This window comes from Plutella xylostella, chromosome 31 (assembly GCF_932276165.1).
Source record: "Plutella xylostella chromosome 31, ilPluXylo3.1, whole genome shotgun sequence".
Taxonomy (NCBI): domain Eukaryota; kingdom Metazoa; phylum Arthropoda; class Insecta; order Lepidoptera; family Plutellidae; genus Plutella; species Plutella xylostella.
The window spans coordinates 5,387,395-5,459,483 of record NC_064011.1 but is presented as its reverse complement, the minus strand read 5'-3'; the positions used below and the strand labels follow the sequence as shown (position 1 = coordinate 5,459,483).

At 38.6% G+C, this 72,089-nt stretch overlaps 2 protein-coding genes and 1 long non-coding RNA gene across 3 annotated transcripts; 2 read left to right on the top strand and 1 right to left on the bottom strand.

Moving 5' to 3' along the window:
- The first annotated feature begins 22,600 nt into the window (after window positions 1-22,600).
- On the top strand, window positions 22,601-26,870 carry LOC119694483. The gene is made up of 2 exons (XM_048632192.1): window positions 22,601-23,421; window positions 26,764-26,870. The coding sequence occupies exons 1-2, from the start codon at window positions 22,601-22,603 to the stop codon at window positions 26,774-26,776; spliced, it is 834 nt and encodes a 277-aa protein (XP_048488149.1). The 3' UTR covers window positions 26,777-26,870.
- A 12,678-nt stretch (window positions 26,871-39,548) lies between these two features.
- LOC125491142 lies at window positions 39,549-40,779 on the bottom strand. The gene is made up of 2 exons (XR_007268150.1): window positions 40,418-40,779; window positions 39,549-39,920 (listed from the first exon to the last, which is right to left on the bottom strand). It is a non-coding gene; the product is annotated as an uncharacterized LOC125491142 (long non-coding RNA).
- A 10,389-nt stretch (window positions 40,780-51,168) lies between these two features.
- On the top strand, window positions 51,169-53,690 carry LOC125491140. The gene has a single exon (XM_048632358.1). It carries the CDS (start codon window positions 52,296-52,298, stop codon window positions 53,682-53,684), a length of 1,389 nt encoding a protein of 462 aa, XP_048488315.1. The 5' UTR covers window positions 51,169-52,295; the 3' UTR covers window positions 53,685-53,690.
- Window positions 53,691-72,089: the final 18,399 nt, after the last annotated feature.

The window sequence follows — 72,089 nt, the reverse complement described above, 5'->3', positions numbered from 1 at the left end:
CGGAATTACTAAATTCAGTGGAGAAGATAAGACATATTCCTCGGCGAAGTGGGCCGCGGATATTAAAGATAATGCCGAGATATTCGGATGGAGTGCCCGGCAGAAACTCATTGTCGCTCGACAATCGCTCGTTGGTACGGCTCAGTTATGGCTGAGATCGGAGGAGACGTACAAAACATTTGAAGAACTAAATGCCGCCTTACAAAACGAATTTCCAGATGAATTAAATAGCAAGGAAATGCACGGGCATAGACATAGATACCCAGAAGAAGAAAATGACAACCATAGACACAATTCATGTGAAGAAGAACCAGAAGAACAGAGTGACAGCCAAGAAATGTCAATGTCAAACAGTTTTGAAGACGATGTAAACAAACAAAGTTTACATAATGAAAAGGAGAAACTGGTGAAAAATTGCAAAAAATCTGTAAATATGTTGATAGATAACGGAAATGACGTTAACCTTATTGTAGACGATGTATATATTGTAAAAAGCGACGATGAAATGAAGACAATGAGACCTGAACCAATCGATATGAAGGCCAATCTCAAAGATGATATCCCTGTAGCACAGCGGTTGACGCGTTTATCATCGATGGAACAGAAGCTAGCGGAGGAGGAAGTAGTAGAATGGTTGAGGGAGAGTATAATTGAAGAGTGTTACTCAGCACATTCTAGTCCTCTGGTGTCGGTGACAAGAAGAAAGACAAGGAAGATGATAAAGTTTATAAATCAAGTGATACCGAGGCGAAGAAGGATAAGAAGGCGAGTGACACGTGTGAGAAGAAAGATAAGAAGAGAAGCGATGCACGAGATTAAAAAGATGAAAAGAAAGAGGGACCAGAAGATGATAAGAAAGAAGATAAGAAGGAAGAAAAGAAAGGAAGTGATATTGGGGGAAAGAAAGATAAAAGTGATGATGAACGAATGATGATGAATGTGTGTGTTTTAAGCTGTAATGCCGTATTTGTTTATTATTATTAGTTAAGGTGTTAATTTATGTTGTTTATTTATTTGAGTTTGTTGTTTGTTTATTTAAGTTGTTTTAATGCACATGCTGAGGGCAGCATGTAAGCAGGATGGCCGAGTTGTAGGAATGGAACATTATCATTTATTATTATTTGGATGAACAGAGTGTGTGAAGAAAGGAAGAAAGCATTGATTGTCTATGGAAGGAAGTTTGACTCGATGAATGGAGGATTAGCAAAAATGGAGTTGTGCTCAAACATAAATTTTTATAAAAGATGTTTTAACTAAAATAAACGAGATTCAGTGATTAAATCTGTTTGGTTTTCATTTCCACCGCCTGGTCCCACATGTATATTATATTAACTCGGATAGGGATCATAACCGTATCAACTCGAGCCGTTCAGTATTCTTTGTATGAAAATCCCTACTGCAACGCGCACTAATGGGGAGCGTAACGTACGTAATAGCCTCGTCTCGGAATAATATAATATAATAATATGTGGGGACATCTCACACACGGCCATCCGACCCCAAGCTAGGTAGAACCTGTGTTATGGGTGTCGGACGGTTCTACCTTTTTTGGCCTAAGATTTATTTGACTAATCTCGTATTGCATAGTAACGTTTGGTCAAAGTCTCGTTTCGCCGAAAATCGTATGGCATAAATCTCGTTTAGTAAAAAGTTATTTCGTATAATCTTGTTTGGCCTACCAATGCTTTGGTCAAATCTTGAATAGCCTAATAATGCAATGGCTAGGTATACAAAGTAATAATATTCGTTTCGCTTTCACTTTAAAGGAACGTCTCCGTACCTACATAGCGCAAAGTGGTGTCTTGTATTGTTTTCGCTATGTGGGAAACGCTCCGCTCCGCTTCGCTGCGCTCCGCTTTGCTTTTGACGAATATGTGCACCTAACACGCTCCTCCTCGCTTTGCTCGTCGTCGCACCTATCTTTAGATTTCGATCCTATGAAGTTTGTAATAACTAGAATGGGCTTGGACTTTCGATATTGTGTTCATTTTATATCGTGATTTTCGGAATTTAAGAAAAGAATACCACAATTTTTATCTTATCTTGTATCTTAATATATTATTTAATTACTTAATATAAGGAGAAACAAGATTACCGATTTGAAAATCAGTTTGAGCAAACGAGACTTAGATGTTTCAAGATAGTGCCAAAAGAGTTTTAGACGAAACGAGCCTTAGACCACATAAGGTTTGGCAAAGGGATGATTCGACCAAAAAAGTTTAGACCATACGAGTTATGCGAAACGAGTTTCGGGCAATAAAGATTAGGCGAGATGAGGGGAACCGGTGTCGGACAGCTGATATATCTACACAAATATATAGATAGATACTAAATATAAATTTCAACACCCAAGACCCGAGAACAAATATCTGTGTTTAAACAAATATCTGCCCCAGCAGGGAATCGAACCCGGGACCTTCGGCTCAGTAGTCAGGGTCACTAACCACTACGCCATTCGGTCGTCAAAATAAGCTCGGGTGACAGGCGTTACATTTATGTGTGCTGTCACCTTAAATTGACGGACAGGGTGACTTTTGCTTCATAATTTTATTGGTCTTCAGTATCCGTAATCGGGTAAGTAACGTGTAAAAATTAAACACGTATTAAGTAAAATTTACAATAATTGGGTAGGTCTACTTACTGATATAAAAATTAAAAGTACTGTAAGAAATGGAATGTTTTTTTTATAGTAGAAAAAATTTAATTAATGAGAAATTTAAAATTATAAGTTATTAAGTATTCAATATGTTTTTTTTTTTGTAAATCTGTATTAGGTACGGTCGCCTGCGCCTAAAAGTATACAGGCGGAGTTTTTAAAATAGCGATCCCTCATGATGAAGGGACCAGCTACAGCTGTTATAAATCCGCGGACGTGTTGTGTGTGATGTGTGTAGCAGTGGTGTTTATGTGGATGTGCTTGAGCAGCATTTGGGCTTGAGATCGCTATTTTAAAAACTCCACCTGTATACTTTTAGGCGCAGGCGACCGTACCTATGTCTAATTATAATGAGCCGTTTTCCTTGACAGCTGTCAGTTGAGCTTTTGGGTAAGCCGATAGATGGCGTGAAAACGCAGTGTACCAACTGTCAAAAATTACATAGAGAGCAAAGAGTACTAAACTCTAGAATAAGAACTCACTAGTTGTGATTAAATGTCGGGTGGTAGCGCGAGCCATCCTTCCGAGGCTCAGACTGCATGTGGCTTGGGATAGTGCTAAGTATCAAGGGAGGAGGAGCAGATAGCTCAACTACAACTCAATTAATACAGGAGAAACACAAGGAAACTGAGAAAACTTGAAAAGAACGGCTGTACGCACAATCGCACTGAACGCTGAAGCAACAGTGACATCGACATCATAGAGAAAATAATACTACAATTCTACCTACCTACGTCACTTTCACATTTCGTTAGCCTCACAGAATAACATATTGTGATCTGAGTGTGTTCTGAGGGTTTGAAAGTTGGTACAACCCCAGACAACGCCATCTATTTCTCCAAAAAGGAACTTTTTTATTTTTTTAACAAACGCCTCATTTTAATGTTTATGTCATTCTCATAATAATAATAATTTTTTATGTAAAATTGAAAAATGGGATTATGCTGTGCGTTTGGGCAGACTAGACAACTAATGATTCAGAATATCCTAGATAATATTATTATGTGGAATATCCTTAATGTTTTCAAAAAAGCATCCCGTCTTCGTATATGTATATTCTATACTAGCAGTTAAATACCCACTTACCCGTCCATAAAAGTGGTTCAAGAGTCGATGTAGGGGAATACTGACCTATTTCTCTACTGTCTATCTTGTCGAAGGTTTTCGAAAGGTTGGTCCATAACGAAATTTACCCACACCTTCATAATTGCATACTCCAAGAACAACACGGTTTCGTAAAACGAAACTCGACAACTCGACAGTCACAAACCTCATGATTTTCACTGGTGATTTATTTAAAAATATGGACAAAGGAACCGCAGTGGATGCAGTCTACATAGACTTCCGTAAGGCCTTCGAGAAGGTAAACCACGAGCTACTTCTTAAAAAATTGCCTACAATGGTATCCGTGGTAATTTGTTGCGCTGGTTCGCGTCCTATATTGACAAAAGAAGTCAACGAGTTGTGATCAAAGGTTATCAGTCTGACTTACTACCAGTGACTTCAGGCGTCCCGCAGGGATCAATACTGGGTCGGCTCTTATTTATACTGTTTATTAATGATATTAATCAATGCTTTAAAAATTCAAAAATTCCTCTTATAAGCCGATGATCTTAAAGCTTATAGACCAAATCAAAATGTTAATGACTGTCAACTATTCCAAGCTGATTTAGATCGCTTTAGTAATTACTTTATTGATAATAAACTGCACTTAAATCAATCCAAATGTTACACATTAACATTCACAAAAAATCGAAAAAGGTTGAGGCTCCACTCCCACTCACTAAATTGGTCCTGGCAGAATACCAGCGCTGTGATTATTTAATTATAATCATAGTATTATGCTGAGTCAGAACCCTTTTGCTAACATGATAAATACACATGTTGCTTTTCTATCTGCATGTCTTATAATAATGTTTTGTGTTTTATGTAATCTAAAAAATTTATGTTAGAAATCTTGCTGTGTAACCTGTGTATGTGTTGTGTTAAGTAAATAAATAACTTATCTATCTATCTAAAAACCACATCATTTACGTACGCTTTATGCAATACTCTTAAGAAAGTTGATACCCTGCGGGACCTTGGAGTTACTCTTGATACAAAACTTCACCTTGATGTCCATTTAGGAAAAATCATAAATAAGGCTGTACAGATGTGCGGCTTCGTGCTAAGGGCGTGTACAGATTTTAAAAGAAAAGAAAGAAAGAAAGAAAGATACATTTATTTGACACACTGAGACAGAATAATAAGACAAAAAAAAATAAATAAAAAGAAACAACAACAAAATAAAGAGAATACTTAATATAGAACAAACAAAACAAATAAAGGTTACTGTCCAGAGTGTCAAAACGGCACCAGCTCAGCATATGCTATGGACAGTGAGGCCACAGCGCTGGTTTTCAGCTGGCCCTTGTGTTGACCTCAGTCACGAACGCGAAGTTGGTATATATATATTAATTATGATGAGTTGTGTTATGTGATAAGATATTAATAATTACATAGGTTATAATTGTGGAAAGAAATAAATAAATAGTGGGTGAGACAGTGTTTGTGTAAGGTAGGTAGGTATATAGATAAAATGTAATATGTACAATCTGTATGAAATGTATTAAGTAATAAATATTAAATATTAGAAAGGGTAGAATGAGTAGAAATACAAAACATAAACTAAAAGTAAATAAAAGTGCACAATAGTAGTAGGTACTATTAGCCGGTTTACAATGCCAGGCGATCATGGTACCGCCGACTTACTTATAAGCATTGGCGGGTAGCCATTATGAAACGGCACCCACAGCCTGCAGCATGAAAATATTTAAAAAGTACCTCCACATACCTCAACTTATACATATAAAGATCTAATACGCCCTCAACTGGAGTATGCCGTCACTGTCTGGGATCCTTTCTATAATAAATATATATTATATAGATAGCATTGAGAGGGTTCAACGAAAGTTTCTTCGAACCGTGCACCACAGATGCTTCCGCACATATCTTTCATATGATCAATTTCTATCGAGATACAACTTGCCGACACTAAAATCTAGGCGAATAGTCTTTGGAACCATGATTCTGTACGGTTTATGTCACAATTTCTTTGACTGTATTGACTTAACTAGCCAAATTGCCTATTTAGTACCTACAACAGATATGTCGATGTACATCGACATATCTCCTCCATAATAATAATAGGTAGGATTAATTTTGGATTAATTATACTCACAATCCTGGCTCCCCCTCATCACCTGATAAAAAATAAAAGATAAAAAAATTGAATATTATAATTTACTATTATAAGAGGATAAGGGTAAGTATGAAAGTGGCTCCTATAGTGGAGAAGATGAAAAGCCATCGCCTTTCTTGGTTTGGGCATGTCAGGACAAGATATGACAATCATATTACTAGGAAAGTGTTGGAAATGAGACCTGAAGAAAGGCGTAAGAGAGGAAGACCAAGAAAGACGTGGCTTGATTGTGTGGAAGAAGATATGAGAGAGTGTGGAATGAATGAAGATACCTATATTATGACAGAGGGTAGGGTAAAATGGCGTGACATGACGCACAAAGCCGACCCTAAATAAGGACAAGGCTAGGAAGAAGATGAAGATAATTATGTAGGTATGTATTGTATATTTGGACTCGACATTCCCTAGATAGGGAGAAATAGAAGTCTATAGAGGAGGCCTATATATAACCAGCAGTGGCTACCCCTAGATTAACCCTAGAGTACTCGCGCTATGAGCATTTTGCCGCTCCGTGCGACACACTCGCTTCAATTCTCTCTTCCTGCTGTAACGTGTGCACTGAATTTCTCCAAATTTACGTAACATGTAGGAGACTCGCGTCGGTAAAATTAAAGTTATTTTTTTTACAATTGTTATGGAATATTGTTAGTTTTTTAGTGTTTTTTGGTAATAATAATGTAGGTATATGTAAACTTAAGCTGGCTACCAAAATATCTATGTATATGGCGATTGTGCTGCCAAACCTCCTATACTCCACCGAGACGTGGTGTTTGTATCGCAACCACATACGCACTCTAGATCGTTTCCACCTCAAATGCCTACGATCCATCATAAAGATCCGATGGTCTGACCGAGTGCGTAACACCGAAGTTCTGCGACGGGCCAATGTTGGTGGCATTGAGGCCTATTTAATGCGTCGACAACTTCGGTGGTGCGGTCACGTAACGCGAATGGCGCAGGAGAGAGTGGCGAAGCGCATCTTTTATTCTGAACTAGAGGAAGGTAAGCGGATACGTGGCGGACAACTCCTCCGATATAAAGATGTTCAGAAGCGGCACATGAAAAGATGCGACATTGAGCCCTCTCGTTGGGAAGATTTGGCGGCACAACGGCCTGAATGGCGCAGGGTGGTGGCAAGGCGAGTACGCGAATTCGAGCAGCAGCGTAAAGCTGAATTAGACGCGAAACGCGACCAGCTAAAAGCTCGTCTACCTGCCGCCATCAACTATAATTATGTCGGCGGCGTACTCACATGCCCACATTGTGCAAGGGGCTTCGCCGCAAAGATCGGCTATATAAGCCATCTTAGGGCGCACGCGCGCCAACAGAACTAGGGGTCGAAGTGGTCGCCATGGCCGAAATCGGTCGGACCAATCATCATCATCAGACTACATCCACACAATAAGGTAGATTATATTATACAGAAGACCGAAGAGTATAATCAGTTTCTGTGTCTAGCCTTGGTGGACTATGAAAATGAAAAAGCCTTCGACTCCATCGAGACCTGGGCAGTTTTAGAATCCTTGCAGAGAGGCCAAATCAACTGGCACTATATCGAGGTGTTGAGGTGTCTGTACAATGCCGCTACTATGACTGTCCAAGTACAGGACCACAAGACAAGACCCATCTAACTGCTCCGAAACTGTTCACCAATGCATTGGAAGATTTCTTTAAGAGGTAGGTTGAACGGACATGGCATATGTATAGTATAAATGGCGAGTACATGTCACACCATGTCATCATTATTATGGCAGAATCTCTGCAGGAACTCAACTGGATGCTAAGTGGCCTAAATGCTGCTTCCCGACGTGTAGGCCTCGGTATGAACTTGGACAAGACGAAAGTCATGTACCTACAATGCTCACAACTTACAATTTTTAAGTTTTCAATATTGAAGATGCTAGTCTTTTCCGTTTATTAGTAATTTGAACGTTATTGGTTTTTTTCCTGGAACTTTTTCATTGCTCCTGAGTGTTGTGGTTTGGGTTCTTTAACACCTCATAAATCTGAGTCACCTCCATTCGCGCGTTCTAGCTTCTCGATTATTAGTTTACTCTGTCCTGAAGAGAAACTTTGTCATAGCAACGAAATTCAAAGGCTTTTTTATTCATTACTTTCTTACGTGGGTTTGCTGTTTGAGACTATTTTTTACAGAACTATGGTTTACTTCAATTTTATCCATAATTGGAACTATAAACGCGCCAAAACCTTTGTCTATCTTTTTTATTCATTCAAGGTATTTCTTTGCCTCAATCGGCTCTCAGGTTATATACTTGTGTTGACGAGGGTATGAGTAGTGTTGTCTCGCTTCGCTCAGCTCTCCAGGAATAGCGGTATGGTGGTTTGCATTGTTTAGCCTCGCTTCGCTCAGCTCCTCTTTTACGGTAAGGTAATACTTAAGTTGTATTGTAGGGGTTGTGGTATAATGTTTTGAAATGTTTTGCCTCGCTACGCTCGGCTCTCCAAGGTTTGTAGTATGATGGTTTGGATTGTTTTGCCTCGCTGCGCTCGGCTCTCCGGTTAAACAGGCAGTTGGTGATCAAAGTAGTTTAACCTCGCTTCGCTCGGCTCTGAAGTTTCATAGGCACTTGCTGTTTATTGTGCTTTAGCCTCGCTTCGCTCGGCTCTTCGGGTTTTCGGATGTTGATTTCAGTAGTTTTGCCTCGCTCCGCTCGGCTCTCTAGGTTTTGGATTGATGGTTTAGGTTGTTTTGTAGTTTTTATTTTAAATTAAAATAGAATGGATTTAACTACACAAACGCGCTATACATTTGTAACCCCTCAGACAATCTCAAGGAGATATAATTTTATATTTATGTAAAATTTCACATGTTTTTAGGGAAAATTTGATTTTTTCCCTTTAAAAGGGGAGTTTTTATTTTATATTAAAATTGTATGCATTTAATTACACAAACGCGCTGTACATTTGAAACCCCTCAGACCGACCCAAAGGGATAAAATTGCATATTTATGTAAAATTTCCCATGTTTTTTGGGAAATTTGTTTTTTCCCTAAAAATTGGGAGTTTTTATTTCATAAACAAACTAAGTTCATCTACCTACACAAATGCGCCATACAAGTCAAAACTGTCAGACCCCTCAATACAGGTGAAATAGCCTAAAATCATGTAAAATATATCTTTTACAAAATGACTGCCACTTCGTCCGCCATTTAGATTTTTGCACTTATCGGAATTTTCCTATTAATTTCACCATAATTATATCCAACCATGTACAAAGAAAAAATTCAACCCTCCTTCCCCCATTTTGGGAGATCAATTCACCTCAACGTGAATCGACGTCGAACTTTTTCAAAAATATAATCTCCCGTATTTCTCAGGGTTGCCAGCCGAAAGAAATGAAAATAGTCAAATGTCATTAGTATAACTCTTTCTAACATAAGTGCATAAAAAATATATAAAAAATATTATTTCTATTTTTCATGTTTTTGGGGAAAATCTCTAAATTTTCCCTAAAAATGGGTAATTTTTATTTACTAGGTTAAACCTACCCTGCAAACTACACAAATGCGCCATACAAGACAAATCTCGTTAATTAGATGGACGTGGAGAGGCTTAGGCTCGATGCGTCGCTGGTACAATGGAGTGACATGCAGGACCTACCCAGCGTCGACGACAAGGTAGCATTCTTATGCTCTAACATACTCCATATTTTCGACAAGCACGCCCCGGTCCGACCTGTCAAATTGAAACACCGACCTACGCCTTGGCTCACCGACACTGTCCGCAAGGCTATGGCTCATCGCGACCGTCTTTTTCGTCGATTCAAAAGACATCGGACCGATGAAAATTGGTCCGTCTGTAAAGCTGCAAGGAATCGGTGTAACAAGCTGTGTAGGAACGCTAAACGCCGATATATTCTTGAACAAATTGAACTTTCTTCTCCTGCAGGGATTTGGAAATTCCTCAGGACTCTTGGCGTGGGAAAACCTCCTAGTCAAGATGTTCAAATACCGTTTGATATTAATGACCTCAACCTCCACTTTACCTCAGTTCCCTCACTGGATCCTCTTACTAAGGGAGTGTCATTAAATATCATCAGGAATACTATAATTCCCACGCCAGACATCGATGCCTTTGAATTTTCACCAGCTTCGCGGGACGAGATCAAAAAGATTATTCTGTCACTGAAATCCAAAGCCGTCGGTCATGATAATATAGGGCGTATTATGGTCACAACACTTCTTGACATCCTTCTCCCTGCAATAACCCACATAGTCAACCATTCCCTTTCCACAGGACAATTTCCTAACCTTTGGCTTAAAGCTTACGTCCTTCCTCTCCCTAAAGTTCTAGCCCCCTCCGCTCCCAACGAGTATCGTCCTATTTCCATATTACCCTTCCTGTCAAAAATACTTGAATCTGTTGTACATCGCCAAATGACCACATTTCTAACCAAAAGCCGTCTCCTCAATCGTTTCCAGTCTGGGTTTCGTTCGGGACACAGTACGACCACGGCTTTGCTTAAAGTGACAGAAGATATCAGATGTGCCATGGAGGATCGGCGGGTGACAGTTCTGGTGTTGGTCGACTTCAGTAATGCGTTTAACGCAGTCGACCACGACCTGTTACTTGCCGTACTCGAATGCCACAAGATCTCCGTACCTGCTGTTAGCTGGTTCTCCTCTTATCTTCGAGGCCGCCAGCAGGCAATTCGTAACGGGCCTTCTGTTGTATCAGACTGGGCTGACTTGACTGCTGGTGTACCTCAAGGCGGCATTCTCTCCCCCTTACTTTTTTCAACTTTTATAAATTTCGTTACCTCTAACCTTCATTGCTCCTACCACTTGTATGCTGATGACTTGCAGATTTACAGCCATGTTAAAATTGACGATCTGGATGCTGGCATTGCGGCGGTGAACGGTGATCTCTCTGAGATACTAAGGTGGTCGCAGTATTTTGGCATTTCCGTCAACCCCAAAAAGTGCCAGTCAATAATTGTAGGAAGTTCAAGACTACTATCCTGTTTGGACTACACCACTGTTCCACCAGTTCAATTTGACGGTCGTGTGATACCATTTTCTCCAACTGTCAATGATCTTGGTCTGATTATTGATGAACACCTAAGTTGGGGGCCACAGCTGGACAAAGTGTCGCGTAAAGTCTACGCTTCTCTCCACTCTTTGCTTCGCCTCAAAAATTTCCTTCCACAACACACCAAACTAGCCTTAGTAAACTCACTGCTTCTACCTATCTTAGACTATGCGGATGTGTGTTACTTGGACCTGACCGAAGTGCTACTCAATAAGCTTGAACGCTTATTGAATACCTGTATCCGTTTCGTTTTTGGGCTACGTAAATATGATCACGTTTCTCAGTACCGTTCACAGCTAAAATGGCTCCCCATTCGTGATCGTAGGAATCTTCGTATCCTATGTCTCCTTTTCTCAGTTCTCCACGAGCCAAATACCCCTACCTTAAATCCATGTTCGATTTTCTTTCTGACACTCACACACGTCATCTCCGTTCCTCCCATAATAATCTTTTAGCACTCCCCTCTTTCCATTCTGGTTTTATGTCTAACTCCTTCGCTGTCACCGCCGTTCGCCTATGGAATAATCTTCCCGAGAACATTAGAAAAGCCCCTTCTCGCAATATCTTCAAGCGATTAACCCGCGCCCATTATCTGAGCAACGTAAATAGATAGCATTTTCGTGTACCTGTCTGGATATTATATTATTATTATGTAGGTATTATTATATATTATATTATTTTCATTCTATACCTATGTATCCTTTATATAAATTTATATAAGTATTATTATGTATTTTTATTATATATAATTAAATAATTATTAAGTGACGTTTTTAGTTCTTTCATTATTTTATTTTTTTTGCACATCTTTGTACCAGTTTTCCTATACCTCCTGTAGGTTGGCTGGTAGAAAATGCTCTTAGCATTAAGCCCACCTTTTGTGCATTTATTATATAGGTATTTGTGCAATAAAGAATTAAATAAATAAATAAATAAATCTCTCCTACCACTCTAAACATGTAAAAAAAACAATTAAATATCGTGAAAAAAAGTCAGTTTAACAAAATGGCCGCCAAAGCAGTCCGCCATTTTGTTTTTACAACTTTTCGGAATTTTCCCATAAACTGCACCATACAACAGACCATGTCCAAAAAAAATCATCACCCCACCTCCCTCCCTTCTGGGAGATCAATTCACCTCAAGTTGGGTCGACGTAAAAAAATAAAATCTCCCCTATCGCCCAGGGTTGCCAGTCGAAAGTAATAAAAATGGTCAAATGTCATTAGTACGGGTCTTTCCGACAAAACTGCATCAAATTTTAAAATCAAAAGTGGCCATTTCCACTTTTCATGTTTTTGGGGAAAATCTCGAAATTTACCCTAAAAATGGAGAAAAATTCTTTCGCATGGCAACTCTACTCGTCGATCTACACAACCGCTTTTTATACAAGTCAAACCAGTCAAGCCCCCAACACAACAAAAATACGGTTTAAAAATCCTCGAAAAAAAATATTTAATTTATTAAAAAAAAATTTTTTTTGGAATTTTCCCATAAATTTCATTATGTGCTTCACTGTTTACAAAAAACACCATCCCCTCAAATCCCCCCCTTCCGGGAGATCAATTCCCCTCAAGTCGGGTCTGACACGCCCTATACTTTACTTCACTGAAACTCGGCCGCCATTTTGTTTTTTTATATTTTTTTTATAATCTGTCAGACATTCCAAAAACACCCTCAAAATATGAAAAAATGTATGGTCACCAAAAAAGAGAAGCAAAAATTTTTTTTTTTTACAATTTTTTTAAAAAGTCGAGTTTTTTTTTTTCTACTCACCCGAGCACCTTGTACATTTCCCTAAAACATGTTCATATCAAAAAATGGCTCCTTCTGGGAGAACAATCATGTCAATGAGTCAGTCAGTGGTAATCCAGCTATATAGGTACAATGTGTTTTTTTTCGAACCCGACAAACTGTAAGGGTGTATTCTACGAGTGATTTCATCGAGAAAAAACCCCCATATGGGGGGTCAAATCTCAATATTCTAGAAATAGCGGCCATTTTAAAGTTTTAGATACTTAGTTTTCATAAAAAATCATATCTCGACATTTAAACGCCTTACGGACATGAAATAAAATGATTTTATCCGCAAAAAGTCATCTCTATCCAATAAAAATAGGCACAAATGCTAAAAAGTTACATAAAATAAGTTACAAGCACCTAATCTAGTTTTTTTGAGAATAAAAACAGCAAAAATTTACATTTACTTGAATAACTTTGAAAATAGCCCCCATTTGATGGTATTTTTATGTATTCTTTTAAAAGTATTTGAGTTAAGCTAAACAATGATACCAAATCCGTATCTCTACGTCGAGGCAGTCAAGAATTATTGAAAGATCAATCACACCTGGGGTGTTTTCTCGATGAAATCACTCGTTGAATACACCCTTAAAGTTTGTCGGGTTCGAGAAAAAACACATTGTATATTATAATGTTTCAGTACTTTACCTTTACGAGGTCCTGAAATAAAGAAAAATAGACTGTATACTGTTTTTCAGATTTGTTTAAAGTTAACGATTGCGGGTTGGTGGGTTCAATTCTCACTACACATAGCGTGAGAGCTCTTGGTATATTTTATACTTACTTAAATTCCTTATTTCTAAATGAGGTTTGGTAGAATTTGAACCCACGGCTTCACGAATGAGAGCCGAGATCTTATCAATCACGCCAACACGACTCACAAGCGTCTTTAGTACAAGAGCCCACGACCAAAATTTTTGTCTCATAGCATACGGCCAAAACCGCATCAAATCGATATATATACGATTATCCTGAACTCGACACACACACACACGCACTCACGCCTTGTACTAATGTACTTCCTTGCGGGGTAGGCAGAGGTGCATTGCTGCACCCACTTTTCGCCAGAGTGTTATGTTAGTCCCAATGTAATAGGGGGCGGGCCTATTGCCATTTTACGGGCACATCCAAGACCCGAGAACAAATATCCGTGTTTAAACAAATATCTGCCCCAGCCGGGAATCGAACCCGGGACCATCGGCTCAGTAGTCAGGGTCACTAACCACTACGCCATTCGGTCGTCCTGAACTCGAAAATTCTAATATCAGACTTTTTCCGCGTAGCGTTTGGATCTGGCCGAAATTATCAAAAATTGACAAAGAATTTTACCGAACTGCATCATAGCAATATGTCTGATTTGCAGACTGTAGTTGAATGATAGTTCTAAGATAAAATGTAAGAACCTACTTAAGTTTCAAATTCACTACCATTGAGTATGAATGGTCTGGAGACGAAATAGGCAGACGTTCCCCTCTGGCGGGGTGGTAGGCCAGAAAGGCCCACCGATTTATAAAAACTAGGTACTTGCAGTCTCAATTTTCACTAGACTCAATCTAGTTGGCAAAGCGTTCGTTTCATAGAAAATAATTTGTTTACATACTAAAATGACAGCTTCGATTCATAGAATATCCAGATTCCGGATTTGATCACAGATTTGGTCATGGTTTATTGTTATTAGCTGTTTCCTAGCAACCAATGACAAAAGAATGCAATAGTGATGTACCGGTATGTAGATATGTATTAATCGACAAAAAAGGTCATAGTTGGGAAGCGTCCGTAGTCGAATTGGCTTCAGTAATCGTAACTGATCACTGAGGTTAAGCAACAACTGACACGGTCAGCCATTGGTAGGTAAAGCATGAGTTACCGATTTCAAATGGTTCTTTTCTGGACGCTTCCGTGCTTCGGACGGGACGTTAAGCCGTGGGTCCCGGTTGCTGCTTCGGCAGCAGTCATTAAGCCTAGTCAGAGGCCGCCCGAAGGGGCGGCTTGAAAGCATCTGACCGTCGGGTTGCCCACTTACTCGACAACTTCAGTGCATTGTACTCATTCAAAAACGGCGATACAGCTTGCGACCTATCACATGAGTATAAATATACAGCGAAAAGCGGGTGACTTCGTTTATTAATCATTCCTAATTAAATTTAACTATACCTTATTAATTTGAAATTAGTACCTATTTCTAACCCATGTTCTCGAATTCATCGATAACACTTATCGATAATTGTTAAATCCATTGGCAAGAAAAATGAAGACTCTGAAGTCACTTCACGTAACCCTTATTGCTGGGAATTAAAACTCATAATGATATGTCCCATGAGACATAATCATGGTAAACGGTAAAATTTCCCCCCGCAAAAATTGGCAGACTTTTTTGTATCAAGAAAGATCGCTATGACGCTTCCCGAGGGTACACCCGAGTCCGCGTTGTTCTATGTTCACTACAAACGAAACTCCCAAGTATGGACTACAATAAACGATGTGTCAAATTACATCTTCTACCTCTCAAACTACGCAGAGACATAAATTACGTAATTTTTCCGCTGAAAACCTTTTCTTGGCCAAGTAGACTGCCCAGACTTACTTAGCAAACTCGGCTTGCGGATTCCAACCAGGAGGTCCCGCTCTCGGCCCCTCCTTTCCATCCCTCGCTCAAATAGCAATTATAGAAATAACACTTTTGTAATTAGAGCTGCCGAAACATTCAACCGTACGAGTATATGTAGCAATACCGGTATTGATCTATTTTAATAATATTGGTATAACTCAATTAAGGGCCACATTATTAAGCTCACTGTGATGCTAATCGTAAACAGGTTTACAATACAATAAAAAAATAGGTTCCATGCTGTCATCTGCATACATTATCTGTCAATAGTGTCATTATCGAATCCGCTAGGGCGCCACTTTGTATGCATGGAAATGTAAACTTTTATAGTTTTCAACAAACTATCAAATGTGTAAGTCACGCCAATGAGGTCTTTTCAGGATGACATTTGTAGAGAAAAATAAAGAGATTCTCTTACTTCTGATAGAGACAGTAGCTAAGCTGCTAGTGAAGCTAGACCTGTCAATGTCATAAATTGACATTCGGCAAGAAAAGAAGAAGTTTATTAATACCAAAAAAAAAAAAGAAGTTTATTAACAACCTATGAACAAACTTTGACAAGTCATGGATACCTTCACGCTATGTGTCGGAGCTTTGAAAACGATATTCGTGACCTCTACGTGTCCTTGAAAAAACCTGATTGGACGATTGGAGATGGATTATGATTGATGATGTTTAGAGAAATATTTACTTGTAGTAGTTTTTTTCGTAGGCCTTTTAGTACTTCCTTTAGTAGGCTCTTTCGTAGACTCTTTGGTAGTTTGTTTTGTAGTTCTTCTAGTAGTTTCTTTTGGTAGCCGTTTAGTAGTCCCCTTAGTTGTTTTTTTGGTTTTAGGGGTCCTTTTAGTAGTTCGTTTTGTTTTTGGTTTTTTAGTTCGGCTGGGTCTTGGTCTGGGTCGTTTAGGTGGTCTGGGTCGTTTAGGTGGTCTGGGTCGTTTAGGTCGTCTGGGTCGTTTAGGTCGTCTGGGTCTGCGACCAAAGGGATATCTTGGCCGCCATCTTAAACGTTGACGTCGATGACCTAATTTAGAAATAAAAAATATTTATTATTCATCGCAGTAGAGTACGTTTTTATAATTTACTAATATTGGCTATAGGAATTTCGCCATTATGTTTGATTTTATACTTGAATATTTTAGGAATTTACCTACCTAGTTAAATATTTGTGGCTACTAAACATACTTTGAGCTGATTTTCCTCTTTCGGTATGAAAAAAAACTCTTCAGTGGCACCTCGTCCATTATCCCACTTCGTCAACATTTCCCCGTCGTTTACTTTCCTACTATGTCTAATAGATTTTCTTTTGACGTTACGTTGGGGACGGAAGATGTCATAAATGGTACAAAGCTGTATTAAACTAGTTAACACTCAATATTATTCATAATATAAGAGCTAGTTATTGCATATGGTTCAGATATATTATTATGTCAATGTCTAAGATATGGTTGAATTCACATCCATTGAGTTTTTGTATTAGAATAGAATAGAATAGAATTCATTTATTCACAAGAAACAAGGTTATACATGAGATCTTAAACATCAAATTACAGTTTCTATCATGCTTCACCGAGGAATCGGTATGTGAAATACTTAACAAATAAAATGTTACTTCATGCACAAATTGAGATTACTTAAATAGGTATTAAATGCACTACAATAATTACATAAATTAAAATACTATGCCAATTCAATACAATTAATTAAATAGGTACTAGTGATATGTCAATTGAAATTAAAATAAGAATAACAAAATATTAATACATATTAAAATTCATTTGCAATCTCATAATTTAATTTATAATTCATTCTTTTATAATTAAAAAAGTCATTGATTGAATAAAATACATTTTCTGTCAACCAATATTTTAGTTTATGCTTAAATAGTTTTAGAGGCAATTGTTTTATTTCATGCGGTATACAGTTATAGACCTTTATAGTCATGATGTGACAATTTTTGCTATACAAGGCACTATTATGCTTTGGTAGAACTAGGCGTTCTTTGTTCCTTATGTCAAAATTTACAATGTTGCCAGCTTTTTTATAAAGATTAGGGTTACTTTTAACATGTATAGCTGCCTCTAGAATGTACATAGAAACAAGTGTCATAATTTTAGACTTTTTAAACAAAGGCTTGCACGAATCTGTTTGTTTCTTACCGTATATTGCTCTTAAACATTTTTTTTGAACAATAAAGGCTTTATTAAAGTCTGTGGAGTTTCCCCAAATCAATTATTGGATGAAAGGACTAGAATCTATGCCGGCTAAAAAAAATGCAGTGCTGTTGAGTATGAAGTTTTGCTAGCACCATCTATAATTTATGATCAAACGAACTTACCTTTAAGTGAAGTTCGATCCATAATTATGCGAGCAGCTTTATTCGACGCGATTTATAGTTAACATATTGTAGATGCTGATCCAAGCCCATCCTTCACATGGTATTTTAAAGTAAAAATAAAATAAGAAAACATTTTTCATCAGAACAATGAGTAAATGACTAGCAATATTTTCCTCTTGTCACACTGAAAAAAAAGCCCCCTTGCGCCCTCTAGCGGACGCGCAAGTGCTTCTTCATTCTGTTTAAAGACATCAACTAGTGAATAAAGGAGGTACAGTACAGTAGTACCAGACCTAATAATACTATATTAAACACGTGTGCTTAATACACGTCAAATGTTAAATAATTTATAATCATAGTTGTAATAAATTGTCCTTTATGAATTATTTTCCAACCATAATTATTAAACCTAATGGTAGCCTAGTATCACCATTTTGTTATTTCTTAAGTTATTATTGTTTTATTTTCCCCAATCTGTATAATAAATAGGGTGGGATAATTTTAATTCTTTAAGGTATTAAGAAAAAATTCTGGGTGGGAACTCTATAAATCGCGTCGAATAAAGCTGCTCGCATAATTATGGATCGAACTTCACTTACAGGTAAGTTCGATTGATCATAAATTATGCTTCGCAGCTTTATTCGACGCGATTTATAGTTAACATATTGTAGATGTTCAGAGTATATTTGAAATATAAAATCAATGTTATAACTTATACTTATTGTAACATAATTGAGATCACAATTCTTCTAAAGGTAGGTATTATCATAATCATTGAAATAATCATTAAAATAATTCACAAATCAGTTAGGATAACAAATGAATCCACATCAAATCTTGCTAATTGTAGCAAAAGTCAAAATAACAACAAAAAAATATATAGGTATTTCTTCAGTCGAAAATTTTGCTAATTTAAGCAAAAAATGAAATATAAAAATTTTTATATAATTATTCTTACTTTTTCTTATACATTAGTATTATTATTATTGAGTATTGCACTCGCAAATACGCTAGTATCACAAATTATGTCCTTATTATAAAATCTTGCGAAGACCCCAGACGAATCGCTCCATCCTGCGGTCCTGCGTGTTATGTCAATGTTACTGTAAAAGCCCGAACAACAGTAAATCCTAAGATTTACGCGTAAAACCTAAGATTTACCAACTCTTAATGGTAAAAGCCCGAAAGATTTGTGATTCGCACTTTTACCACTATTCACTTGGTAAATCTTAGGATTTACATTAAGGCACGGTACCTAAATGTTGGAAAAGCCAGGTTATAACTTATAACCTCCGTAGTCGAACAAAGCGTCCGTAGTCGAGCGGGCTTCAGTGATCGTAACTGATCACTGAGGTTTAGCAACAACCAGCATGGCCAGCCATTGGATGGGTGACCGATTTCAAGTGGTTCTTTTCTTGATGCTTTCGTGCTTCGGACGGCACGTTAAGCCGTGGGTCCCGGTTGCTGCTTCGGCAGCAGTCGTTAAGCCTAGTCCATTGGTACTCAACCTTTTTTATATAAGGGCCACAAACACGTTTAAGTCATGGTGTCGCGGGCCGCAAGCAATTTTTTTTTTACTTTTATAAAGCGATGTAAACTATCGAATAATAATATAAAAAACACATGCATATACTACTCTATGTAAAAAGTATCAGTATTAGATCAATAAAACAAAAAATGATTTTTATACATCCAAATTTATTTTATCACCTTCAAAGTAAAAACGAATTATCCAATCATCACAACATTTTTTTAAACGCTGTTTCTAGTGAGGTGTTTAGTACTCGTGGTGAATTTTCCTTTTTGTCTTCCATCGATTGTTAGTTAAAGTCATGTTGACTGTTTTCTTTGACGATCGTGGTGTTGCGCACTCGGAATTCTTGCCAGAAAATCAAACGGTAGGAAAATAATATTATTTGCGGGTTATGTAGAATTTAATACAGCAAATTCGACAAAGAAGACCAGATTTGTAAGTGGAAAAAAATTATGATGATCCAGATTTGTAAGTGAAACAATGATGATCCTTTTGCACAAGGATCATCATTGTGAATGAATTTTTGAGCAAACGCTCAACAAATACCTTCGAGCATCCACCATATTAACCAAATATGGCTGCAGCCTCACAGCTCTAGCTTATTTTTTTTCCTTAACTCAAATTACCACTTCGAGGCACTGTTTTCAATCGATAGAAGACAATAAGGAAAAATCGCCGCGAGTACTAAAAACAACTCTGAAAACAGTGTTAAAAAAAATTTTGATGATTGGATAATACGTTGGCGTATGTGTATCGTTTCTCAAGAAGCAAATTTTGAAGGTGATAAAATAAATTTACACGAATAACAATATTTTATTTGTTTTATGGATATATAATCCCGATACTTTTTACACAGAATGTATTCTCTATGATCCCTCATGGCGCGCGGGCCATTGATAAAAGCCCGGCGGGCCACATGCGGCCCGCGGGCCGCAGTTTGAGTATAGCTGGCCTAGTCAGAGGCCTTCGGGCGTCTTGAAAACGTCTGACAGTCGGGTTGCCCACTTAACCGACAACTCGCTCAGCACAAGCTTGCTTGTGTTGGGGTCCACCAACCCGCACTAGGCCAGCGTGGTGGACTAGATCGAAACCCTTCCTTCATTGGAAGGAGACCCGTGCCCCAGCAGTAGGGACGTAATGAGTCGTGATGATGATGATAACTTATAACTAACCGAACTTGATTATTACACATTTTTAAAATAATTATGTTGATTTAAAGGTTTTAAAATGACTGTTCATAAAAAATAATATAAATTCTGAAAGAAAATAATTTAAGTTTTTGATGGAAATAAATTAATAGGTAATAATTAATCTTTGTTTTATTCCCAAAACCAACTTTTACTAGGTGTCAGTAGTAAAACCTAGCATTTACCAAATTCTAATGGTAAAAGCCCGAAAAAAATGACCCATTTTCACAAATCCTTACATTTACCAACTCATGTTGGTAAATCCTAAGATTTACTGGTAAATCCTAGGATTTACCGTTGTTCGGGCTTTTACAGTAACATCAATACTGACACTCAAATTCCTAGCGGTGGAGGTAGACGCATGGCGCGTACTGTGGGCGCTGAACATATCCGTATCCACCCCAGTTTCAGTGAGAACATCCTTTATTCAATGACTCAGGGTCTGGGATCAAACGTTTCGGTGTGGTCTTCGCAAGCTAACAAATAACTTTTCTTGACAATTATTTCGCAAGGGTCTTGTCTTATTTATGTAACTTTTTAAACAAAGACAAGCATATTTCTTGTTTCGGAATAAAAAATGGAATTCTCAACAAGGGCTGGTATTTGTTAGGCCAGATGTTTTGATATGATCTGGAATTTTAATTATAATTTCCTTTCCTTCATTTATTCGAATGTTTACAATCTTTATAAGTGAATACGTTTGTACACGGTGAGCCGAAACTAGTGCTAATAAGGTTATTGTCTTTTTAGTCAGTATGTCTAAATTTAGATCATCATTAGGCCAGTACTGGCTTAAGTAGTTTAAGACTACATTTGGATCCCAAACTAAATTATATTTAGGCATGGGTGATCTCATCTTGAAGATGCCTTTCATAAATCTGTTCATTCTGTCATCATTAATTTTATAACCAACGATGAGTGCTAAAGCTGACTTAGTGGAATTTATAGTGCCATACTTTGCTCCTTTATTAAATATTTCGGTAAGAAAATGGATAACAACAGGTACAGGGGCGTTGGTATAGCTATAATTGTTATTTTGGCAATAATCAATCCAGGATTTTATACAAGACTCATATTGTTTGTAAGTATTATTAGAAAGGGATGATAACATTATATCTACAGAGGCCGAGGACAAGCTCCTATCCATTAACGCCTGCCGGACAATTTCACGGCAACTAAGGTCAGTGATGCGTGAAGGTTGTGGATGTGTCTGAAAGAGGATTGCAAAAGGTATCTATTAGGTTCGAATACAATGGGGTCCGAAACAGACATTTTTTGTATAAGGGGGTACCACGTTTGGGTTGGCCATTCCGGGAAAACTAATATACCCTCAGCCCTGTCATGTAAAATTTTCTGCAATGTTTTTAAAATAATAGGAAATGGCGGAAAGGCATAGAAATTTAATTCGGTCCATGGTACTGTAAATGCATCAATTTTCCAAGCACCAGGATCATTCTTCCAGGACACGAAACGAGAACATTTGGCATTGTTCCTGCTAGCAAATAGATCCACCTCTGGTTGACCTAACGCATATACATACACGCTCACGCCCGTATCCCAGAGGGGTAGGCAGAGATTACGGATTTCCACTGGGCACGATTCTGACACACCTCTTTCGCTTCTTCCACATTCATACATCTGCGCATACATGCTCGTCGGTTACGGGTACTCTTAAATTGGCCCTTTTTCAGTATGTCGCCAATCTGGTCGACATACGTCCGTCTAGGGAGACCCCTCCCGACTCTTCCACTCACTTCTGCTCTATATATTTCCTTTGTCACTCTTTCATCATTCATTCTTTCCACATGTCCAAACCACCGAAGCATTCCTTTCTCTACTCTTGTCACTACATCTTCTTTCAGACCACACTTTTCTCTTATAAAACTATTCCTCAATCTGTCATTCAGAGTCACACCTAACATCTAGAGAGCGCATCTCTACCGCATTTAATCTACTTTCATGCTTCTTCTGCCATACCCAACTTTCACTGCCATACATCAATGTCGGCACCAACACGGCATTGTGAATAGCCGTGCCGTGCCTGCTTGCTACGCATGTGCGTGCGCACACACACATAGATATGGTTGTCCAGTGTATGTATCTTCAGTGGAATACAGAGCTTCACACAGTACGGTTGTTTCATTTATATCATCTGGCGAACGAGTTTGTGTCTACCCGCGCGTGCTAACAATGTCCGGTGCAATAGGCCACATTTCGGTTTTTGACCATAATTCAACGGATTGGCAAATTTTCCTAAGTCGTTTGAAGCAGTACCTAAAATTGAACGATATAAAGAAGGAAAACCAAAGTGCTTTATTGCTAACACATTTGTCGGACGAAACGTACAGGTTAGCTAGGAACCTCGTGCATCCCAAGAACATCGAGGAAGTCACATTTGAGGAACTAGTTAAGGAGCTCAGCAGTCATTTCACTCCAAAAAGGTGCAACTTCGCCGACAGGGCGAGGTTCTACGAAGCGAGCAGGGCAGGTGGCGAAAGCGTGGAGGCATGGGCGGCGAGGTTAAGGGGCCTCGCTATTCTGTGCGACTTCGGCAGCGAGCTCGAGGTCCTGCTACGGGACCGGTTCGTACTCGGGATGAGTATGGGCCCGGAGCGGGACCGGCTGTTCGAGACGGACGCGGCCACGATAACCTTCAACAAGGCGTTGGAGCTGGCGCAGCAGGCGGCGTGTGCGCGACAGGCGCGCGCGGCCGCCGTGCCGCTCAAGGAAGAGCCCGTGTTCCGGGCAGGCGTGAGTCCAGGTGGCGCAGAGCCGCGCCGCTGCTCCGCCTGCGGCTTGAAGAGCCATACGGCTGATAAGTGTCGTTACAAAAAGTTTCGGTGTCAACAGTGTGGTGAGAGAGGTCACCTTAAGAAAGTGTGTTCAAATAAAAAGAACCATAGGCTTCTTAACAGTGTCAGTGTCGAAACGGGGTCGGGGTCGACATCCGCAGGGGCGCAAGTTGACGTTGAGGAGCACACTTGCCGCGAGTGTGAGCTTTACAATTTGAGGTATGTCAGTTACAAACCAATTTGTATTGAAGTTTCTGTAAATAATATAAATTTAAACATGGAATTGGATTCTGGATCTGGTGCATCTATAATTTCCGAAGAATTGTATTTAAAATATTTTAACAAATTGAAACTGCAACCTTGTAATTTGAAATTTTGTCTTTATAATGGACATAAAATTTCGCCCTTGGGATATTTTGATGCAAAAGTAGAATATGAGTCGAATTACAGGAACCTACAGATTTTTGTTGTTGAGAATAACGGTCCGCCTTTATTAGGACGAAATTTCATGTCTGAATTCAAATTATATCTCACATCAGCTGTTAAAAACTTGAGTATCGACAAGTGCCCAGTTGAGGTTTCCCAATTATTAACAAAATATTCAGATCTTTTCAAAGATGAGCTTGGTTTGTTCAATAAATATAAAGTTAGTTTGCACCTGAAAGAAAATGTCCAACCAAAATTTTTCAAACCCCGCCCAGTGCCGTTTGCTTTAAAAAGTAAAGTAGAGGCAGAAATTGATCGACTTGTTAGTCAGGGTATTCTTGTGCCAACAACCTTTTCGGAGTATGCTACACCAATAGTGCCAGTTTTAAAAGAAGATGGCAAGGTGAAGATCGCGGGCGATTTCTCCTTAACTCTTAATCGTGATTTAAAAATTGAGAAGTATCCTTTACCTCGAGTAGAAGAAGTATTTTCTATTCTGGGGGGCGGTGAGAAATATTCAAAAATCGATTTAAGCAACGCCTATAACCAATTTTGCATATCTGACGTAGATGGTTCACAGGATTTAACTGTTATTAATACGCCAAAAGGACTCTTTAAGTACACACGACTAGTGTATGGCCTTGCTAATGCTCCTGCAATATTCCAGCGGGCTATGGAGACCTTGTTGGCAGGTATCAAGGGCGTGAGCTGTTGGTACGATGATATTTGTGTTACGGGACCTACTAAAGAAATTCATCTGCAGAGGCTGCGTGAAGTTTTAAACCGTTTAAGAAATGCTGGTCTGCGTCTTAGTAAGAACAAATGTTCTTTATTTCAAGATAGCGTAAAGTATTTGGGTTTCATAATAGATAAAACCGGTCTCAAAACATGCCCTACAAAAACGGAAGCGATAATAAAGGCTCCGATACCTACCAACGTGTTAGAGGTTAAAAGATTTTTTTCAATTATTATCGAAATTTTATCCCAGGTGCATCCTCTTTACTAAGCCCATTACATGAACTCCTACGCAGTGAAGTACAATGGGAGTGGGGCGAGCGGCAACAGCGCGCTTTCGATGCCGTTAAACAGCAGCTAGCCTCGGAGCGCGTCCTGGCCCACTACGTGCCCGGCGCGCCCCTCGTGCTCACGGTGGACGCCGGACCCGCCGGCCTCGGAGCTGTCCTGGCGCAGCGGGATCCCGAGGGGGTCGAGAGGCCGATAGCTTTCGCCTCGCGCTCACTCAGCGCAAGTGAAAAAAATTACAGCCAGGTACAGAAAGAGGCCACCGCGATTGTCTATGGTGTACAACATTTCCACCAATATTTGTATGGCTGTGATGTAGCTTTCACATTACGAACGGATCATCGGCCTTTACTAACCATTTTTGGAAAGAAAACTGGTATACCGGCTATGGCAGCATCCCGCTTACAAAGATATGCTATTATTCTTTCGGCATACAATTATACTATTGAGTATATTAGCGGGGAAAATAACATAGTGGCCGATTTCTTTTCACGAGCTACTTCCACGGAACCTTGTCAGATAGAAAGCAATGATTCATATTTGGTGAATTTTTTAGATCCCGATATCTTACCAGTTACTTTTGCTGACATTAAAAAAGCCACATGCGAAGATAAAACCTTACAAACAGTAATTGGTTACATGAATCACGGTTGGCCCCGAAAAGTTAAGTGTCACGAAATTGCACCTTATTTTCATTGTAAGCTTGATTTAGAATTAAACAATGGTTGCTTATTTCGGGAACATAGGATCATTATACCTAAAATATTCAGGGTGAAAATGTTGGACGAGTTACACACTGGCCATTTTGGTATTAATAAGACAAAGAGCTCCGCTAGGTCAAGAATGTGGTGGCCGGGAATAGATAAGGATATTGAGCGTTGGATAGGTTCTTGCGAAGCGTGTGTGAGCGTGCGGCCCGCCCCCCCGCGCGCGCCGCCCGCACCGTGGCCGCGCCCGGCCGGGCCTTGGCAACGAGTGCACTTGGACTACATGACAATAGGACAAAATACCTATCTCGTAGTGATCGATGCCTATAGTAAGTGGGTTGAATGCCTACACATGAATTGTGGAATCTCAACTCGTGCACTTATAACAAAACTGAAATATTTATTTTCTGTATTTGGAATTGCGAATTGTCTAGTTTCCGATAATGATCCTAAAATAAATTCTTTAGAATTTAGCGAATTTTGTTTAGCAAATGGAATCAAACATTTGACATCGCCGGTGTATCATCCGGCTAGTAACGGGCAAGCAGAAAATTCAGTTAAGGCATGCAAAAAAATGTTAATGTGCCTGTTCTTATCAAATTCAACCCAATCGATAGCGGCTATTCATGAAAAGCTCCTCGGTTTATTGTTTGAATACCGTAACACGGTACATTGTACGACCGGACAAACGCCTGCGATGTTGATGTTTGGACGAAATCTAAGGTCAAGGTTAGATTTGGTTTTACCTGATAAGAGCATGGATCAAGAAGTACTACAAAATAATTATACTCCAAAGTGTAATAGGCAATTTGATATTGGTGATAACATCTGGTTAAAATGGTTTGTGAATAGGAAACATGTATGGACATTAGGAAAAATTACTAAAAACATAGGTAATCGCATGTTTGATATATTTGTTCCTCAGTTTAATGTTTCTTGTATAAGGCATATAGATCAAATAACGAAATATTGTGGTGATTCGATTGTTTTTGACGAGAAATTAAGCGGAAATGCCGTTGAATCGAATTGTTCGGCCGCGGTGATATCACCAAGGCAGCCCCCGCCTCCGCCCGAACCGGTCTCCACTTCCCCCGCGCCCCCAGCTGTTGCTGATAGTTACAGTTCTCCTGTTGCGGGACCAGTTGTTGAGGAGGAGGGAGACGAAGTATGGGAGCAGGCTCAGGCAGCGGAGGCCGGTCCGTCAGCTGATGCTCAATGTACAGAGTCCGACCTTCAAGGGCCCAGTGAGCGAACCGAGCGACCTACTTGTAATAATGATAATAATCATAATAATAATGGCGGTCAGTCGCTGGGTTCGAGCATGCAACTTAGACCTAGAACTAAGCATATTAATTATAAGCAGTGAATTTATTATTTATCTTTTGTATTCTTTGTATACCTACAGGATTTCAAAATAATGTTGGAGGAGTGCTACGCATGTGCGTGCGCACACACACATAGATATGGTTGTCCAGTGTATGTATCTTCAGTGGAATACAGAGCTTCACACAGTACGGTTGTTTCATTTATATCACACGACCTGACTCGCCACAATGCGCGGCGCAGGCGGCGGGGGCGGCGTGGCCGGCGTAGGCGGCGGTGGCGGTGGGGCCCACGCCCATGGCGGAGGCGGGCTCCTCGTTTGGGGCTCCCGGGGTTAACTCTTGATGTTGGAATCCAGTGCTTGCATCCTCCCAGTCATAGAATGTGGGGCTGTCCATGTGCGGCTCATTTCTGAGTTCCGGAACCACTATAAACAATAAAAGGTAGGTGTCAGATTTGTCCCGATGACATTTCGCAACACATTTTCCTTAAACGAAAGAGAATACCCCGCTGGTAGCCCGTATCGTGAAAATTTACAGTAAATACATACCGTAGTTTTCGCCATTTTGAGAATTCAAATCACTGGGCGTGGGCGCACCACTACGATCTTGGCGGCGTCGATGTCCGTAAGCTAATCGGTCTTCGTATTTCTAAATTTTTCGACGAATCCGTTCCTCCTTCGATTCGTTTTTTTCTTTTTCTTCCCATTTTACGCACAAATATCACAATTTATGGAAAAAAAAAAACTGTTTGGTTGGAAAAAATGTGCGAAGGCGTGGAGCACGGAAAAACACAATGAAGAAGCACTTGCGCGTCCGCTAGAGGGCGCTAGGGGGCTTTATTTTTTTTTCAGTGTGACAAGAGCAAAATATTGCTAGTCATTTACTCATTGTTCTGATGAAAAATGTTTTCTTATTTTATTTTTACTTTAAAATACCGTGTGAAGGATGGGCTTGGATCAGCATCTACAATTTGTAACTATAAATCGCGTCGAATAAAGCTGCGAAGCATAATCGGTTTTTGTCTTCGGTTGTTGTCTATGGTTGAAAATCTCGCATTTTCTAATTCTCTAAGAATAGGAAAGAAGACGAGGCGTCACGGAAGGGAAAAAAATTAACGCGACACAAAAAACGTATTTGGACACAAAAGCGCGACACATACCTAATTATGTAGGTACAAATGGAGTCTTATCGCTTAAAGTATATTTACCCAGATAACCTTGGGTGCAAGTGCAGGTATATACGAGCTTACCCAAATTTAAATAATTTATTTCGGTTGTTGTAGAATCTGTAAACACATAAAGTAAGTAATGAATTTTAATTAATTTTTACACTCACGAATGTAACGCAATGAAAAAGTTCCATTCGTTACATATTTGTGGTTGGTGGAGTCTCCACTCCCACTCACTAAGTCGGCAGAATACCAGCGCTGTGATTATTTAATTATAATCATAGCATTATGCTGTTTCAGAAACCTTTCACATGTCATGTTGCTTATCTGTCTGTTTCATATTATTAATGTCGTGTTTATGTAATCTTAATGTTAGTAATCTTGCTGTATAACCTGTGTATGTGTTGTGTTAAGTAAATAAATAACTTATCTATCTATGAATCATTGCTCGTGAGTGTAAAATAGTCCAACAACTTATAAAAGTATTTTTTTAAAACATACTTACGTCTACTGAAAATGCTGAATTGAAGGCTGGTAACTTCAGAATTTAGTATAGAAATATATTATATATTATAGCAGTTCCCGCGAGCTTCGCTTCGCCTTACGAAGTTTTCCTGTGGGAATTCCGGGATAAAAAGTAGCCTATGTTTTTTTTCAGGGTCTAGACTATCTGCATACCAAACTTTATTCAAATCCGTTCAGTAGTTTTGGCGTGAAAGAGTAACAGACAGACAGACACAGTTACTTTCGCATTTATAATATTATATATAAGGATAAGGATAAAGATAATTATAAGGATTTACCTGATATTCCGTTGTACAGTTCTGGTTTAACTGCACCTATGATTTACAAAGCTTACGATAAACTCAAATTACATAATTCACGATTCACACAAGCGGCCTAATGGACAATTATATCTTTGTGCCCCTGGCTCTGGAGACTACGGGAATCTGGAGTCATGACGGCAAAATATTCATGAAAAGCCTAGGCCGTCGCATGAGGGACTGCGGGCTAGACATCCGCTCTGGAGCGTTTCTGATGCAGAGGATCTCTCTGGCTGTACAGCGAGGCAACGCTGCCAGCGCCTTGGGGACCTTTGCGTATGATGCGTTCCGGTTCGTCCGTTCTGATTTTAACTCAAAATTTAGGAAATATTGTCTAATTTAAGGCAGCCACATATTATTTTCATGTCAGAGCCTTTTTACTATGGCTATTTAGTTCATATACAGGGTGTTGCAAAAAGGGTATACTAAGCCGAAACTTACATGCTTAGGTTTAGGTTTCGGCTTAGTATTTATTTTAGTTCAGAGCAGTATTCACCTACCTTTAGCATTAAGATTTGACCTATTTTTAAAATATTACCTATCAAGGGCGTACCCAGGATTTCAGGTAGAGGGGGGCAACTCATACCTCTTTCAAGATGATGTTTGGACGGGTATATTGAAAAGAAAAATCGTGATGTTAAAAATGTGATAGAGAACTACGAGTATCTATCTATTTATAATGTTTATTTATTTTATGCTTTAAAAAAAAAATCGTCGGCTGTACCGTTTTAAAACATAGTAAGAACCATGAGACAAAATGTTCAGGAGAGCCAAAAAATATATTTGTCGTTTCATTTCAATGCCCTGGTCAAAACTATGATCACATCTGAACGAATGTAAGCTAAAAAAGAAGCGGCAGAAACTTGGCCTGACATACAATACTATTTCATTTAAATATGACTAATATTGTAGCTGTAATGCACAAAAGAAAACACAAACTAGGTTTTAAATAGTTTTCTGACCCTAAAAATGCCCTGACTGACCATTTCATAACCTAGTAAGGGCCATTTTTGTGTCATTTTATATTGAAATTACAATTATTGTGTTGGTTGGTGTTGCTAAATTTTTTATATGTTTGGGATCCTTCACATAATATAATTCCAATTTTGCAGCACTTTTATATACCTATTACATAACTGTACTGTAAGTAATGGCTCAAATAACCGCATATTTTTATGTTTTTGTTTAATCCTAATTTAAATAAACTAAATTAAATTGCCATAGTAAGAAGGATCTGACATAAAAATTATTTGACTGCCTAAAAGTAGACAATATTTCTTAAATTTTGAGCTATAAATCTGTTTTCTATGTTATATAAGTTGAGTTTTTTTTGGTTCATGCAAAATAGGACTAGTAGAAAGGTTCTGACGAGAAAGGTCTCTTCTCTATAGAGAAGTGCTGCAAAATTGGAATTATATTATGTGAAGGATCCCAAACATATAAAGACAAACTTTAATAAAGGAGACAACATTTTCTTATGTTTGACTTTTATTTCAACTTTCTAGGACTCATTGGTTCAAAAAGACGGGTTCTGAAATATCAGATATTTTTTTCGAAAAAAGAGTAATAATGTTTTTGCCTTTCTAAAATTAAACCTCGAAAATTGACAATTGCTGACCATTTGAAAACCTAGTATGAGCCATTGACCATTTTAAAACATAGTAAGTAAAGTAAAGATTAAAATGGTTGGTGGCTCTTACTAGGTTTTGAAATGGTTTTTCTGCCATTTTTTTGACAGTGTGGACGTAAGTAAGTAGTAGGTTTAGTAGGTTTTTTTTCAAACATGGTACTTACTAGGTTTTGAAATGGTACAGCCATATTAAAGATTGTTTACATCGATTACAGATCGAGATAGTTTACATTTTGTCTCAGAAGAAGTTGAATAGGTTGTAAGTATAGAATGTTCTTCGTGGTATTGCTATTGATCGTATAAATTGGTGCTATTCACTGCAAAAAGTACTATCGTCCGTAACTACGTAGCACTAGATGTTGATTTCTCCAAATTATATTCGGCTTTAATCCTAGATGGCTCTGATTTTCTGGTCGAGAAAACTAGGTTTACGAAAATTTACGTTCATTTTATCTTCTAGGGGGGGGCAGCTGCCCCCCCCTGCCCCTACCTGGGTACGCCCTTGTTACCTATAGTTTTCTGAATAAATATTATTCTTATTCTCTTATTCTTCTTATTTATTTATTTATTATAAAAACAATAATGCTTAACAGCTATGGCCAACACGCGATTATTGGTAGGTAGAATACCAATTTTGCAACACCTTGTAGATAAAACAAAAGGAAAATATAAAAATTATGCCGGCAGCTATTACTTATAGTGACGTCGTGTAAAAGTGCTGCTAAATTGGAATTATATTATGTGAAGGATCCCAAGCATATAAAAAATGTAGCGCCACCGCAATTATTGCAATTTCAATATAAGTACTTGACTTGTCTTAAATTACACAATAATGGCCCTTTCTATGTTATGAAATTGGTCAGTCTGGGCGGTTTTAGGGTGAGAAAACCATTTAAAACCTAGTTAGTGTTTTCTTTTGTGCATTACAGCAACAATATTAGTCATATTTAAATGAAATAGTATTGTACGTAAAGCCTAGGTTCTGCCGCTTCTTTTAAGCTTACATTCGTTCAGAGGGGCTAGTACGGGGCGCATTTAAGACGTAACAAGAGTTTTGAATCGCGGTCACTCACATCGATCGCGCAGCCTCAAGAGCGAGCGCGACGGAGAACTTTTGTCACGTCTTAAGAGCGTCCCGTGCTACAGGGCCAGATATGTATCATAGTTTTACCAGGGCATTGAAATGAAGGGACAAAAAGTTTTTTGGCTCTCCTGAACATTTTGTCTCATGGCTCTTACTGTGTTTTAAAGTGGCACAGCCGCAATGACTTTATGATTATGATGCATAAACCTAGACCGCTCCAATATTTTATTTTCATGTCATTCATATTCCAGTTAATTTGAAAATCATCTTACCCCAATGTTGAAGAAAGATATCTGGAAAAAATATGTATAAGTAAATTTAAATTTAATATCGATGCATGTATCATAATATGCTGAATTTTATTTAAGTAACACAATTTGTAAGTGGTACACACGTTTATTATCTATAATTACATTTAATATCCATCTATTTTAAGCTTTAAAACTGCAGAAGCACGATTCATCAAAAATGTGTGAAACAATTAAATTAAATTAAATTAAATTATTGTGATAATGCTGGTAATACCCATATTAAATTCCTACTTAAAATACTTAAAACTAACCCCGTACCTACCCTTTCGATTGTCCTGCACAGAATCTGTAAACAATAAAATTTAAGTAAAACATTATGAAGTATTAAGGTCATAGCTCATCAGAGCCACCCGGCACTTTTCATTGCTTGAGAGTGTATTTTAAAATGGACTTACTTGAATATCCATGGCTGTACATTGGACAAATCCATAGTAGGAACTGAAAAGGAACAAATAGATAGCTATATAGAAGACAATTTTATGTAAACCAAAAAAATATGATAAAATTTAAAGGTTGAAACTTAATTAGGGTAAAAAAGTCGGTCTTAACACTAAAAGGGATCTCTGCCAGACCACCTTTGGATGGAGGGAATAAGAGATTATGATTATAAGAAAATTAAGAAATACAGAATGACTGGGTTTATATAGAACTAACTAGCGTTTTCAAACTACTGAAATAAAAGTATTTTTTTCCGAACTAGAAATTTATTTTACATTTGTTACAGCGCGAGCGCTAAAACTATTTAAAGCAGAAATTACATAACCTTTTTCATAACAACGTGGACTCAAGTGCACGATGGGTAAATTCAATATTCATAAATTTACCTGTAGGTAGGTATATACTCACACAAATATGGCAATAAGCCGACCACATCTGTCGAAGAACCGATAACCGTTGATGATTTATCGTGTTCTATGCATAGTTACGACATGGATGTCAAAAGGCTGAATGCAAACGACTTCGAAGGTATAAAACCATTATCTAGAAGATTGTCACACCGTGAAATTTTATGGATATTATTGAAATAAGTAATTAAAATTGGCTGAAGTTTTTTATACGTAGTTAGTATAGTTACGTAACCACAGTTAATTTAACATACTTTACCGGAACCAAAATGATATGCCCAATAGTATAGCCCATGATTACTCCTTTCCAAAGTTGTCCAAAGTAAAATTGTAGGTTCAAAATACATTTATTTTTCAATTATTTTGATAAAGTCAATAAGTTTTGACACTGTTTTACTTACTCCAAGAAAATTAGATGCGATGCCAGTTTTCCAGGTGTCTACGAAGAGAACGCGATAGCTGCACCGGTTATCGGTTATTTGACAGATGTGGTCGCCCAATTATTGCTTTATTGTGAGTTTAAAGGCTCACATTCACGGGCGCACCAATCAGAATCTGAATCTGATTTTTTTTTTTCTACTTCCATGGTTATACTGTCATTTGTTAGGGTAGGTTTTATACCTACTAATTCTTATCGTGTATAAGTTCCTGTTTTTTTTTATTATATACCTACCTATCTTAAAAATGTGCATTTACTAATATGTTACATAACTTGTTTTATAGTTTTTTTATCTCACAGCTGATGTTACTTAATTAATCCCACATTTATTCATATGTTTCAATAGATTGTAAGTCTTGTAAACGTTATTATCTTAAGATTGTTTAGCCTAGGATTAATGTACACTGGGTTGTTAAATAATTGTGTAAGTTTATGAAAATAAAGACCTTAAAAAAAAAAAAAAAAAAAAAAAAAAAGAGATTCTGACCACTGTATGTATACGTCTCCACACTAGGCTAAATGCCTGTATAGTGGTGACCCGCGGAAGATTACATTTAGTATTCTGTTTTTAAACTAATTTATAGTTATATTATAAAAACAGTTTTGGCTTAAAATTCAGATGTTTTAAACTAGCATTTTGCAACAAGTCCGCGGACAAATCAGCGTGTGAATGTGTTGGTGGGTGCGGCTCGCGGTACGGCGCGGCGCTCGCTGACAAATAGACACCTTTTACGAGTCTCAAGAATAGTCCCAAATTTCTATTAAACAACTTAACTATTCACTGGTGAATGTTTATAATGGAATTTCAAAACATATTTACTTGTATTTTGCAAAACCCTTATCAGGGTAAATATAAATTTGCTCGCAAGTCAAACAAAGCTGTAACACTGGACTCAGATCCCAGCATTATTTTTTATTTTATTTTATTTTATTTTATTCGGAAAACTAGAGACTTATAACAATGTATGTAGCTATATCTTAAAGTAAATAACAGAAAGTCAATTAAAGTTTCCACTAATAGTAACATTGTAGACACTTGAAAACAACGTCGTAAGCCTTATTCAATAATGTAGAACTATAAATTAAATATCTTACTAATCTTATGCTAAGCTTGAACTTTAGTAACCTTAGGATTTTAGTATTTATAGTACATATATTATTTTATAATATTCATCTATTGTACCTACTTAAGGGCCCGTACAGGGTGACGTGCCGCGCCAATTTTGGGTTTTCAATGCTCTTCACACAGCACAGGCAGTGACACGCACACATGTAAGTTTGCACAGTGGGTCGATAAACTTTTACTCGCCAACTTTATTGACAATTATGTTCAAGTACATTTTGGGTGATTTTAGGGTAAGTAAGTATAATTCTTACTTACACTGGTAGGCACCAGGAAAGAGTAGAAATTAATAGGGATGCCACTTTACTCTATACTCGGAACCCGATTAGCTTTCTCAAACAAATGTGGTATTTACTTGTAGAAAGGTAACTAAAAGTATTAAAGTGTAGATAATAAGTTTCGGGCATCCTCCAGCCAACTGAACCCCGACGACAAAGCAAAGTAAATACATAGTGTCGCAAAAGGGCTATACTAAGCCAAAAGGGGATGACTCAAGGGGTCATTCTGAACAACTTTTGTTCTACGAGATTTGCAAATTCGCGAAAAAAAATATTCGTTTTCCATGGTAAAAAGTCACATGTCCAACAAAGTTTCTATGAAAAAGGTTTTTTTTTGTTAATTTCCAAAACTCGTAGAGCAAAAGTTCAGAATGACCCCCTGTCTTACTCCTTTTTACCCGACTGCCGAAGGAGGAGGGTAATGTTTTTTGATTGTATGTATGTATATATGTATGTTTGTCTGTTTCTTTGTTCCCTCCTGTAGCCTAAACGGCTTGATAGATTTTGATGTATGAGGTATTGTTAGAACCGTATTGATGGCGCGATGGCTATAGGCTATGTGACGTTCCATTAAAATGTACATAGCGCCCTCTTGAGGACATAACATGATGATCGAAAAAATAATAATTCAACTTTGCCGTGTAAGGTATCAAATGAAAGGACTTGATTTTCAAATTACAAAAATATGCATATTGAAGGTATTTAAATAACAACACCAAAATTATTGAAATAAAAAATGATCATGAACTACCTACCGACGTAAAATTTCATAAAATAAAAACAACTAAAAAGTTACAAATAAAAAAATACAATTATAAAAAACTAAAAACCTGACTGTACGCTAAAAACATGAAAACGAGTCCCAATGTTAATGGAAAGTATCGCAGGCGGGGACCAACTTGACCGCCACTCAAGGCCGTTTTCTAAGTAACATTCAGCTAAATGGTGAACCCTCTGCTGGTATAATTTGTTTATATACCGCTTTTTCAATACCTGTAAGTACATTTTTTGGCAGCATAATATTTTTACTTAATTTTAGGGTTTCGAACGTCAAAAGAAAAAAAGCAACCGTTATAGGATCTCTTTGTTGTCCGTCTGTCTGACTGACTGTCTGTCACCGCCCTTTTTCTCAGAAACGGGTAAAGATATCAAGCTTATATTTCGCATAGATGGGGAGTACCCCAAAAAAAATATTATGGTACTCCCTGTCCCACACAAGTAAATTGGGGCTTATATTTTTTCCAGTTATTTTGATGTGTATCCTTTTTTTTTCTTTGTTGTTTTGTATAAGTATGTGTTTCTTTTCTTTAAATCTGTATTTTTTTGTTGTTGCTGTCTATGTGTCGAAAAAATGTATCTTTATCTTCAAATCACGCCATCTATCGTTTGTTTTTTTTGTGGCTACTGTCTATAGAAGAAATTCCGTCATTGACAATTTTACGTTACGAATTTATTTTTATTTATTTTATTTTTATTTTTACATTTTCGTGGAGAATCAACAGCATTTTGTTAATAAATAATTATTACTTATGAACACATAACAACTTGATGCCATTAACAGAATGAACTTAGTAAACCCAGTAAACCTAACACATCCAGAGGAAAAACAAAATCTCTTTCTCTCTCTCTGAAAAACATACTTAATAGCCCAAACTCGATGCTTTTAGCTATTAACATCTTTGAAATAAAATTGAGCCACCACCGTGTTACTGCCCTCATCAGATCCTCACGAGACCATACCTCAACCAGCACCAAGAGACTGTATTTTTGATCCCTAACCTAATGTTCGTGCGTATTGTCATCACTTAGATCCATTCGCTATATTCCTGCTCCTCATCAGACCTTTACGAGACTGTAATTCTTCTTCTTTGGGTACCATCTCCTATCGGAGGTCGGCAATCATCTGGCTTATTCTTTCCTTCGAGACCTTCCTTTCCATATCACGAGAATATTGCACACTATCTAATTTAATTTAATGTATTGAATATACTGGAAGAATTATGCTTCCTCAATTTCAAATCAAATTATGTTGGTGTCATAAAAGTTGAAAAAGTGCAATGACAACCAATGTGCAGTGATTTTGTATCTGTACACGATAAGATCGCGAGCTGTCAGTGCTGCCTAAACCGACGTGACCCTTCTTTGGAGGCCAGCGGCCAACTGAGTCAAACGTCACTTGTGTTTATGATTTTATAACACAGAAAGCCGCCATAGATATTTGTATGAAGATTTGAGGGAAAAAAATTGCTCAAGTTTGGGATTAATTTACACAAAATAAGTGTGTGTTTATTAAAAAACAAGGTATTTAGCGCCTAGTCCAAGCCTTTAACTTTATAATATGATAAAAATCATATGAAAATTCTTAATAATTACGACACAGTTGTTACAATACGGGAGTGTGATTGACTGGTTTTTCTTGATATTCTGAAATTAATTTACAGTTATCCATAATCATTTACTTAAATTCGAATGATTCAGCACCTAGCTAGACTCTTCAACTACCTGTGTGATTTTTTTCAAGGCTGTAGAGCATCATTTACTACATAATTCTATGACAATGCCAACCCTCGATTCCCTATTGCAGACCCTTAATAACTAATGACAGTACTTACCTAATAATAACATTTTGTTTTAACTATGTTGATGAAATGACAGTGTAAATATTTTTTAACATAATAGATTAATCTAGGCTACGGTTCAAAAAACATATTACTAAGCTTACGCCTCGCTGATGAGATACTTGAGTGGAATATGTCGATGTCAATGTGCTCTGCTAATTTATTAAAATTGTTGCACGCTCGCCATAAATAAGTGTTCTGTCTGTAATTAGTAGATACATTCGGAACGTAAAATGTTGGTGGAGATCTTCGAGGTCTGTTCGGCACACAATAATTTAATCTAGACAGAAGCTCGGGACAGTCGACATCACCCCTTGCTATTTTCATGAGAAGGAGGGAGTCAGCAATTTCTTTCAGCATCTCCACCATGTCGCGAATTCATTAAACTATTTATATGAGTAAACGCGAATATCTGAACTGTTAATAACCGTGATTAGTACAAACATACTAATCACGGTGACGAACTGAATATGGGATATATCATAAACAAATTAGTTACTTAATATCACGCACACGTGATGACCGATCAGTCTAATAACCTGATCGTCTGAATGTCAAGGATAATCCTGATGTTCTTAGGGGTCTCACCCCAGTGGCCTCCAACCTCCCCTATAGCCACCCCGTGCCTCGCTAGCAGGGTTGTTCCCTGGGACTGATCACATAGGACTGTTTCCCTAGCTCCTTACACTGATCACATGGGACTATTTCCCTGGCGCACTGAATATTTAATCTATCCATTATCACACAGTACGGGTACGGTATGTACCTCCTTTAAACCTTACATTACCTCCTTAGTTTCCTTACTCATTATAAACACAATTGGTCCATCAAGAAATAAAGTGTATAACTTATCAATCATAAACGAGAGATAAAAGGTAAGTAGAAAGGTCACTTAGCTGCGCACTTGCTGTAACTGGCTGTTGTCTGAACCGGGCCATCACGCCCGCCTCGGCTCCCCGAGCCTGGGCGCCTCGGCTCCGCTCCGCCGGGTGCTCACGCACCCACGATACTGATCACTCCCTCACTCTGACCGTCTGCTCACCGCGGCTGCTCACACAAAAGAGAAAAACCCTCACGCGCTGCTCGCTTACGTGGATATTATCGTCTACCCTCAACTCGCCGATATTAATATTAAGGCTCGTCTACACTCAGAATAATTATCTTGATTATTCTGTGAGTCGAAATCGATAAAATTCCCGATAATTCGGGACAATTTGTCAATAGTCAGATAAATTTATTAAATTAATGTTATCTGACGAATTAAATTGTTGCTGTCACTGTCTAATACATACAAATATTCTGACGTGCATAACCTTCATCAGAATTATTATTCCCCAGATAACTATTATCTGGCTATACGGCTAAGTACTAACAACACCCGTATTTATAAAGAAGTTATTACTTGTTGTTAGTAATTTCTTAATTAAGTAAGGGGAATTATAAAACGAGCGAACAAAAAAAAAACTTTGCGACTGATGATGACATACTGTTTTAATAACTTGAGCGCTATGAATTTGAGTAAGCGAAAAATGAACTAAACTGACGACGAATATTGATTTATAATAAAATCCAGAACCAGCTTACAATAAGTGAATTGTGATAAATCCATTTCAGATTGTAATATATTGTTATGTGGGTAAACGAATAATAAACCAGTCTCGTATAAATTGTCTTTCTATTTGCATCGATATTCCTCAGTGGCGACTTTTAAATTTAAAATTAGTGAATTATCAAGATGCCGATCGGAAAAATACACGGATTTGATCTGGAAGGAGGTGAAAACTGGCCAGCATATGTGCGTTTAGTGAAGCAGTTCATTCTGCTGAACGACATTAAAGATAACCTACGCGTGGCCACGCTGGTGACGCATGTCGAGGCGCCGACCTACAGGCTGATGTGTGACCTGTGTGCTCCAGACAACCCGGAGGATAAACCCTTCGACACATGGGTGGAGCTGGTGAAAAATCATCTGGAGCCAATAGATCCGAAATAGCCGAGCGCCACGTGTTTCGCCAGCGGCGGCAAGGACAAGGCGAAAACATTACTTAATGTGTTCCTACAAAGTTTGAAACACTTGGCTACCCATTGTAACTTTGAAAAGCAGTTGGAAGTGAATCTCCGAGATCAATTCGTGTCTGGTTTACGCAGCGAGGAGATACGGTCTCGCTTGTTCGCGGAGACCAGTCTCGACTACAAGAAGGCAGTGGAGCTGGCGCTGGCGCTGGAGGCGAACTTAAATTAAAATCATTAAACTTGTTCCACCTAAAAGAAGATGTTGATCCGATAGTTTTAGAATTGAAACAAGAATTTCCTGAAGTATTTACAGACGAAATTGGGACTTATAAACATAAATTATCTCTGCACTTGTCTGATAACACGCCGGTATTTTTCAAATCGCGCGCCCTTCCACTGGCGTTGCGAGAGCCAGTGGAAAATGAACTTAAACGTCTACAGGACGAAGGTATTAATGTATTATTTATAAAGTTGATTCTCGCGCTTGTGAAAAATGGCTAGCTAAGAGGAGAGAAGAAATGAGAAGCCAGGGTTCAGCTTGACACAAATTTATTTAAAGGTCAACGTGGGTTAGGCCTACACTACACGATCAGTCAGTTTTCAGTCGGTACGGATAGGGACTCCCCTGAGTCGAAGAGTATCGGCGTGGAATCCCGATAACGCGACCGGCGTGGAAGTCCTCTTCTCCAGTGCCCAGGTAGGTAGGCAGGCAGGTCACGTGGCCGTTGCGTGCGCGTGGCGTGTAGGTCGGCTGCGCGGCGTGGTCAGCAACACGAAGGCAGGGGGTTGCCGAACCAGCACGTAGAGGGCGAGCCGTAGAAACCACGTAGGTGGACCGTGGAGTCGGTAAACCGTACCGTGGACGTAAGCGTGAACCTTGGAGTAGTAGCGTGGACCTTGGACCCTGGAAAAGATGGAAATCCAACGCATCAGTACACCGTTATCGTCTAGGTTCCACATACCGTCATCAAGACCTACAGCAGAGTACCTAATCTAGCTTGATTGAGGCGGCAGTGGAAACCAGAACGGAATACCTAACATAAATTACTTAAAGATAATATAGAAATTATTAAGAAAGGCCAAAAGCGGTAGACTACCTGCAGCATTATTTGGATAAAAGGTAAGCTAGCGTATTCAAAAAGATAAAATAAAAGAAACAGGAAAGCTGATGAATAAATGATAATGCGTAATTGCATATCCGCCATCTTGGCTGCTATAAGTGCGCAGTTAGTAAGTAGTAAAGTTAGCTATTCGCTAACTCGTAAGCGGCGTAAGCAGCGAATAAAATAAAATGGAAGCTACGTTAAACAAATTTAAATTAATACTTTTAAAATACAGTTGTAAACGTTTAAAACACAAATAGGGCCCTAAAATGAGCTAAGCAAGTCTGATCACACTTACCCGATATTGGGGAAGACACGCACAAGGTACCACTGGTAAAGTCTAGGTCATTCGACACTTTAGAGCGGGCTAGGCACCTAGAGGACTGCCGTGAGGTAGGGTCACGCGCAGTCGATGCCGTAGCCCGTGGCCGAATGATCGAGAGCCAGTGGTCACCGAGTGGGGCTGCCGCGATAGTGGGGACATGAACAAAAGACCGCTTCGCTGGCTAGGGATGGGAACGCGTCGATAATTTGAAGAATTATCGACGCGAAGATAAAGTTATCGATAAAGTCGATACTTTTAAAAAAAGGGAATTTACAATTAAATTAAGAAGTTATTTACTAATATGTAAGTTATTTATTTGGAAGAAATAAATAACGTTACATGATGGATCCGATTATGGAACTCCTATTGTGCCGATTATTAAGCCGGACGGTTCTATTCGCTTATGTGGCGATTACAAAGTGACGGTAAATAAATTATTAAAATATTATCATATCCCACTGCCTAAAATCGAAGAATTATTTGCGACGCTAAGTGGAGGGGATCAATACAGTAAATTAGATTTTAAGAATGCATTCATGCAACTTGAATTATCTGAGAGTTCACAACCGCTTACAGCGATTACTACGCATGTAGGAACTTTTGTATATCGTAGGGCACCTTTTGGTCTTAAGTGCCTGCCAGAAAAACTGTAAAAAAATGTTTTTGATACGCTAAATGGTCTTGATTTTGTGGTATCCTTTATAGATGATATCTGTGTGAGTGGCAGGAACAAAACTCATCATTTGGAAAATCTAAGAGCTGTGCTTACTAGATTAAGAGAAGCCGGGTTAACAATTAAGTTCTCTAAATGCGAATTTTTAAAAAATGAGTTCTGTTACCTGGGCTATCGAATTAATAAACACGGTCTTTATACAGACACAAGTAAAGTTAGTGCCATAACTAAAATGCCCAAACCCGAAAATGTGTCTCAGCTACGAGCTTTATTGGGTTTTATTAATTACTATGCACGTTTTATATCGGCTAGGCAGAAGCAACTTCGACAAGGAGGCTGCAAGGCGCATCCAACTGGGTTGGGCTGCATTCGGGAAACTTCGTCACATATTCTCCTCGGCCATTCCTCAGAGCCTGAAGACAAAAGTCTTCAACCAGTGCGTCCTGCCAGTGATGACGTATGGTGCAGAGACGTGGACACTGACGGTAGGACTGGTCCACCGATTTAAAGTCGCTCAGCGTGCTATGGAGAGAGCTATGCTTGGGGTTTCTCTGATGGATCGTATCAGAAATGAGGTTATCCGTCAGAGGACTAAGGTTACCGACATAGCTGTCAAAATATGCAAGCTGAAGTGGCAGTGGGCTGGTCATATCTGCCGAAGAACCGATAACCGTTGGGGTAGATGAGTTCTCGAGTGGAGACCACGAACAGGCAAACGCAGCGTGGGACGCCCTCCTGCCCGCTGGACTGACGACCTTAGGCGGGTGGCGGGTAGTGGTTGGATGAGGAAGGCCGAGGACCGAGTGTTGTGGCGCTCCTTGGGAGAGGCCTATGTCCAGCAGTGGATGATTATTGGCTGATGATGACGTTTTATACCCAACCTTAGCACGATTTTACATCCACTTCATGCTCTTTTAAAAAGGGAGTAAAGTGGGAGTGGTCGGGCAGCTGTAATGACGCTTTCGAGGAGATAAAGGTAAGACTGACGAGCGACCCCGTGCTGGCGCACTACTCGCCGGAGCTGCCGCTGGTGCTGGCGGTGGCTCAATGACGCCGAGCGCCGCTACAGCCAGGTGGACAAGGAGGTGCTGGCCATCGTCTACGGAGTTACGAGGCATCACCAATACCTTTTCGGTAGGCATTTTACGCTACGTAGCGATCATAAAGCTTTAAGCTATATTTTTGGGCCTAAAAAGGGGATACCGCAGACTGCAGCCAGCCGCCTACAGAGGTACGCGGTGCGTCTGGCGGCTTACGATTTTAATATCGTGTTTGTAAAATCCGAAATGAATAGTAACGCTGACGGCCTATCACGATTACCGTTATCGAAAACAAAGGCAGAGGACCGAGACGACGCGGCATATCTACATTTTGTTGAGGACACTTTTCCTCTAAGTCACAAAGACGTAGCACACGCGACTAAATCAGACAAAACATTATGTAAAATTTATGGCGTGATGACATAATGAGTGGATGGCCTACCGTGGTGGGCGATTCCGACGATGAGAAAGCATATTTTCATCGCAGAGAAAATCTACACATAGATCATGGATGTATAGTGTGGGGATACAGGGTCGTGGTGCCGGAGAAGCTGCGCAGATCCTGGAGGAGGTGCACGGTGCATTTTTTACAATACCAGGGTAAATATAATTTTTTAGTACTCGATTCTCACTCTAAGAGGATCGAAGTCTTCCTGATGGGGACTGGTACATCGGCTAATTTACTTTCCAACAGACTCAGGGAATGCTTCTCCAGGTTCGGGCTGCCGAAGTGTTTGGTGAGTGACGCTGAGCAACAGTCCACTTCCGGGGATTGGGTAAATAATAGACGCAGATACAAAAATCATATTAATATTGATGATTCCATGACTCAGGAATCCTAATCCTTTGTTTAACTGTGGTATGAAGGCCGTGTTTGAAATACATATACTTTAAGTAAGTACCTAAGTAGTTAAGGTTCTGATAGTATGAGATTAGTAAGTACAGTTAAAGTTTCGTAGATAGCTGTATATGTAACTATCTATATGTCATTGTGTACTTATTATGCTTTGTATTAAACTTAAGATTTTTTTTTTGTTTATCATCTAATCACATATAAACATAACCATAATATAAACATAACTTTCTTACTTACTTATTTTTATCAAACGATTAAAAGAATAAGGGGTAGGTAGATACTAGAGATTATGTACTTATTATACTGTGCTCAGTGTGACAGGGTGTTCAAGACGAAGTTCGGACTTGCCAGCCACACTAAAACTATTGTACTTACCCATTTATGTTTAGTTGTATTTAAACTTAATTACCTAATCATTTTTCTTATAAGAGGGGAAATGTAATATATTGTTATGTGGGTAAACGAATAATAAACCAGTCTCGTATAAATTGTCTTTCTATTTGCATCGATATTCCTCACAGATATTAAAATTTTATCCGAGCGACTTCATTACACTTGTCCAAAATTAACTCGTATCATCCCAACCATAGTAAAACAAGTTCAATTTTTATGAAACTCATATCAGGACAGGCTTATAGGTGTATAATGAGATCTGCATACCAAAAAAAATAATATCTTTTTTAGATTTTTAGTTTTGTAACCGTTCCAATAATGGAACAGTAGGAATATACATACATGTAAGATACTGTTAGTGGCTATGGATTTCGTTGGGAAATAAAACGATTGTATTCACTTTCTTATTTATTCTACGAAGTTAAAAAATAGATAGAGAAAAGAAATAAACTAACATATTACCTATTTAAATCTTATAATTATTACGTAAAAATACATAATTGGATGTGTTATTGAGTATGAAAAAGAAAAGAGCATTTGGTAATGTAAAGCAACATTACATTTGATGCACTGGGTTTTCCAGGTTTTCCAAGAAATCTGGTTCACGGTACTCCTTCTCAGCTTTTTCTGGAATATCTAGAAACCTCCACTCTCTTGTGAGTTCTACTTTTTCTGGCGCTGAGCCTTTGTTACCGTCGTCGAGGATATAGGCTGTGGAGGCTGCGTCACTGACGATGTGGAAGGTGTTGGTTCCAGTTGTTCTTCATTTTCTACGAGCTTCTTCGATACCCTAGACTATTCTATTCTATTCTCTGTGGGGGTGTTAGTAGGTACCAAAGTAGCACCTGGCTTTCTCGAGGGGAACCATTGTGCATATCCCCAAGGTCTAAAGTGCCTTCTCAAGCTTGGACCATTTCCCACCACGTCCATCCATCGGTCTCCAGTCCGGTCCACTGTGGGTTGGTGCTGGAGTGCATATCTAGATCACTATGCAAAGTTTCCTCACGATGTTTTCCATCACCGTAAGAGCGATGGTATCCATTGTACAATTCAAAGAACTCATTGGTACATGTCAGCACCGGGATTCGAACCCGCATCTCTTGCGTGAGAAGCGGGCGCTTACCCGACTGAGCTACCACCGCTCTACTAGTACCTAATTCTATTTTTTTTATGTAGCCTGGTTAGTGTCCCACTGCTGGGCAAAGGCCTCCTTATAAATTGACGTCCATCACTGGGCACCCACTCGGTGACAATTCTGGCCCATCGGTCCGGGTGCATGCGACAGACGTGGCCTGCCCAGGCCCACTTCAGCTTAGCAGTCTGCGCGCCCACATCAGTTATACGAGTCGAGGAGCGTAGCGTGGTGTTCCGGATTTGGTCAATCCTTCGTACACCAAGTATAGTACGCTCCATCGCTCTTTGGCAAACCTTGAGTTTGGACTTCTGATGCTCGGTCAGAGACCAAGTCTGTGCGCCGTAGGTTAGGACAGGCAGTATACACATGTCGATGAGTTGGCGTTTGAGTGTTAGAGGGAGAGTGCCCTTCATAAGATCTTTCATGGACCAGAAGCTCTTCCAGGCGTTGTTAATGCGTCTTTCGACTTTCTTGTCCTGCCTGTTTTCGAAGGATGCTATCTGGCCCAAGTAGATATACTCATCGACATATCCTATTTCCTGCCCGTCTACCTCGACCCTACTTTTGGCGCTATTGGTCATGACTTGAGTCTTAGACCTATTCATCTTCAGCCCCACCTCAAGGCTCGCCGTGCTAAGGTCTTGTAGCATTTGTGTCAATTCTGATGCGGACGGAGCGAACAAGACTATATCGTCGGAAGGTACCTAATGTAAGCTAATAAGTAAGTTGGGAATATTAAAATGATAGACATGATGCATATTTTTTATTACGTTGGTCATTTTATTAAGTTCTTGTCCATAGTAATTGTTTACGTTTACGTTTTCTTGATTTATTTTTAACTTCCGTTCCGTTCCGTTTCCGTTTTCCTGAAAATTTTACAAATAATGATATACCTAGATGTATACAATCAGTTAGCAGGCAAAAGCTATAAGTCAGCTACCGCAAGAATAATTTTATTATCACTGACAATGAACTGCGCCGGATCTGTGCCGGCACTGAGGCAACACTGATATGTGCGGATCGGCCTTAAAATGTGTTTTCTAACCAAACACTGACGCATTTATTGGAGTAGCCGTTTTCGAATCCTATTCTATTTTTAAATACCTTTTTGTTTGGGTCCTTTCGGTCTCCATGACTTGGGCTTTTTAGTAAGCGAAAACTCTCCTGGAGGTCGTTCTAAACAGAAAAAATACGTGTATGACGGACGGTAAATGTATGAAACCGTATAAGGCTGATTCACACACTGTTTAGTGAAAGTGTTTAGTAGACCTAAAACTATGCAACAAGCCCAGCAATGTAACAGCAGCCGTACCACCACAAGTTAAGTACGGCAGATTTGACAATTGAGCGACGCTGCTTAAGGATTGCTTATGTTCGGTGGTGGTAGACCATTATATGGAGGATTTATCGGATACTCCAATAAATGTGTCAGTGTTTGGTAAGAAATCTCATTTCAAGGCCGATCCACACATATCAGTGTTGCCTCAGTGCCGGCACAGATCCGGCGCAGTTCAGTGTCAGAGAAAATTATTTTTGCGGTTGCTTTTGTGGTTGCTACTTATAGTTTTTCCCTGCTAACTGATTGTATACAACTTCAGGAATCTACAGTAAGTCATCATTAAATATTATAACGTAGGAATATGCGATAAAAAGCATGAAATATTTAGTAAGACTTGTGTAATATTAGTTTATCAAGTGAATGCATCATCATCATCAGTATTGCAATACATACATTATCTTATCCTCTGTATACGCAGAGGATAACATATGTATTTCAATGCTGATGATGATGATGCATTCACTTGAGACACTAGTATTACACAAGGCTTACTAAATATTTAATGCTTTTTTATAGCATATACCTACTATTTTATTCTATTCTCTGTGGGGGTGTAAGTACCTGCACCTGGCTCTCTCGAGTGGAACCTTTGTGCATATCCCCAACAAGGTCAAAACTGCCTTCCTAAGGTTGGACCATTTCCCACCACGCTGGTCCACTGCGGGTTGGTGGGTTCACATATCTAGATGTGCTAAATCTAGATATGCAGGTTTCCTCACGATGTTTTCCTTCACCGTAAGAGCGATGATATACATTGTGCTTAATTTAAAAGAACTCATTGGTACATGTCAGCGCCGGGATTCGAACCCGGATCTCTTGCGTGAGAAGCGGGCGCGTACCCGACTGAGCTACCTCCGCTCTATACCTACGTTATACTATTTAATTATGACTTACTGTAGATTCCTGTAAATGTATACAATCAGTTAGCAGGGAAAAACTATAAGTTAGCAACCGCAAAAATAATTTTCAATGACACTGAACTGCGCCGGATCTGTGCCGGCACTGAGGCAACACTGATACATATGTGCGGATCAACAACAAGCCCAGCAATGTAACAGGTGGGCCAAAAGAACACACCCTATTGGACGATGCTCTCATTTTTGAAAATGGCCGCCAATGTCAAATCTGTTTTGACATTTGGGTACTAGACAGATGTAAAATCTTTCTTGTAACATTTTCGACCAAAATCACAATGAATCATAATCATTTCCACCTCAGCGGGTACGTCAACAAGCAAAACTATCACTTTTGGGGCATCGGAAATCCACGAGTGATGCACGAGGTGCCATTACACCCGCTCAAAGTGACTGTATGGTGCGCTGTTCACGCTGGAGGAGTCATGTCGCTGGCCAAACCACAACAGTGGACGGTGCACGCTATAGTGCCATGTAGACTGAGTTTTTTCTGCCGCAATTGGATGAATTAGGACTGGAGAATATGTGGTTCCAACAGGACGGAGCAACGGTACACACTGCGCAAGCCACAACACAACCGATATTCGGAGAGCGGCTTTCCCGGGTCGCCTGCAGAGATATACTATTGATAAAGATAATAAATAGGAGAGGGGACAACACGCCACCTTGCGGTACACCAGCTGAGGTACTGCACCATTTAGAGTAAGAATCCTCTATACGGATGCGCTGCTGGCGCCCATGCAAGTAACTATGAAACCAGTCAATCACCGTTGGAGATATGTTGAGAGAACGAAGAACACCACGCAAGATGTCGAAATTGACAGTATTAAAAGCATTGCTGAAGTCAAGAAGGGATAGGATAGTCAGCTTTCCATTTTTTATGCTCTGGCGGATGTCATCAGTGATTTAAAATGTGATTTTTTACCAAACACTGACGCATTTATTGAAGTAGCCGTATTCGTTCCTATTCTATTAATATCTATTGTAAATACCTTTTTGTTTGGGTCCTTTCGGTCTCCACGACTTGGGCTTTTTAGTAAACGAAAACTCTCCTGGAGGTCGTTCTAAACAGAAAAAATACGTGTATGACGGACGGTAAATGTATGAAACCTTATAAGGCAGATTCACACACTGTGTAGTCCAAGTGTTTTGTAGACATACATTGCTGAGTATGTATGGCAGATTTGAATGTTTTGCAAATACTATGCAACAAGCCCAGCAATGTACGTCTACTTAACACTTGCACGTGGTCGGTGAGTGGATTATGACCAGCAGCCGTACCACCACAAGTTAAATACGGCAGATTTCACAATTGAGCGACGCTGTTTAAGGATTGCTTATGTTCGGTGGTGGTAGACCCGTTGCAGAGAATAAGATATGTATTGCAATGCTGATGATGATGATGCATTCACTTGATAAACTAATATTACTCAAGTCTTACTTGTCTACGCCGGTCTTTAGTTCAACGTAAATTCAGAAATTTAATAATGTGTGCGTCTTGCATTATATAAAGTAAATAATAAATATTAATAATTAATAAAACTAGAATTGTATAAATAAATAATTTAAAGTAAATAAGTATAAAGCGTAAAGTATTCTAATAACCAATCTAACATAATTTCTAAACGCACACACTTAGTCATCCGCACTGCGTATTAGACACGTATGCGGTTACCGATCCAACGTCACTTCCCTACTTACCGCGACGCAAGAACCATTGTCGGGTCTAATTGTACAAGTGCTAATTATTTGCTAATTTAAAATATAGCACTACAACTGAAGTCAACCCAAATCTTTTATTTTGTTCCCATCGTGAACAAAAAGTGGCGACCGTGACAGGACCTGCTGTCTATTCGAATTACTGAGCACAGGTCTGATAAATTGTCTGAGGTCAGACCACAGTGGGCAGACCATTACCTTAGTAAACACTGACAAGACAAATAAAACTAAGGTGAGATGCAGACCGATTACTACAAAGAAAATTGACAATTACTTGAAGAAACTAGACGAAAAACTTCCGAAGGTTAAAGTAGATTGCAATTCTAATGAGATGTATACTAACTTATTTAAGATAATAGCTGATGAGTTTGAGAGTAATTTTGAAACGAAGGAAGTTTTGATAGACAATAAAATTAAATTTTGTGACTGGGCTACAGATGGTATTCGCAAAAGCAGGGCGACATTATATGATCTGTATGAGATGAAAACATTCATACTCCGCCCTGACTTTCAATCTTATGTGAAAAAATATAGCAAAATGTACAAATGTGTCTGTCACTGTGCGAAGACAATTTTTATTAATAACAAGATTAAAGACTCGGCTAACAAATCTAAGGCCATTTGGAATATTATTAATAACGAAACGGGGAAGAATCGAACACGCGAGACTAATTTATCTTTAAAGGTAGGCAATGACATAATAACATCAAATGACGAGGTGGCGAGAGTCTTTGAAGAGTTTTTTACGAACATTCCTTTAGAAACTACTTGCAACCTAGATTCTTCAGCTACATTAGCTGAAACCCTGATGAAGGAGAACGCACCTTCAACCGATAAGGAATTTAAATTCAGATATATTAATACAATAACTATTATAAAAACATTTAAGTCCTTAAATATGAAGAAAACTGAAGACTTGTGGGGAATGTCAGTTAAATTTGTTCTTTCTATTATTAATAAAATCGCCCCAATTTTGGCTAACATTTTTAATAAATGTATCGCTGAAGGTGTGTTCCCAGATCTTATGAAATTGAGTAAAATTATACCTCTGTTCAAGAGTGGGGATATGGAGGACCCTGCAAATTTCAGACCTGTCTCGGTTCTTCCAGTTTTGAGTAAAATATTTGAGAGGGTCATACTCAATCAGATGCTTTTGCATTTCAATGAAGCTCGATTGTTTCATAGCCAGCAGTATGGTTTTACAAAAGGCAAATCAACAACCGATGCCGGTACTGCGTTAATTAAGCACATATTTGACGCCTGGGAAGACCATCACGATGCTATTGGAGTCTTCTGTGATCTGTCGAAGGCGTTTGATTGTGTAGACCATCAGACTTTAATTTCGAAACTGAGATACTATGGAATAGGAGGAAAGGCTTTAGATTTGATAGCTTCATATTTAGACAAGAGGCAACAAAGGGTCGATATTAACAATACTAAATCACAGGGGGCTCATGTAAAGATAGGCGTCCCTCAAGGATCTATTCTAGGACCATTTTTATTCCTCATTTATATTAATGACTTGCCTTTTATGGTTGAAAAATTGACTAATATAGTTTTATTTGCTGACGATACTTCTTTGCTTTTTAAAGTTAAAAGAAGTGAAAATAATTTTTATGAAATTAATTCTATTCTATCTGACATACACGATTGGTTTACCGTAAATAATCTTTTATTGAATTCTAAGAAAACGAAATGTATTAAATTTACACTGCCGAATGTTAGACAATGCGATACTAACATTATTCTAGATGGGAATAAATTGGACCTAGTTAATGATACTGTCTTTCTTGGTATGACTATAGATTCAAAGTTGCAGTGGGGACCTCACATTGCCAAATTGGCTGGAAGGTTGAGCTCCGCAGCTTTTGCTGTACGGAAAATTAGACAACTGACCGACGTTGAAACCGCCAGATTAGTTTACTTTAGTTATTTCCACAGCTTATTGTCGTATGGCATTTTGCTTTGTGGTAGAGCCGCTGATATTGAAACTATATTTGTATTACAGAAAAGAGCCATCCGCTCTATATACAAACTTGGTTCCAGGGATTCATTGAGAGAACTATTTAAAGAAATTAACATCCTTACAGTTCCATGTCAGTTCATTTTTGCCAATTTAATGTATGTACGAAAGAATATTTCCACTTTTGATACAATTGGCAGTAATCATGACATTAATACTAGGAACAAGCATAAGCTGGCTTTTCCAGCGATGCGTCTGGCGAAAGTTAATAAATCGTTTTAAGGGTACTGTATTAGATTTTATAATAAGCTTCCAACAGAAGTTGCTCAAATGCCAGAGAATAAGTTTAAGTGTTACATTAAAGAGAAACTCAGTAAAAAAGCTTATTATATAATTGATGATTACTTAGAGGACGTTAATGCATGGCTGTGATAAGTAGTTAGCTCTGCTCATATTATTATAATAATTATTATTAAGCTTATATGTATTGTATACCAACTAGTTTTAAGTCTTTTTTTGAAAAGATGGCTCAGGAGTTTCTTGCCTCCGTTCTTCTCCTTAGACAGAAAGAGCCCCCCCTTATCCGAACGGAGAGTAATTTGTAAAAATTGACGTTCATCAGAAAATTTTATATTTGTACGATGAATAAAAAATTTTGACTTTGACTTTGACTTTGACTTTTGACTCAGGTCCAAGTTCCCGCCCAAGTCAAGCAGAGGTCATCGCCACGTGTCACACCTTGGAGCTGGTCTAAGAAGACTACGGGTCATCCCACTTCAGCCAGCGCCGAGCCTACCCCGTGCCGTGCAGCCGCGACCCGCGCCTACTCCGGGAACGACCCCGGGACTCCGCCTACGTGAGCAGCAGCCAGCCCCAGAGCCGCGCCCGACGTGCCCCGCGCCGCCCGCCGCGACGCACCGCCGCAGCCGCCGCCTGCCTGCCCTTCTAACTGTGAGCCCGTTCCTATTATTTCCTACCTTTCCTATTTGATTCGTGCATTTATTGAAGCTTGTTCTCGAAATACTGAGTGATCTAGACCTAGGTATCCTAGTCGCTTTGCGATATATCTAGCTAAACGTGCCTTCTATCCGCTTAAGCTACGCATTTAAACGCAAGTTTATTAGCTTATACATTCCTAAGGCTTGTTACGTCATCTCATTCTACGTCATCGAGTCTATTTGCAAGTCATCGCCTAAACAAAGCACTTATCTTTCACAAAGGCCTAATCTAACTAGTAAACTAAACTATTCACAAAGAAACTATTATAAATAGCCAATAAATACTTACGTATTATTACGCAACTACATTTCATCCCAATTTTGCATTCCAATTCCAAGTCATTGCACAACTAAACTGTATCCACCTATCGTAATTATTATTGCTGCGGATATTTACGCTTTTGCAAACAATTGAACCTAAACATTAAACACTGCCTAATTAAATACACTTATTCCTAGCGTTTCTAATAACTTCACTTGCTTACATCTCGCCTGCAATTATCTGTGTTCCCTAGCTTCAAACTAAAACGTAACTTTTATAATCAGCTGCTAAACACAACGAACGTCTCAATTCCAGCGGACTGTGTGGTGCATTCCAAGCGCGGAGACGCCGTGTTCACTGCGCGAGCGCATAGTCACCGACTGCTGGTGTCGAGCGGCCGCTGCCTGCGCGCGCCGTGCGCCGCCAGACGAACCGGTTCTGCTATCGGCCAGCGCTGCCCAGCGACAACGAAGTGAGGAGCGTATCGTTCAACTTTTGTTATTATTCATAACTAACATCAGCTGATCTATACCGTTAAGTTCATCGCACGCTTGCAATCATGGAGGACAAATTAAAGGAATTGCTAATCAAACGTAGTTCTATTCGAGGACGCGTTACTAAATTTAAGAACAGTGTCGATTTGCTAACTACCGAATCCATTTCCTCCATCGAACTAAGTAAGCTTTCGATGAAAATAACGAAATTTGAGGCGTTATTCAATGAGTTCGACGAGTTGCAGGGTGAAATCGAGATTTTAAATGAGTTAAATCTCTCCTCTGAGTTAGCTACCAGAGATTTAATTGAGCAAGATTTTTATCAGGCCATCGCTGTTGCGCAAAATATTGTTCAGACTAAGTCACCTTCTAAGCAGGAGGACAACTTAAGTAACCCATCATGTTCCGCCAATTCCCAGTGTCATCACCAACCGGATGAGACACTAGGTTTCAAATTACCAATAATTAAAATACCAAATTTTGACGGGACTTACTATAAATGGATGGAGTTCAAGGAAACTTTTACCTCATTAATTCATGATAATGAAAAAATCAAAAATATCCATAAATTTCATTATCTTAACTCCTACTTAGAAGGCGAGGCCTCTCGAGTTATCTGCAATTTAGAGGTAAATGACCTAAATTACGTCAAGGCTTGGCAACTCCTGTGCGAACGATTTGACAACAAGCGGCAACTAATTAATAACCACCTAAAGTCACTTCTGAGCTTCGAGTCAGTGCGAGAGACCGATAAGTCATTAAGGTTTATTATTGATCATGTTTCAAAAAACTTACGGGCTCTCAGCACTCTCGGCCTACCTACTGACAAGTGGGACATGCTTATTATATTTATGGTCTCAGCAAAATTAGATCCCAGTACATTTTTTAAGTGGGAGGAAAACAGGAACACTCTGCCAGATATTCCCACACTAGAACAATTTTTCCAATTTCTGAAGAACCGTGCTGATGTTCTCGAAACCGTGCAGCGTAGTAGGCAGCAAGATAGGTCTAAACCTAATAATAATAATAATTTCAACGCCCAAAGTAGGCCTCAAACCAAAGCCATGGTAGTGACTTCTAAAGAAGCTTCATCTTCCCCGTCTAAATTTCATTTTGAATGTGTCGAATGCAAAGCTAATCATCGTCTGTATGAATGCCCCACATTTAAGTCTAAGAAACCGGAGGAGAGAATGAGTTTAGTCACTGCTCTAAAATTGTGCACTAATTGTTTGAGAGGAGGTCACAATTCACGCTATTGTAAGTTACCAGGCTCGTGTCGTTTGTGTAAACAAAAACATAATTCGTTACTTCACCAATCAAATGAAGTCTCCGACTCAAATCAGTCAAGCTCCCTAACAATGTCGGCCCAGTCTTCCACAGAAGTACTGTTGTGCACTGCCCTGGTTAAATTAATAAATCCTGCGACAAACCAATCAATCAAGGTTCGAGCTTAACTGGACAGCGGTAGCCAGAGTTCTTTCATTACCGAAGCTGTAAAAAATAAACTAAGTTTGACCCCTCAGCCGTCTAACACCAACATTGTTGGTATTGGAAACACCCCAATTAATTTAAAAACGGAGCGTTGTGCACTCCAACTACAGTCCAATGACTCATCCTATGACGTCAAAATGACGTGCCTAGTAATGCCCAAGATTTCAGATAATTTACCTAAAGTTGCATTCGATATTAGGCATCTAAATTTATCTAACTTCTCATTAGCCGACCCCAGCTTCAATGAGCCATCCCCTATTGAAATGCTTATAGGTGCTGACCTATTTTGGGACATAATAGGGTCTCAACAGCACTCGTTAGGCGAGAAAAACCCAATCTTAAGAAGTTCCAAGTTTGGCTGGCTCATCGCAGGTCCTATAATATCTAAAACTATGCCTAAAAATAATAATAAAAAATCAAATAAAAACATATTGTGCAATTTTGTGTCAAGCAATGAAAATCTTGACAGCCTAAATGACGAGTTAAGTAGATTTTGGAAAATTGAAAGTTTTCCTCAGGTAGAGCCATTAACTGCTGAAGAAAAACAATGCGAGCAACATTTTCTCACTAACACTACTCGTTCTACAGATGGTCGTTTTTGTGTAGGCCTTCCTCTTCGAGACGATCCAGATTGCCTAGGTAACTCGTACAGTCTGGCTAAAAAAAGGTTTCTGAATTTAGAAGCTCGTTTCAGGAGACAACCAGAGTTGAAAAAAGCCTACACCGACTTCATCCACGAGTACGAGGAACTGGGTCATCTCTCCGAGTGCCCAGTAGAGCAGCCTAATCTCTCGTATTTTCTTCCCCACCACCCTGTTTTTAGGGAGAGTAGCGAGTCAACTAAACTTCGTGTGGTCTTCGACGCTAGCGCTCGGTCTACTTCCGGATTTTCCATCAACGATCTGCAAATGGTCGGTCCTACTATACAGGACTCTCTCTATAACATTCTTCTTCGATTTCGACTCCACAAGTATGTTTTATCTGGGGACATCGAGAAAATGTTTCGGCAGGTGTCTCTAAGAGAGTCAGATCGTCCATTGCAGCAAATTTTATGGAGAGACAACGAAGACGAGCCACTGAGGACTCTACAACTCGGTACAGTCACCTATGGGTTTGCAAGTGCTAGTTTCCTTACAACCAGATGCATATGGCAGGTAGGCGAAGAATGCAGTGACCCCTCTATCAAGTCCATCATTCAAAGAGACTTGTACTGCGACGATTTATTAACAGGTGCAGATTCAGAGGAGCAGCTTCGTCACATTCAGCGCTCAGTATCCAGCGAACTCGCCAAGGGTTGTTTCAACTTGCGAAAGTACCGGTCTAACCTAACTAATCTTTTCTCTGGCAACGAGGAGCTAGAGAAAGACAATCTCCTAATAAGTAACTCTACCAGTACGTTAGGTATTGGATGGATTCCTCCATCTGATATGCTACATTTTCAAATCGAGTACACGCCTAGTAAAATTTTAACTAAAAGGTCGATTTTGTCCTCTACATTTAAAATTTTTGACCCACTTGGTCTTTTGTCCCTGTGTACAATCAAACCTAAAATTATTTTACAGGTTCTATGGACTCTCAAAGTTGACTGGGATGAGCCGGTCCCTACAGAAATCCATAATTCCTGGTCAAATTTCACCAAAAACTTAGACTCACTGTCTAACCTTCACAGACCTCGGCGAGTTTTAATAGATAATGCTGTGTCTATTGAAATGCACTGTTTCTGCGATGCATCGCAACGCGCCTATGGAACGTGCATCTATCTGAGGTCCACTAATTCCAACGGTGATGTCAACGTCAGTCTGTTGACAGCTAAATCTCGTGTCGCTCCTATCCAGCTGATGACTATTCCTCGCCTTGAACTTAGCGCTGCCTTGCTTGGAGCTGAATTAAGCTCAGCAGTGTCACAGGCTCTTCATCGCAATATCGATCGTCACGTCTATTGGACAGATTCAAGTGTCGTACTAGGTTGGTTGAAATCTAACAAAAAGGCTAAAACATTTGTCGCCAACAGAGTATGTGCAATCCTAGAGCTCACCGATGCTTCATCCTGGCGCCATGTACCTACTTCAGAAAATCCTGCAGATCTTGTTTCCCGTGGAGTAGATCCCCAACATGTAGGTGGCTCAACTATTTGGTGGCATGGACCTGCGTTCCTGAAGGAGTCGGAATCTTCATGGCCATCCTCTGAGTTTTCAGAAGTAGTAGATTTGCCAGAGTTGAAAGCTAATCCCGCTTTCGTGGCGGAGGCTTCATCGTCTTCGAGCGATGACAAAATTATAACCTTTACAAACTATTCAAAGCTCGTGCGTCTTCAGAGAATATTCGCTCAAGTTTTAAGATTTATTGATTCTGTTAAAGATACTAAATCACAAAGAAAAGGTCCCCTACAATCAAACGAATTAGAAAACTCCCTAAGGACCTTAATAAAAATGGCTCAGCTAGAGTCCTTCTCAAATGAGTTATCCCTATTAAAGAAAGATAAACCTGTCCCTCAAGCTAATGTCGCATCCCTTAACCCATTTATCGACAGCGAAGGTGTTATGCGAGTTGGGGGTCGTATAAGCTCATCTAATTATCCCTACGACAAAAAACACCCCATTCTTTTAAAGTCAGATCACCATCTAACAAAACTGTTATTCGAGTTAGAGCACGAACAACTAATGCACGCTGGACCTCAACATCTCCTCGCCTCTATGAGAGAGCGCTATTGGCCAATCGGAGGTAGAGCACTAGCACGACGCGTCACTCGTCATTGTTTCGTGTGTCGTCGATTCAAGGGTCAGACTTTAAATAATATCATGGGGAATCTGCCCTCCGACAGAGTGGAACCTGATTTTCCTTTCCACACTGTAGGCACTGATTTTGCTGGACCATTTCTAATAACTGATCGCAAGGGACGAGGCTGCAAAATAACGAAATGCTACCTATGCATTTTTGTACGCTTCCGTTACAAATGTGTCCATCTAGAAGCCGTAAGTGACCTAACAAAGGATTCATTTATTCTCACTCTCTCTAGGTTTATAAGTCGTAGAGGCAAGCCAAAAACAATATGCTGTGACAACGGCCGAAACTTTGTTGCTGCAGCTAAGGAGATCAACAGTTTTCTAACGTCACAAGCTGACTCTATAGTTGACTTTGCAGCTCGTCGGGGCATTGAATTTCGCTTCTCACCTGCGTACGCTCCTCACTTCGGCGGTCTCTGGGAGGCCGGTGTAAAGTCAGCCAAATTCCACATGTATAGAGTATTAAAAGACACTCATTTAACTTTCGAGGAACTGGCGTCTCTATTTGCTCAAATCGAAGCAATCCTAAATAGCCGTCCCCTATGTCCAATCAGTCCCTCACCAAATGATCTTTCCCCCCTTACCCCGGGCCACTTTTTGATAGGCAGGCCACTAACGGCCTCACCATCTCCGTGTCTACTGGAAGCTAATCCGAATCGCCTCGATCGTTTCCAGCGCCTCGAGCAGTACCGGCAACACTTCTGGAAGCGGTGGTCGAGCGAGTACGTCGCCGAACTCCAGCAGCGCACGAAGTGGAAGACGAGAGCCACGGACCTGCTCCTAGATGACCTGGTCCTCATCAAAGAAGACGCTGCTCCCCCCCTGTGCTGGCGGCTCGGCAGAGTCGACAAGCTGTACCCGGGCTCCGACGGCGTGCCTCGCGTCGCCGACGTGCGCACTACCCACGGCACAGTGCGGAGAGCGCTAAATCGTCTCTGCATCCTACCTACTCCTCAAGCCAATGAATCTTGAAAGCCGAAGCTTTCAAGGGCCGGGAAGATGTCTACGCCGGTCTTTAGTTCAACGTAAATTCAGAAATTTAATAATGTGTGCGTCTTGCATTATATAAAGTAAATAATAAATATTAATAATTAATAAAACTAGAATTGTATAAATAAATAATTTAAAGTAAATAAGTATAAAGCGTAAAGTATTCTAATAACCAATCTAACATAATTTCTAAACGCACACACTTAGTCATCCGCACTGCGTATTAGACACGTATGCGGTTACCGATCCAACGTCACTTCCCTACTTACCGCGACGCAAGAACCATTGTCGGGTCTAATTGTACAAGTGCTAATTATTTGCTAATTTAAAATATAGCACTACAACTGAAGTCAACCCAAATCTTTTATTTTGTTCCCATCGTGAACATTACTAAATATTTTATGCTTTTTTATCGCATATTCCTACGTTATAATATTAAATTATGACTTACTGTAGATTCCTGTAGATGTGTACAATCAGTTAGCAGGGAAAAACTATAAGTTAGCAACCGCAAAAATAATTTTCACTGACACTGAACTGCGCCGGATCTGTGCCGGCATTGAGGCAACACTGATATGTGCGGATCGGCCTTGAAATGTGATTTCTAACCAAACACTGACGCATTTATTGGAGTATCCGTATTCGAATCCTATTCTATTAATATCTATTGTAAATACCTTTTTGTTTGCGTCCTTTCGGTCTCCGTGTGTGGGGCTTTTTAGTAAACGAAAACTCTCCTGGAGGTCGTTCTAAACAGAAAAAATACGTGTATGACGGACGGTAAATGTATGAAACCTTATAAGGCAGATTCACACACTGTGTAGTGCAAGTATTTTGTAGACATACATTGCTGAGTATGTATGGCAAATTTGAATGTTTTGCAAATACTATGCAACAAGCCCAGCAATGTACATCTACTTAACACTTGCACGTGGTCGGTGAGTGGATTATGACCAGCAGCCGTACCACCACAAGTTAAATGCGGCAGATTTAACAATTGAGCGACGCTGTTTAAGGATTGCTTATGTTCGGTGGTGGTAGACCCGTTGCAGAGGATAAGATATGTATTGCAATGCTGATGATGATGATGCATTCACTTGATAAACTAATATTTCACAAGTCTTACCAAATATTTCATGCTTTTTTATCGCATATTCCTACGTTATAATATTAAATTATGACTTACTGTAGATTCCTGTAGATGTATACAATCAGTTAGCAGGGAAAAACTATAAGTTAGCAACCGCAAAAATAATTTTCACTGACACTGAACTGCGCCGGATCTGTGCCGGCACTGAGGCAACACTGATATGTGCGGATCGGCCTTGAAATGAGATTAAATTTCTTACCAAACACTGACGCATTTATTGGAGTATTTTATTTTATTTTATTTTATCGTATTCGGAAAACTTACAGCTATCTTAAACTAGTTTACATTTATATGATGCATCTAAGAGCCATTTAATAGTTTTCGCATATGGTAGTACATTATTACAAAAAGAAAACAGTTATGGTAAGTCTAATTTACACATTTCGTAAAACTACGCAATTAGCAATTACAAGAATTAAATAACGCTAACAGTGAGAACAAGAACTTATATTGTTATTTTAATAAAGAATACTAAAGCTAATCGTTTGTCTGGGAACCAAAGTACTCCGATGCCAAATTTCTTTTCAACGATAATAAACTACAGAGTATCCGTATTCGAATCCTATTCTATTAATACCTATTGTAAATACCTTTTTGTATGCGTCCTTTCGATCTCCGTGAGTGGGGCTTTTTAATTAATGAAAACTCTCCTGGAGGTCGTTCTAAACAGAAAAAATACGTGTATGACGGACAGTAAATGTATGATTGATATCTTATAAGGCTGATTCACACACTGTTTAGTGCAAGTGTTCAGTACACGTACATTGCTGAGTATGTATGGCAGATTCGAATGTTTTGCAAATACTATGCAACAAGCCCAGCAATGTACGTCTACTTAACACTTGCACGTGGTCGGTGAGTGGATTATGACCAGCAGCCGTACCACCACAAGTTAAATACGGCGGATTTCACAATGGAGCGACGCTGTTTAAGGATTGCTTATGTTCGGTGGTGGTAGACCCGTTGCAGAGGATAAGATATATGTATTGCAATGCTGATGATGATGATGCATTCACTTGATAAACTAATATTACTCAAGTCTTACTAAATATTTTATGCTTTTTTATCGCATATTCCTACGTTATAATATTTAATTATGACTTACTGTAGATTCCTGTAGATGTATACAATCAGTTAGCAGGGAAAAACTATAAGTTAGCCTCCGCAAAAATAATTTTCACTGACACTGAACTGCGCCGGATCTGTGCCGGCACTGAGGCAACACTGATATGTGCGGATCGGCCTTAAAATGTGATTTCTTACCAAACACTGACGCATTTATTGGAGTATCTGTATTCGAATCCTATTCTATTAATACCTATTGTAAATACCTTTTTGTATGCGTCCTTTCGGTCTCCTTGAGTGGGGCTTTTTAGTTAATGAAAACTCTTCTGGAGGTCGTTCTAAACAGAAAAAATACGTGTATGACGGACGGTAAATGTATGAAACCGTATAAGGCTGTTTCACACACTGTTTGGTGAAAGTGTTTAAAAAACGTACATTGCTGAGTATGTGTGGCAGATTCGAATGTTTTGCAAATACTATACAAAAAGCCCAGCAATGTAACAGCAGCCGTACCACCACAAGTTAAGTACGGCAGATTTGACAATTGAGCGACGCTGCTTAAGGATTGCTTATGTTCTGTGGTGGTAGACCATATATTTATTTATTTGATACTTTATTGCACAAATATGAAATATAAGTGTACAAAAGGTGGACTTAACGCTAAAAGCATTTTCTACCAGCCAACCTACAGGAGGTAAAGAAAAACTAGTTGAAAGGTGCAACAAAAAAAAAAGTAGTTATACTAAATTGAGGAATATACAGAGGATAAGATAATGTTAATGTTAATGTTAATGATGAGAGGGCAGCACTGTGCCACTGTTTACATCGGCTCCGTAATTAAAGTATAATTAAAATATAACAAGTGGCTAATTACAGTCAAAATTTGCACCAAATAAATGTGTATAGTGCGTATCATATGTACAAGTGTTATTGAAGTGATATAAAACATTATAGCAAAGATAATACTTCTTCAAAACGATAATACATTACGAGTAAACAGTGAGTTACTGGACAAATAAACAATAATAAAACAATAATAATTCAAACAATCTAGTGTTTAATAAAATTGTGAATCAGTGAAAATCAAATATTGAGTGAAATATTCGAATATTTAAAGTGCATTCCATTGCTGTGTGACTACACCTAGCGGTCAAAGTCCACTAACGTCCGCTATGACTCATCTCACCAAAGCTTCATTAAGAATAACAATTTCGCAATGAAGTTCACTAACTGAACTAGTGCAGTCGTTAAGTCTGTTACTCGTGAATCGACGGGCGCAAGATCGATTCCCAGAACCGAAGATTATTTTTAGCTTTTTCTATTCTAATCGGTTCATATGACAAGAAGATCGCTGGTTCAAATCCCAAAAAATGCAAAAAGAATAATATATTACAAATTAAATTCTCATTTATCACGGAAATAACTGCCATCTATTGACTAAACGCAGTAACTTAAGAGAACTAAAAAAACTGATTTACGAATAGATCAAGAGATACCAAATTAGTCCAAGTTCATTTGCAAAGAGGGCGCTAAAGTTGAAATTTATTTGAATTTAGTTATTAAAAATGAGTTTTATACCAGAATTCATAACATTCCGTCGCAACAGAACATCAGTCTCAGAGACAAAATCAAACGAAGAAGAGTCAATACAACATATTTTAGACGATACAAAAAATAGTTTACCTAATATGTCAGATGATGAAGAAAGTAGCTACATCAAAGAATTGAAGGAAAAACTTGAAAAGTTGGATATAGAATTGCAAGCAGCTCACGAGGAAGTTAATAAACTTAACATGGAAAATAATTCACTCAAAAAAACCGTAGAAGAACTGACCAGAAAAAATGAATTATTTAAAAAGGTCACGACTAATTGCATAAAAGATTCCAGTCCACTAAAACAGAAATCAAAAACATCGACGCCTCTTAAAGCTCTGAAACCTAGATCAAAGGCTAAACTGTCACAAGAAAAAAATACTACACAGGGAACACACAGTATTAAATCACAAGAAGTACACTCCAAGCCAAGTGGCAAAAACCAGTCAAAAAAGAAACCTCAACTCTGTATTATAAGTAATAATAAGAGAAATAAGATTCTACAACTGTCAGAAGAATCCTACTTCACAGACCTCCAAATAATTCACTATGTTACACCAACAGGAGGCATCAAGGAAATGCTGCTAGGATTACAAAGCAAACTAAAACAATACACTAAATCGGACTACTGTGTAATTCTAATAGGAGAGACAGATTTTGAAACTACTCAAAACTATCTTAACTTAATATACGAAATCAGAAATACTGTGCAGCAGGTTGACTGGACCAATATAATAATATGCACCCCTACTTACAAATGTGGGCCATTTTCAAACATGTATAACTCTAGAGTTGAGACGTTTAACAATCTGCTCTACCTAGACACACAAACTCATGAGTACGCATGGATGTTGGACTCCAATACGAACCTGCAATACGACTACACTATGTTTTCAGGACCGCAATACACCATTAATGATTCAGGCATACGTATTATATTAGGGGATATAAAACAGGCAATCAACAAACTCAAGCAACATTTATGTGAAAATAATAACCTCGAAGAACGATCTCCAAGAAACCAGAATGAACTAAAAAGTGGAGAGTTTTTTCATGTATAACCATATTTTAATTCTCCACCAAAATATTGCAGGACTATTAAACAAATCCGACTTGCTTACGCTTTATCTCAATGAATTGTCATCAAAAAATACTGAAATTGATATCCTTTGTATAACAGAACATTTCATTATGTCAGGCCATGAAGACCTATTATGTATCCCTAATTATAAGATAGCTGCAGTTTATTCTAGAGACTCTACAAAAAGAGGAGGTGCGTGCATACTGGTACGATCCGATCATAAATTTAAAGTAATACCATCCGTAGCTAACCATTCTGTAGAAGGAATTATTGAATGCTGTGCTGTAGAACTGATCGATCATCAATTAATTATTCTTTGTGTGTATAGAGTCCCAAAGTCAAAGTCTTCTAGGTCAGCACTAGAAATATTTTATGAAAAGCTCGAAATAGTTTTAACTAAATTGTGTAATCAATCAAAACAAATCATAGTCTGCGGTGATTTTAATATTGATATCCTATCAGAAAATAGAGATGCCATAAATTTTGAGAACCTACTTCTAGGCTATAACTTAAAATTACAAATAAGAGAGCCAACTAGATTAAAAAGCGGGACATGCCTGGACAATTTTGCACATGCAAAATCCCGCAGTTGTAGTGCTACAGTACTAGATTACGGTCTCTCAGACCACACAGCACAACTTCTAAGATATCCAGTTCAGAAATCATGTAAGTTTAACCACTGGTTTGTAAGAAAACGGGACATGTGTAAAGAAAATATTGTTAAATTCAAAGATAGCTTAGCGAATTTGAACTTCTCAGATATTTATAACACCCATGACCCAAACAAGGCATATGATAGCTTCTTGAACATCTTTATGTTGCTATATAACTTGTGCTTTCCTAAATTATTGATTAAAATTAATACTAAGAGAAAACAGAAATGGATCTCCAGAGGCATAAAAGTGTGCAGTATTAAACAAAGAAAACTACTTTGGCAATGTCGCTTAAATCCAAACCATATTAATAAAATAACCTTAAAATCCTATTCATATCGACTTAAAAAAATTATAAAACTTACTAAAAAAGCCCAAAACTGTCACACTATTAAGACATCAGAAAATAAATGTAGAGCAACATGGCAAATTATAAATGATAGCAAAAATAACTTTCCTAAAGAACCGATTCATAGTATTCTGAATAATGACAAACTTATTACGGATCCACAGGAGATAGCAGACGCATTTAATGACTTCTTTATTGACCAAACCTCAATTGATAGTAATATAAAAAATGACCCTGGACCAGGACTTATTAATATTGAATCATCAATTAATTCTATGTTTATGACACCAGCGCAGGCTATTGACATCTTAAAAATTATAAAAAATATGAAAAACACAAATAGTGTCGGTTATGACGACATAAGTACAAAAGTCCTCAAATCTGTCGCTGAAATAATTGCTCCTGTCTTAGCTTATATAGTGAACTTATGCATTGATAGTGGTATATTCCCTACAAAGTTGAAGCCGACTGTTGTAAAACCGCTCTTTAAGAAAGAAGATAGACAACAACTGAAATATTATAGACCCATAGCATTAATCTCAGTTATATCGAAAATTTTTGAAAAATATTTCTACAATATTATTTACTCATTTTTAGACAAAAATAAGATATTAGCCAGGGAGCAATATGGGTTTAGAAAAAATAAAACAATTAATATGCCAATATTTGAAATAATAAACACAGTAATGCAAAGTGTCGATGACAGAATTCCTATATGTGCTCTGTATATGGACATGTCTAAGGCGTTTGACTGTGTGGACCACAAAACGTTACTAGCCAAACTTAATTTGTACGGTATTCGAGGAAACGCCTTACAACTATTAAAATCATACCTAGAAGAGCGTACACAATATACAGAAATTACAAAAATATGCCACATATCTAAAAAAGAAACAGTTTATTTATCAAAGGCCCGCAAAGTTAATTATGGAGTGCCTCAAGGGAGTGTGTTAGGACCACTTCTATTTTTAATTTACATTAATGACATGCCAAAATATATTAAATTCCCCACTATACTATTTGCAGACGACAGTACAGCTATAATTAAGTGTAATAATGACGAAAATTATGAAAACAATATAAACAATACTCTATTACAGATCATAAAATGGTTAAAACTCAACAAACTTAAAGCAAATCTGGAAAAAACAAAACTTATGCAATTCTATCAACGGACATCTAGTTTTCCCAATTTACAAATCAAACACGATAACATAAAAATTGAAGAAGTACTAGAGACAAAATTCTTAGGGCTACATATAGATAATAAATTAACTTGGAAAAGACAAAGTCAGGAACTTAGCAAAAAACTGAGCAAATTTGCCTACACTCTTTATAAACTCAGCAAAGTTGTAAATACAGAGACCCTTCTAACAGCATATCACGGATATGTTTCCTCGGCTCTGCGATATGGCATAATATTTTGGGGCAACTGCACTGAACGTGAAACCATATTTAAGGGGCAAAAAAGATGTATCAGAGCCATGTTCAATTTAACCCTAGAGTGCTCGCGCTATGAGCATTTTGCCGCCCTCAGCAAATAATGTTTATTATTTTGTGAACTATACACTCCTCAAGGTCCAGCGTCCATGTAGCTGCCCTCTCGGTCTTCTCCTACATTTTACGTAAATTTGGAGAAGTTCAGTGCACAGGTTACAGCAGGAAGAGAGAATTGAAGAGAGTGTGTCGCACGGGGCGGCAAAATGCTCACTGCGCGAGCACTCGCGTCAGTGAAATTAAAGTTATTTTTTTTACAATTGTTATGAAATATTGTTAGTTTTTCAGTCTTTTTTGATAATAATAATGTAAATTAATTTAGGTATGTGTCTATTTCAGTTTACATTCGATTTACGATATAACTTTGTTAATTTAGTAACAAGTTAATTTTACGAAGAATTTACCTGGAAAAAATAGCTCTGCCTATAACTACACCACGTATAACAATAGAATCTTACATATGGACAGTACATAAGTGTTTTTATTGGTCCGGTGGTACAAATCTCCCGTTTTGTACCACCGGACCAACAAAAAACACCCTAAAGAAGAGAGGGTACATGCCTATAACTATGTCCATATAAGAAAAATAGCAGGTCAAAAAAGGGTGCAATACATGAACAAAGTTAATGTGCAACGAACACTTTGTGTTCATGTTTCAGTATTTTGTTGCTAAAATAAATGCTGTAGATGACGATAACGTCTATTTTTTTTAATAATTTTGAGATTTGTTTATTTTGTGTGGCTTAAGACAAATTTATACCTAAAAGATCAAAATTTTTCCGAAAGCATGAACGATAGCTCATATATTGAACAATTATAATATAAAAACTATAAATATTACTTTTTCTAATACCATATGATTCATTTTATTCAAATTATATGCATTTATAAGTTTTCGTGATTATTAAGTGTCCAAAAAATACATTTTAATATGGGCGGCAAAATGCCGCCACGCGAGCACTCGCGTCACAAAAAATGGCGCGACTACTCTAGGGTTAAAAAGAACGGAAAGTTGCAAACCTTTTTATATGAAACATAAAATTTTGACTCTACCATCTCTATACATTTACGAAGTAGCTATTTTTGTAAAAACAAATCCAAATCTTTTTACCCGTGCACATGAAATTCATAGCCGGAACTTACGGAACAGGGATAGGTTGTGTGCACATAAAGGAAACACTGCTCTTTTACGAAAAAGCATTTTATGTATGGCGCCACAGATTTATAATAAATTGCCAAGAGCACTGATAGAATGTGACATAAAAAAATTCAAAAATGAACTCTTTAAATTATTAGTAAAGGGTTGTTATTATAATATTAATGATTTTCTTGCTGATAATTTTAAATGACAACCTAATTATTTATATATTTGTACGAAATAAATCATGAATATTAGAATTGACATTAAAATTAAAATTATATAATATGACATCTTGACTGTATACTGCTCCCTCTTTTTTATTATCATAACATTGACTGAATTTACTAGATGTTAGTTTGATATTGTTTGACTTTTAAATGTAATGTAATTTTTAATGTAATTTTAGATGTAATATTAATTTTGCATGTAATTATTTGAAACAGGACATTGCATGTTATAATTATAGTATACCTACACTTAATTTGTACGTCCAACTAGGACAGAACATAGCGCTAATTTTAAAACCCTACCATCATGTTGTACCTATGTTTCACAAATAAATAATTTTGATTTTGATTTTGATTTTATGTTTTGCAATACTGATGATGATGATGCATTCACTTGACAAACTAGTATTACACAAGTCTTACTAAATATTTCATGCTTTTTTATCGCATATTCCTACGTTATAATATTTAATTATGACTTACTGTAGATTCCTGTAGATGTATACAATCAGTTAGCAGGGAAAAACTATAAGTTAGCAACCGCAAAAATAATTTTCACTGACACTGAACTGCGCCGGATCTGTGTCGGCATTTAGGCAACACTGATATGTTCGGATCGGCCTTGAAATGTGATTTCTTACCAAACACTGACGCATTGGAGTATCCGTATTCGAATCCTATTCTATTAATACCTATTGTAAATACCTTTTTGTATGCGTCCTTTCGATCTCCGTGAGTGGGGCTTTTTAGTAAACGAAAACTCTCCTGGAGGTCGTTCTAAACAGAAAAAATACGTGTATTACGGACGGTAAATGTATGAAACCGTATAAGGCTGATTCACACACTGTTTGGTGAAAGTGTTTAAAAAACGTACATTGCTGAGTATGTGTGGCAGATTCGAATGTTTTGCAAATACTATGCAACAAGCCCAGCAATGTAACAGCAGCCGTACCACCACAAGTTAAGTACGGCAGATTTGACAATTGAGCGACGCTGCTTAAGGATTGCTTATGTTCGGTGGTGGTAGACACATTGCAGAGGATAAGATATGTATTGCAATGCTGATGATGATGATGCATTCACTTGAGACACTAGTATTACACAAGGCTTACTAAATATTTCATGCTTTTTATAGCATATACCTACTATTCTATTCTATTATCTGTGGGGGTGTAAGTATCTGCACCTGGCTCTCTCGAGTGGAACCTTTGTGCATATCCCCAAGGTCTAAACTGACTTCCTAAGCTTGGACCATTTCCCACCACGCCGGTCCACTGCGGGTTGGTGGGTTCACATATCTAGATGTGCTAAATCTAGATATGCAGGTATCCTCACGATGTTTTCCTTCACCGTAAGAGCGATGATATACATTGTGCTTAAGTTAAAAGAACTCATTGGTACATGTCAGCGCCGGGATTCGAACCCGGATCTCTTGCGTGAGAAGCGGGCGCTTACCCGATTGAGCTACCACCGCTCTATACCTACGTTATACTATTTAATTATGACTTACTGTAGATTCCTGTAAATGTATGCAATCAGTTAACAGGGAAAAACTATAAGTTAGCAACCGCAAAAATAATTTTCACTGACACTGAACTGCGCCGGATCGGTGCCGGCACTGAGGCAACACTGATATGTGCGGATCGGCCTTGAAATGTGATTTCATACCAAACACTGACGCATTTATTGGAGTATCCGTATTCGAATCCTATTCTATTTTTAAATCTATTGTAAATACCTTTTTGTTTGGGTCCTTTCGGTCTCCATGACTTGGGCTTTTTAGTGAGCGAAAACTCTCCTGGAGGTCGTTCTAAACAGAAAAAATACGTGTATGTCGGACGGTAAATGTATGAAACCGTATAAGGCTGATTCACACACTGTTTATAGTGCAAGTATTTAGTAAACGTACATTGCTGAGTATGTTTGGCAGATTCGAATGTTTTGCAAATACTATGCAACAAGCCCAGCAATTTACGTCTACTTAACACTTGCACCATGCACTACCAGCTCCCGTACCACCACAAGTTAAGTACGGCAGATTTGACAAGTGAGCGACGCTGCTTAAGGATTGCTTATGTTCGGTGGTGGTAGACTCACTGGACAAACTAGTATTACACAAGTCTTACTAAATATTTCATGCTTTTTTATCGCATATTCCTACGTTATAATATTTAATTATGACTTACTGTAGATTCCTGTAGATGTATACAATCAGTTAGCAGGGAAAAACTATAAGTTAGCAACCGCAAAAATAATTTTCACTGACACTGAACTGCGCCGGATCTGTGCCGGCACTGAGGCAACACTGATATGTGCGGATCGGCCTTAAAATGTGATTTCTAACCAAACACTGACGCATTTATTGGAGTAGCCGTTTTCGAATTCTATTCTATTTTTAAATCTATTGTAAATACCTTTTTGTATGCGTCCTTTCGGTCTCCGTGAGTGGGGCTTTTTAGTAAACGAAAACTTTTCTGGAGGTCGTTCTAAACAGAAAAAATACGTGTATGACGGACGGTAAATGTATGAAACCTTATAAGGCAGATTCACACACTGTGTAGTGCAAGTGTTTTGTAGACATACATTGCTGAGTATGTATGGCAGATTTGAATGTTTTGCAAATACTATGCAACAAGCCCAGCAATGTACGTCTACTTAACACTTGCACGTGGTCGGTGAGTGGATTATGACCAGCAGCCGTACCACCACAAGTTAAATACGGCAGATTTCACTATTGAGCGACGCTGTTTAAGGATTGCTTATGTTCGGTGGTGGTAGACCCGTTGCAGAGGATAAGATAATATGTATTGCAATGCTGATGATGACGATGCATTCACTTGAAAAACTAGTATTACACAAGTCTTACTAAATATTTCATGCTTTTTTATCGCATATTCCTACGTTATAATATTTAATTATGACTTACTGTAGATTCCTGAAGTTGTATACAATCAGTTAGCAGGGAAAAACTATAAGTAGCAACCGCAAAAATAATTTTCACTGACACTGAACTGCCGGATCTGTGCCGGCACTGAGGCAACACTGATATGTGCGGATCGACCTTAAAATGTGATTTCTCACCAAACACTGACGCATTTATTGGAGTAGCCGTTTTCGAATCCTATTCTATTTTTAAATCTATTGTAAATACCTTTTTGTTTGGGTCCTTTCGGTCTCCATGACTTGGGCTTTTTAGTAAGCGAAAACTCTCCTGGAGGTCCTGGAGGTCGTTCTAAACAGAAAAAATACGTGTATGACGGACGGTAAATGTATGAAACCGTATAAGACTGATTCACACACTGTTTAGTGCAAGTGTTTAGTAGACGTACATTGCTGAGTATGTATGACAGATTTGAATGTTTTGCAAATACTATGCAACAAGCCCAGCAATGTAACAGGTGGGCCAAAAGAACGCAACCTATTGGAAGATGCTCTCATTTTTTTAAAATGGCCGCCTATGTCAAATCTGTTTTGACATTTGTGTACAAGACAGATGGAAAATCCAAGTGACCAAGCCATGAAGCGTTACAGTACCCAAGAACGCGGAATAGCCATCCTCAATCTCGAGGAAGAAGTGGATGGTTTTTCGACCAAAATCACAATGAATCATAATCATTTCCACCTCAGCGGGTACGTCAATCCTAATCCTTTAACAAGCAAATTATCACTTTTGGGGCATCGGAAATCCACGAGTGATGCACAAGGTGCCATTACACCCGCTCAAAGTGACTGTATGGTGCGCTGTTCACGCTGAAGGAGTCATGCCGCTGGCCAAACCACAACAGTGGACGGTGCACGCTATAGAGCCATGTTGACTGAGTTTTTTCTGCCGCATTTGGATGAATTAGGACTGGAGAATATGTGGTTCCAACAGGACGGAGCAACGGTACACACTGCGCAAGCCACAACACAACCGATATTCTGAGAGCGGCTTTCCCGGGTCGCCTTCAGAGATATTATACTATTGATAAAGATAATAAATAGGAGAGGGGACAACACGCCACCTTGCGGTACACCAGCTGAGGTACTGCACCATTTAGAGTAAGAATCCTCTATACGGATGCGCTGCTGGCACCCATGCTAGTAACAATGAAACCAGTCAATCACCGTTGGAGATATGTTGAGAGAACGAAGAACACCACGCAAGATGTCGAAATTGACAGTATTAAAAGCATTGCTGAAGTCAAGAAGGGATAGGATGATCAGCTTTCCATTTTTTATACTCTGGCGGATGTCATTAGTGATTTAAAATGTGATTTCTTACCAAACACTGACGCATTTATTGGAGTAGCCGTTTTCGAATCCTATTCTATTTTTAAATCTATTGTAAATACCTTTTTGTTTGGGTCCTTTCGGTCTCCATGACTTGGGCTTTTTAGTAAACGAAAACTCTTCTGGAGGTCGTTCTAAACAGAAAAAATACGTGTATGTCGGACGGTAAATGTATGAAACCGTATAAGGCTGATTCACACACTGTTTAGTGCAAGTGTTTTGTAGACATACATTGCTGAGTATGTATGGCAGATTTGAATGTTTTGCAAATACTATGCAACAAGCCCAGCAATGTACGTCTACTTAACACTTGCACGTGGTCGGTGAGTGGATTATGACCAGCAGCCGTACCACCACAAGTTAAGTACGGCAGATTAGACAATTGAGCGACGCTGCTTAAGGATTGCTTATGTTCGGTGGTGGTAGACCATATACAGAGGATAAGATAATGTATGTATTGCAATACTGATGATGATGATGATGCATTCACTTGACAAACTAGTATTACACAAGTCTTACTAAATATTTCATGCTTTTTTATCGCATATTCCTACGATATAATATTTAATTATGACTTACTGTAGATTCCTGAAGATATATACAATCAGTTAGCAGGGAAAAACTATAAGTTAGCAATCGCAAAAATAATTTTCACTGACACTGAGCTGCGCCGGATCTGTGCCGGCACTGAGGCAACACTGATATGTGCGGATCGGCCTTGAAATGTGATTTCTTACCAAACACTGACGCATTTATTGGAGTAGCCGTTTTCGAATCCTGTTCTATTTTTAAATCTATTGTAAATACCTTTTTGTTTGGGTCCTTTCGGTCTCCATGACTTGGGCTTTTTAGTAAACGAAAACTCTCCTGGAGGTCGTTCTAAACAGAAAAAATACGTGTATGACGGACAGTAAATGTATGAAATCTTATAAGGCTGATTCACACACTGTTTAGTGAAAGTGTTTAAAAAACGTAGGTACATTGGTGGGTATGTGTGGCAGATTCGAATGTTTTGCAAATACTATACAAAAAGCCCAGCAATGTAACAGCAGCCGTACCACCACAAGTTAAGTACGGCAGATTTGACAATCGAGCGACGCTGCTTAAGGATTGCTTATGTTCGGTGGTGGTAGACCCATTGCAGAGGATAAGATAAATGTATTGCACTGCTGATGATGTTGATGCATTCACTTGACTAACTAGTATTACACAAGTCTTAGTGAGCGTAAGACGGGGCCTTTGTGAAATGGTGGTAGAGTAATATTATATTATTATGACAATAAACAAATAAGTATAAAATTTTACGTTCAATAAATAATATTTCATTTCATTTCTTACTAAATATTTCATGCTTTTTTATCGCATATATCTACGTTATAAAAGAAGCATTTTTCCTGAAATAAAAATGACATATTACGTATCTAGCCTGTCTGAAACCTATGTAAACATTGTGAGATGTGTTTATTATCGCATGGTGGAGAGAAAACCAACTGTGACCCATAAGCTACTGATGACAATCGCCACTAGTAGGACCGGAATATGTGATCAATCATCACCACGACTATTG

Bases quoted from the DNA above. Each gene is read 5' to 3' on its own strand.
- LOC125491140 (XM_048632358.1), top strand. From the start codon at position 52,296: ATGGAGGACAAATTAAAGGAATTGCTAATCAAACGTAGTTCTATTCGA.
- LOC119694483 (XM_048632192.1), top strand. From the start codon at position 22,601: ATGTCCGGTGCAATAGGCCACATTTCGGTTTTTGACCATAATTCAACG.